Here is a 72,089-nt window from a genome sequence, read left to right on the forward strand (position 1 = left end):
GAACTGGTTTTAATAACCGATTTTCAGTTAAAAACCTAATCCCCAATTCTATTTCTCATTCACTTCATTACGCCGCACTTCAACACACGGACCACTTCACTTCCTTGTTCCTTCTTCACACAGTCACTCAGTCTTCCCTCCAAACCAACTCAGACCACTTCCCTTCGTTCTTTGTCTTCAGACCACTTCAGTTCGGTATGCTTGGGCTAATGTTAGAAAAGAAGAGAGAGAGGAAAGTTACATTAACAGATCTAACCAGCATGGGTGGAGAGGAAAGCCAAAGCATTGAGCTGTAATAAAAAACTATAGTTTTTTGTGGGACAGTTGGAGCTGAAGCTGAAGCTATATTGTTAATCTGCAACTCTGTTTTTTATCTCTATTTCTATGGGACAGTTGGGTTCATTTCCTGAAAACAATGTTTAAAGCTTTTTTTTTTATATTGTTGTAGCAAAACTGAACCAATAAGTTTCTTTGTTTAGTTGGAATCCCTCGTTCAAGTCGTCTCAAACCATGGGGAAAACTGGTTCAAAACGGTTGATCGGTTTTTATTAACTAGAAAATCGATTCGGTTCAAATTGGTTTTCCCCATATTTGGTTCAGTCTCAATTGATTTTTTTAACTGAAAAAACCGGTTTGGTTCAAAAAAGCAGGTGTTTGGACTGGTTAATCGATTTTGAACACTCTTAAATTTGTGAACGTCCCAACCAAATAATTTGAAGATTAACCCTAGTTGTGCACCTCCTTATATAGATGATTGATTTCGATGCTTTCATTCAGCTTTTGCTTTTAAAGATTTTTTTTTTTTTCACAAAAACCAACATAATTGAATTCTTAAAATAATATTTCCAATAAAATTAAAAAAAAATTTATAAATAATAGATTCATTGCCATCGATTAAAGATAAAGATAAACCCGAGTTGTGCATCTCCTTATATAGATGGTCGAGTGGTTCGATAAAGACTCTTAGGTATATTAGTCAAAAGGCCTTAAGTTTAGTTTGAGCTTCTTTAAATTGCTAATTTTGATAATAATTGCTTAAAATTTACTTTAAAAAAATTTTATTATTTTTTAAATTTGAAATGCATCTAGAAGAAGTGCTTTTGAACTTAATAAAAGCACTAATCAGGTGAGTTTGAAACTAATTAAAACTAAAAAGAAAAAGAAAAAATGAATCCATAAAATCATTTAATATGAAATATCCTTTTTTGATATAAAATGATTTTGTTAAAAAAATGAAATAAACTATTAAGGGTGCGTTTGATTTATATAATATTTTATTATAGGAGGATGTTATATTATGGAATATAGATCACATTAAAGATTACTGAAATGTTTAGAGAAATGTTTGGTTAGTTAAATAAATTGGTGATTAGGTTATATTTATATGTTTGGTTGGGAGGATAATTGATGGGTATGCTATATAGATTACTAAATTACCCTATTTAAATATTAATAAATATTATTTTTGAATCATTTCTTTTAATCTCCTCCATTTGAAATTTTGCTAAAACCACCAACTATATAAAACTAATTTTTGTAGTAAAATCACCTTCACTACCCCCAAGCCACTGTCGATAGCCAGCACCACCGTCAGTGCAATCGTCGTAAAGAGCACACAAACGTACTGACCGATTGTGTGTCGATAAGATCGTTTCAAACCATGGATCTCTATATATAGTCAAAAACAGTCAGATATGTGGTCGTGAAAAGACCGTTTCCATGGCCGTAAAAGGCCAGATTTTTGACCGTGAAACAGTAAACACTATTCAAATAAAAGATTCTGTAATATTTTATTACTTTAAACCAAACAATGAAATTTTAAAAATTAAACGAAGATTATTGGTGTAATCTTATATGACCCCAAACCAAATGAACCCAAAAGAAAAAAAAAATCTTTTAAAAAGGAAAAAAACGTGTATAAGTTACTGATACTGCCTGCGCGTATGCCTGCGTTTGGAAGTTTCATGTGGGCGTGAGCACTGCCTGCGCATATCTTGCGTTTAGCGTTTTCATGTGGGCGTCAGCACAAAAACGACAACAAAGCACGTGCACTGCCAGCTCTCATTGAAGTTATCTAACGTGGAAGTCAAACCGCACGACCCAGATTAATTTCGAGTCCATCAATCTGATGATTTGGTTACATCAACGGCCACAAAACAACAACGATTAGCCTATTGTATAACTACAATGCGAACAAATAATTCATGAGAAAAGTTCGGGCCTCACACTAAGGGCACGTGAGGTAGTTTGGGCTGACAAGGCGCAAATAGCCTTATTCGGTGGGCCGGTGTGGTAAGCCGACATAGTTCTTGGTAGCTTGTTTTGGGATGCAGTAGGCTAACTCTTTTTGCTTCGTTTGGTTGATTTTAGAATACTACTTTTAGTATTTTCAAAAAAGTTAACAGTAAAATACCAAAAACTCATATATTATTCAACTTTATTCAACATTTTTTAAACCCCTAAATTTGTTAATTCAATTAAATACCCCTAAATATTTTTAATGTTTTTGTTACGGCGACTCCGGCCACCCTCCGATGGTGGTGGCCGGCTGTCCGTATTTGAGGGTGGATTGGGAGTGTTTTTATTAACTTTTAATGTTTTATTATAAGGGGTGTTTTGTAAAAAAACAAATATAGGGGGTATTTTATAATTTGTAAATCCTACACGTAATACCCGCCCAATTCAACTTTTTTTTTAACTTTTTTTAAAAAACTTTTCCAAAAACACAAAATTGTGAACCAAACGGATTCTTTAATATTTTGAGAATTATTAATAAATTAAAATTATTAGATATAATTTTAAATATTTTAATTTTTTTATACACTTCAATTTGAAATTTAATCATCTCATGTACATAACTTAAGAGCCATTAAATTATTAAAATATATTATTATTATACTTAGTGGTCTATGGTGTTTACATTCGAAATTTTTTAAATATATTAATGATTTCTTGTTTCTTATAGTTTTTAGTGATGAACTGAATGTGAACGGTCAAAATTAGTAATGAGGTTATACGCAGAGGTTGTAGCCAAAGTATACTCAGTGGGTCGCTTGACCCACTGAAATTCTGCAATTATATATACATATATATAATAACAATTTTGACTCCACTCAAATATATTGACTCATTCCCATAATTTATTGACTCTACTAAGCTATTTTCATATTTATTGATCTCAAGATTCGAAAATCCATATTTTTTTTTTCACATTTTCTCCTATATTTTCTTCTTTTTTAGTTGATTAATAAAGAAATACTACTATTTTGGAGATTAAAGATAGAATGATACTCATTTTTTGTTATTTGTAATTTGACATTGTATACTTTTAAAATTAAATTTTTAGATTAAATTTTTTATACTTATTATTTTAATATATATTTTATTGTAATTTATCAAAGTAGATCTTTTAACCCCTGGCTAGAAATCTTGGCTAAGCCCGTGATTATACATCTAGTATTGTGTCAAGCTCTAATAGCAAACTTGAAAAGCCCTAATGGTATGCTTCAAGCATTAATAAGAAAATGAGAGGTCTCTTCAACGTCAAGGAAATTCTAACATCAAACCATTGTTTCTTATTTTCAAAATCTATAGTGGTCCAATTATACAACATAAAACACTAATGTTTCGCTAGAAGCTTGTAGATTTAAGGTTTAATGTTGAATTCGAAACTGATTTAAAAATGAAACACGTGAGCTTTGAAAATACATGTCAGTTTGTGAAATCTGGATACATAAATAATACAATATTGTTATTCTACATTGACCAATAACATTATTTAATTACTTTGAATATATGCAAATGTCCGTCTCTTATACGTTTTGATGATAATATACTAAATATCTTTTTTGATGAAGATCGTTAATCAATAATATTATTGAACTGATTTGAAAAAAAATGTGAACGTTTATATATATATAAGCTCATAGATTTGAGGTTAAAAATTAAATCTTAGAAGTGCTTTAAAAGGTGAAACATATGTGAGCTTCGGCCATAAGTGTACTAGGTGTTGCCATATTTTTTTATAATAACATTTAATCATTTGTTATGGTACAAAATGTAGTAATCATAATCATAAAATTGTCTCGAGGACACTCAAATATTTTGATAATATTATTGAATCAATGACAGATAAAATACAATATGTTGAAATGAATTCTTTTTTGGAATGATTTAAATTCCCATGAAAAAGTGTTGCACGTTTTCTTTAGTGGATGCCGATGTTTGAAAGGCAAAATAATAAAAATGAGTAACTTAATCCCGTAAAATCCGATCCTTCTTGACGATGAATTTAACTCTCTTTCTAAGTAAAAGTTGAAAAGCGAATTAAAATAGAGTTGATCATGAAAACAATAATATCACATTGTAAGTAAGATATTTGATGCAAATTTTGGACGATTATACCCTTCTCCTGCAACTCACTTTTTTTCTCTTCTTTCTTCTCTTAATGTTTCTAGATTTTTTTTTTTTTCTTTTTGTATATGTTTTATGGGTAAATACCATGTTCATATTTGTTTAATATAAAAGTGTTGATACAGAAATCTGCACTAACCAGCGAGATCCGATTGACCTTGCTGGGATTGAAACTGATATGTGTGTGATTACGGGTAATCAACGATGAGTGAATGATAGTGCCAGAAAGTAAATGACAAAGAGAACTTTTAAAGTGGTTCAGCAAAGTTAACAGCTTACGTCCACCGTGTTTTTTGTATATGTTGTGAGAGCTTACAATGTAGTTTTTATCCAGAATTCATATCCTTCTCCTCATCGTTTTAAGGGGTTTATATACAAGATTTATATAAAGGAAAGAGCGAAATTAAGGGGATTACAAATGATTTGAATCACAATTCCGATATCCTTGCGATTAGCTATGATCGCGCAACGATAACTATTGATCTAGTCATTCCCATGATATCCGAGATCTAAAGTAATTTGGGGATTGATTAATTAATTCCTGGGATTGTCCGCGACTAGCTTGTGCTGGGTCGAGCTACGGCTCAATGAGCTTTTGTTGGGTCGATCAATCATAGTTTCCGAGATCATTATGGGTCGAGCTATATCCTCGCGTTGGCTCGAGCTTGGCGGAAAAACCACACACAACATCTGCCCCCTAGTGTTCGATGCTCGTTTCAGGCTTCAAAGACTATCGCTTGACTTGACGCCAAGCTCAACTTCAGTACTGAGTCTTTGAGTGCATGCTCGATCGGGTTTCCACGACCGACCTTACGTCTGGTCGACGTTCTTCACACTTGGACATTATTACTTGTGCCACCTATCAAAACTCAGAATACAAAAATTCAAGGTATAAATGTAATTTTTGCGTGGTCGTGTCGCATTATCGCATTTAATGCAACAACCTTTATCAATTATGTTTCATCGCGTGTCGGCGATAACAGTTGTTCAGGCGCGAAGTTGAGACGTTGTGCGGCGACGGTTATCATTTTCGAAGGTTCGTCGCACCTTGTGGATGGTCGACACTTGGCCACGTCCAAGGGCTGAGATCTCTCAACGATTGAAGGGCTAGGATCAATTGTAAGTCGATGGTCGATTGAACTCCGCCCTTTCGTCTTCCATGCAAAAATCACTATAAAGGGTGGCAAATATTCATAATAGCCAATCTGAAAGTTCTCCAACCCTCTTGCCTTTTTTTGCCGTTGCTCTTATGTCATCGTAGTGGTCTTTCTTACAAGTTCTCAACGCTCTTCTTTATTTTGGTAAGACTTCTTTCTCTTCCTTGCTCATTTTTTGGACTTTTGCACTAAAGGGTGGCTTCTGTAGTGGCCACATAGGATTTTTTTTAAGGTTTTAGTAGGGTTTTTGGGGTGCATTTCTGGCGGTTTCGGGTTTTAAAGAGGTTTAATCGTGGTGGCCGCTGGTGTCCTGGGTAGGTCGTGTGACTTTGTTGTGTTGCGTTAGCTATTTCGGGTATCTGAGATAGAAGCGAATGTGGAATGGTCACCGAGTTGTTCAAGCTCTAACACATGTTTGCTTCTTTTTTTAGGTACCCAGAGTCAAGTTACAACCATGTCCTTGTCCAGTAGTCGCATAATAAATCGAATGTTCGATTCACTAATTGGCTCGGCAACACTAAGGGATGTGTCCCTTGGGATATTTGAAGAGTTTATGGCTAGAAGCTCGAACCCCGACACTGCAAGCTTGTCCAACTGTGCTTCGATCCAACTGGCTCATTTCCCTCCATCTCTAGCTCACAGGCTACGAAAGGAGCCACAATCCTCGATCACCCTTGTGGATCTTGAGCGCATCAGGGTGAACTATGCACAGTAGCTCAACCTGATGGCCCTGAGAGAACACTCTGGAAGAACCCTCCAATCGGATGGATGGCAATTTTTGAGACTCTCCTCAGGTGCGAGGTATCCATTCCCTCACACTCTTTCATCGATAAAGTGTTGAGGCGATTTGACATCACTTCTCTTCAACTGATGGCTAATTCTTACTTGATCATTACTGGGGCATACATCGCGTACATGATTGCTAAGCCAAGTGATCCGTCCGTCGAAGAATTTGTCCACTTGTACAGGCTCAAAAAGGGGCAAGGTCAAACGTACTACCTTTCCAAGGCGAGGAAGGTATGTTTTAACAAGCTGGTTGATGTCCCGAAGAATGTCCCACACTGGGATTCCCAATTCTTCTTCTACGAAACTGGGATGAGCGGTGTCTTTACTCTGGAAGCAAGTAAGTCTTTGGTCGCTCGCGTACTCGAGGACAAGTTTCGAGCTTTGCTTCATTGTCTGACCGAATTACTTTCTATTGTAGTTAACATCGAGCAGAACTATCTCCCAACGGCGAGCTTGCAAAGGCTGCAATGTTTCAGCGATCTTCTTGACAATTCGCGCAACGTCCACAAGCTTCTTACGCTTCCTTACCTAAAGGCGTATGGCTTTTGTAGGGACGAGACCAGATTTTTAGTGCTTTTGGAAAAAGGTAAGTTGTTGCTTGCTTGCGTTTGATTTCCCACGTAAATTGATCGCTAACTTGTTTCCCTTTTTCTTTGCAAAAATGTGGACCGAAAAACCCAAAAGCCTTAAGAAGAAAATGGCGGCTGCCTAGAAGGCGCCGGTTGCTCTAGAGACAAAACAACCCACGGATGCTATTGGCACAAAACGTGTCGAAGGCGAGCTTGCGGAGGGCCCAAGCGCGAAGAAATCCGCGACCGCCTCTAAGGCGGTTGGTGAGAAGAGTGCCACAGAGCCTCCTGAGGGGCCAGCGAAGAAGACATCCGAGCCAACTATAGGCTCAGGAAAAGGTAAAGCACCCAAGCAACACGATGGCTTGGGGAAGAAGAAGGTGACCAAGCCTCATGGGGGCTCGGGCAAAAAGGTTGTCACGTATTATAATGACTCTCTTTCTAGCTAGTATACTCATAAAATAAACAGTAAAACTCACTAAATATATATATTACGAAAATATACATGTAGATGAGTATAAAATAATGGGCCAAATTTTTCTTTATATATACAAAATTATACATAGTGTAAATAAATTTCTAAAGAAGCTCGACAGTGTTGCCCGACCCTTCGGCAGCTCGACATTCCAAGTGACCACATCTCATCTACTACTTGCAAAAACATTGAGAACAACGGGTGAGCACTAATTGCTCAGTAAGTAAACCCGCTATGCTACCCTTCCATCTCTGTTGCTCATATTCTGAATTCTTTCCTTACATCACACTTTTCTCTTCTTCTCGGTTCTTTCTTTGTTCTTTCTCTATTCTTTCTGTATTCTTTCTTTGTTCTTTCTTTATTCTTTCTTTATTTCTAGCTCTCTTTACTCTTTCTTTCTAATTCTCTCTGTTCTTTCTTTCTAATTCTCTCTGTTCTTTCTTTCTAATTCTCTCTGTTCTTTCTTTCATTCCTATTCTTTTCTTTCTTTCTTTGTTCTTGTTTCTCACTTACTAACATGTAGGGGTGTTCGGTTCCGGGTACCCTGTACTTTTTGAAGGAACCGGAACCAGAACCAGAACCGACGGTTCCTTGAAATTTGGAACCAGAACCGGAACCGACAGTTCCGATTCCTAGGTACCCAGAACCAGAACCTGTAACAACGGTTTCGGTTCTAGTTCTGGGTACCCTGTAAAATTCATGACCCCCCAAAAGTTTTTAAAATGGCAAAAAAAACCCTTAAAAATTTACAAATACCCCCCCACTTGGCACTTGTTAACAAAAATAAAATTACAAATTATAAATTCAAAATTACAAACTTCATTACTTTGTAAAGGTAGATTCTCAAAAGTGAAACCAACTTACTTTAAATGTTATGCAATATAAATATAAATGCATTCACATTACTTTTTCTATAAAAGTTTTTATTTAACCCCCCTTATCTTTAATTTTATTTTATATTAGTCTCAGTTCCTGGTTCCTGGTTCCTGGTTCCGGTTCTGATTCCTAACTATAGGAACCAGAACCGTACAATAACGGTTCCAAAGATTTGGAACCGAAACCTACCCATTGATGACTGGTTCTGAGTAGGAACCGGAACCAAACCCAGGGTACCCGCCGGTTCTGGTTCCTACCAGTTTTTTTGAACACCCCTACTAACATGTAAGTACAACTAGAGAAACAAATGTCATGATGCATGTGCATAAATGCATAAAGAATGCAATTTCTTTTCTGTTTTCTATTTTCTATTTCTCTTCTTTCTTTCTTTTCTTTGTACTCTTCTTTAAATAAAAATTCAGATTTGAATATCTTTAATATTCTCATTTCTTTCTATTTTCTCTTTAACATATTTTAGTGCTTTTTCATGCTCTTATGAATATGTATGCATGTAGATGGTTTTATACTTATAATTCTTTCTAAATTCACATGTTTAAATGCAATTATGCATTATGGAATACAAACATGTCATTCTCTACCATCTACAAACTCATCCCAAAGCAACACATAATCATACTCATACATGCTCTTCTCTTTGGCATTTCATCAAACAATTCATGTGCACAAATCAACACTACTTTGGCTAATCTTCTATCTCTATTCTAGACCACCAAAAATTTGGAATGACATCCTCCATAATTAACGCCAAATCTGCCCAAAAAACACACTCCAGAATTTCCACTTCAATTCTTCCAAATTTCAACCAAACATTCATCAAGTATCAAATACACCAACACAACTTCTCATGGATAGGTTCTAATCATCATTCAACACCAAATCCATGAACAATTCTACATATAACACATATATATGCAAAAGAAAATTCTCTACACAACATAACTTAAAGCATACTTAGGGTAGGATTTACTTACCTTGTGCTTGAGTAATTCCACTAGAATTCCTCTTCTTTAATAGAGTTGTTCGTTCTCTAAAACCCTAAGCATAAAATCTATAAGAATTCAACACTTGTAAAAATTAAATCTCACATCTATAGTAAGAATCCTTACCTTTTGATGCTTAGGAGCAAATCTCCACCAAAATCCAACCAAAAGCCCTCTAAAATCCCTTGGAAATTTGATGAAAAGATGAGAGAAATTGAGAAGAGAAGTGACGTGTGGGGTGTAAAGAATGAGAGGGTTTGTGTGCTTGAAGCCTTAATAACTCATATAATATGCTTTCTTTCCCATTTTGCCCTTACACTTTAGAAGAAATTCCATCTATGTCCCTTAGGCAATTACCACAATGCCCTCACATCCAAGAATTCTCCATGAAATTCTACTTCTTTTCACTCCCCGGTTTTTCATCTAATTTTGAGTGAAAAGACCATTTTACCCTTAATGAAAATTTAAGGGATTTTCTTCACATTTTTCTCAAAATATCTTTAACAAAAATCAACTAAAGGTATAAGAGCATAAATTAAATTACGTACCTCCATTAGGCGTTACATGTATGCTGGCGGCCTCCAAAAAAGCGTAGCCAAGAAGAAGCTCACTCTTGCGGGTGCGACAACTGCTCTAGGGGAGTTAACCTGGCTTGTACCTGTTTAATGCCAGTCGGGTTTTTCATTTGAGCAAGGCCTGAATCTTCTCCGGGTTAGCTTCTATACCTCGTTGGTTTACGAGAAAGCCTAGGAATTTCCAGGAGCTCACTCCGAAAGCACATTTCAATGGATTGAGCTTCATTTGATACTTTCTAAGGATGTCGAACATTTCCCCCAGGTGCTCAATATGACTTTCAGCGACCTTTGATTTGACGAGCATATTGTTGATGTATACTTCCATGGAATGGCCAATTTTATTGGCAAACATCTTGTTCACCAAGCACTGGTAGGTCACGCTAGCATTCTTGACGGCAAACGGCATAATCTTGTAACAATAAATTCCACAGTTAGTAATAAAAGAAGCATGCTCTTCATCAGGTTGGTACATTAGGATTTGGTTATATCCCGAGTACGCGTCTATAAAGCTAAGTAATGCATTTTCCATTGTCGTATCTACAAGCTGGTTGATCCGTGGTAACGGAAAGCTGTCTTTCGGACAAGCTTTATTTAGATCCGTGAAGTCAACGCAAGTCTGCCACTTGCTATTCGACTTCTTGACTACGACTAGGTTGGCGAGCCAATTCGGGTACCTGACTTCCTTGATGAAGTTGATTTCTAGGAGTTTGTCGATTTCATCTTTAAGCGCTTGAGAGCGCTCTGCATCCATGACCCTTCTTTTCTATCTTGTGGTTGAGCTTGTGGGTCGAGGTTTAACCTGTGGCATATCACTTAGGGGCTGATCCCAACCATATCAGCATGCACCCACGCAAATACGTTGAGGTTCTTCTTTAGGAACTTGACTAGATCGCCATCACTCTGCTCAAGCTGTTGCCAATTTTTAGTATGCGAGTTGGATCCTCCTCGCTAACACTTACTCATTTCAACTCCTTGGTTGGTCCTGTAGCGGACTCCTCTTTGTGGTGCGAGGATTTATGGTGTCTTCTAGAAGTCCGGGGTTTGGTTTGGATTCTGCGATGATCATGGTCTTTGGCTGCGGCCATTTCTGTGCGGTGTTTATAGCCCAATTATAACATTCTCGTGATTCTTTAATGCAGCTTCTGATTGTCGTGACTCCCTTGAGAGTCAAAAATTTCATTGCTTGGCAGCACACCGATGTGACCACGCTTAAATCATCCAGGATTGGCCTTCCAAGGATGATGTTAACGTGGTTAGGCAGTTCACCACCAGGAATTTAGCCATCACAGTTCTGACCTTCGGTTCGACACCCAAAATTACAGGAAGGTCGATAGTACCTTTGGGAACCAGGCTATCCCTAGTGAACCCATACAGCGGCGAAGGGCACACTCGCAGGTTTCTTTCTGTGCATCCCATTCCTCGGAAGGTTCCCAAAAAAATAATGTTTATCGCGCTCCCGTTGTTGACTATAACCCTTAATACTCTTGCGTTGCCAATCCTAGCTGCGATTAGAATTGCGTCATGATTGTGACGAGGGGATGTTTCGCACTCATCGATTGTGAACCCCACTACCTCACTTTCTTGTTTGGGCCGCTTGGCCGGCTTCTGCTCGTAACTCATTATTCAGGGGATCGAGTTCATTTTGGCCTCCTGAGTGTATTGCTTGCAGGCTCGTCTCAAGCTTCCCACTGTATCCGATCCTCTGTGGATCATATCCACGAAGACCTCATTGGGGTTTAGCGGAGATTATTGAGCCAGGGTTTGTATCTGGCTTGGGACCTAGTTACTTTGCTTGCCAAGATACTCTCGAGCTAGTTTTGCCTTAACAAATTCTTTCAAATGACCTCTTCTTATCAGGTCCTCGATGGCGTCCTTCAGAGCCCGATAATCATTTGTATTGTGCCCGGCATCTTTGTGATACCGGCAATATTTTTGCCGATCTCTTCTTCCTGGAACCCCTCTCATTCTTTTTGGAGTTGGCAGCCTCTTCGCCTCTCGGGATACCTCATAGATGTGGGTGATGTTTTGAGTAAAGAGGTGTATTTTGTATACCATGGGAATAGCTACCTGTCTCTACGATTATCTACTCTCTATTTCTTTGGGAATCTGTTACGATCCCTGTTTCTGCGGTCTTGATCTCCACGGTTATCTGAGGGGCAATCTTGTCTCTTATCTAGCAAGCTCTCTACTCGTTGGTAGTTTGCGGCCATCTATTAGAATTTGGCCAAGCTCACATGGTCTTTGCTCTGGAGCTCTTTCCACATCTCCATGTTAGGTCTGATCTCTGCGATCAGGAGAGTCTAAATGGATTCTTCGGGGGCATCAACGACTTTTGCCTACTCGTTCCGGAACCTCATTAAATACGAGGTTAGCGATTCGTCTCGCTCTTGGCAAATGTTGCTCAAGTAGTTGAGCGGCATTGCGAACTGTCTCTTTACCTAAAACTGCTGTAGATATACTGCGAAGAATTGTTGTCAGGAGTTGATAGAGTTTTCCTTGAGTCGTTTGTATCACCTCTTGGCATCACTAACTAATGTGACGGTGAAGCATCGACATTTCGCTAAGTCACTGACCTTGTGTAGCTTCATCAGGTCATTAAAGTTGTCGAGGTGATCTCTGGGGTCCCCCCTCTCATCGAACTTACTTTTTGGTACCCTGAATCCTTGTGGGAGCGGGGCTTGACCAACTTCCTCCGTAAATGGGGAACTTACTATTTCTTCCACCAAGTTGTTCTAGCTAGCCTTTAGATCATCGAGCATACTTTGCATGCGGTCCAAGTCTTCATTTTGGTTCCCTTGGTTGGCTTTGTTAAGCTATACCTCGAGCAAGTGGGTTTGCAAGTTTGTCGCTTGCAAAGCTCCTCTAATGGGCGCATTGATACATGAGGTCAAGTCATGATGGCTAGGTTTTAGGTGCTATCACGCTCGTTAGTGTGTTGCTCACGACATCAGTCATAACCGGAACATTGGTCATTGGCAGATTGACGCACATGGATCGCTTCGCGAGCCTATGAAGATCGATCTTGTCTTGGGCATGGGTTAAAACTGGCACGATGACGCTGGGGATACAGCTGAGCTTCTTGGTGGTGTCTGTTGCCTTCACTTTCCCTCAACAACTGCTTCCCCAGTCGCCTCCTGGGGTTCGTTTGCCCGCGGGACTCTCGCTCGTGCGTGAGGGGCTGACTACGAGGTTGGCGGTGTTGATCACCCCCTGGAGGTGATGAAACGAACTGTCGACCTATAGAATTCATACCTGTTAGGGTAATGGTGGTAAAGCGCGGTTGGTCGGCGTTCTGGGCAACTGGTTGTTGGTTCTTCAGCTCAGCCACGTTCTGTTGCATCGCCTATGCAACCCTTGTTCTGATCATCTCCATCAGCTGGCCGTTCTCGAGATTTGATGTCCCTGCCCCCTGATTGTTTTTGGCGTGCTAAGCTGGTGGCATCGGTGGTCGGCTTCCAGCGTTCTCTTGATGCACCTCTTGGTGGGTGGTTTCTACGTTCTCGTGATTTTCGATGGTAGTTCTTGATCTGGTGAACACCATTTTGGTCTTAAGACAAGTAAACCGCAGCGAATGTTTGCTGGGATATTTGAAATAGTGGCCGAGGCCCTTCTTCTAATGCCAAAATGTTGATACAGAAATCTGCACCAACCAGGGAAATCCGATCGACCTTGTTGAGATCGGAATTGATGTGTACGTGATTACGAGTAATCAGCGATGAGTGAATGATAGTGCCAGAAAGTAAATGACAAAGAGAACTTTTAAAGTGGTTTGGAGAAGTTAACAACCTACGTCCACTGTGTTTTTTTTATATGTTGTGAGAGCTTACAATGTAGTTTTTATTCAGAATTCATATCCTTCTCCTCATTGTTTTAGGGGGGTTTATATACAAGATTTACATAAAGGAAAGAGCGAAATTAAGGGAATTACAAATGATTTGAATCACAATTCCGATATCCTTGCGATTGAGCGCTATGATCACACAACGATAACTGTTGATCTAGTCATTCCCGCGATATCTGGGATCTGAAGTAATTTGGGGATTGATTGATTAATTCCTAGGATTGTCCGCGACTAGCTTGTGCTGGGTCGAGCTACGGCTTGACGAGCTTATGCTGGGTCGATCAATCATAGTTGCCGAGATCATTCTAGGCCGAGTTATATCCTCGCGTTGGCTCGAGCATGGCAGAAAAACCACAGACAACAATAAGTGAGATAATACATTTAGGAAAAAAAAGTTGTAGAAATATATGGGTAAATACCATGTTCATATGTGTTTAATATAAGTGAGATAATACATTTAGGAAAAAAAAAATTGCAGAAATAAATTTTAAGAACTAATTTCTCAAAAAATTGAATAAACTTGAGTTGCTCAAGTTGGGTACAATGATATTAACTCACTCAAGTTGGGTATAATGATATTAATCTTGTTCGAATGGTCTTTTTGATATTTTATATGGGTAATATTGATAGTTTATATAATAGATTACATGTAACTATCAATATGAGCTATATAAATTATTAAAAAAGTCCGCCTGAGCAAGGTTAATATCATTATACCCTACTCTAGCAGTCTCAAGCAATGCCCAAGTTATTTATCAGTTTTTGAAAAGGTGAATTTCAACCCAATTTGAATTACCAAAATTCTTTTATTGCTTTCTTTATAACTAAACATATTTTGGACATCTCATATGTCTTTTAACAATATATTATCTTAAACACAACCAACGAGAATTAACCGGCCGTATATCGGTAAGATCGTTTCTGACCATGGATCTTTAATATATGGTCGAAAACAGTCAGATCTATGGCCGTGAAAATGCCATTTCTATGATCGTGAAAAAGCCAAATCTTTGGCCGTAAAATAATAAATACTATTTATAATAAAAGATATCTATAATATTTTATTACTTGCAAACCAAATAACGAAATCTTAAAAATTAAATGAACCAAATGAACCCTCAAAGAAAAAAAAAAAAATTTTAAAAAGGAAAAAAGCGTGTCGAACTTATTGATACTGCCTGCGCGTATGCCTCTGTTTGGCAGTTTCATGTGGGCGTGAGCACTACCTGCGCGTACGCTTGCATTTAGCAGTTTCATGTGCGCGTGAGCACGAAAATGACAACAAAGCATGTGCACTGCCAGCTCTCACTAAAGTTATCTGACGTGGAAGTCAAACCGCATGGCCTAGATTAATTGCGGGTCCAATCAATCCGATGATCTGGTTACGTCAATGGCCATCAAATATCAATGATCAGCCGTATGTGTATAACTACAATGCGAACAAATAACCCATGAGAAAAGGTTTCGGGCTTCACACTAAAGGCAGTGAACTGGTTTGGGCTGACCACGCCCAAATAGCCTTATTCAGTGGGGCGGTGTGGTAGGCCCCCAGTTTATCAGGAGAAGACATAAATTAGTGGGACTAGCCGACATAGTTCTTGGCAGCTTGTTTATGGAAGCAAGTAGGCTAACTTCTTTAATATTGATTAGATATAATTTTAAATATTTTAATGTTAAATTTAATCATCTCATGTAACATAACTTAAGAGCCATTAAATTATCATTAAAATACATTATTATTATGATTAGTGGTCTATGTTAGGGCCAACCGGGCAACCAGCCTAAACCGACAGCCCGACCCTTTTTAGCTTCGAAACAATCAACAGCCAAGATGAAGGCTATCAACTTACTTGGCCATCCCGGACGGGCAATCTGGGAATGCACGGAATGCAAGCGTGCGTACGTCGCTTCGCTCGGGCTCGACCAGTACACCCCATGCTGGGTCGAATGGAATCCACTCGGCCAGGCATCGAGCAAATACACCCTCCCAAGATAATCATTCATTCAAATACTCATTCAGACACGTCGACCGAGTACGATGTCACAAGATATTCGTTCATCCACATACTCGGTCTGACGCATCGAGCGAGTGCACCGTCACCAGATAGTTCATTCATGCACCCGCTCGCTCAGCTCCACACACCGATGGACGGCACCCCATGGATCGATTTTATACTCCCACTTGGTCAAAGGCACCAAGTGCATTCATGACCACATGCCACCCATATCTGCCTGGTCTGGCATACCGTAGGCCTCGCTAACAACTGACACGGCAACGTTCAGTCGGACGATCGAGGAAGCCAATCTGATACACCTCCAAGCAATGTCTACTCTCTAAGTTAAGCATTCCTTAACTCAAAGAGTGTGGGACAAACTATTAGGGTCAAAAAATGTCCTTAGCCTAAATAGACCCAAAGACGAATACGCCTTCATCCAAGCTGGAAGCTCGGGCCCAAATTTGATAGGGCCCAAATCAGAATTCTGCAGATGAGGCCCATTCAATATACCTTCTCAACTCATCACCGTTTAGACCCAAGCCTCCCAATCCTTGAACACCTATTGGGCTTACAATCAACTCGGAGCCCACAGTCGCTTACGAAGCACTTTCCTACTTGAACTCTGCTAAAGAAGTCAATTACTATCCTAACTCCTCCAAGGTCCGAATACAAGGCACATTCGAACTCCCTTTCCTGCTGAGATAAGGGAGCCAAAGGCTACACCTTTGGAGAAGATTATCATCACAAGGACTCCCAGTCCTACCAGGACTCAGAGATCAGACAGTCACTATATAAACAGGGTCCAGCCCTCTTACAAGAGAGATGGACATTACACCCTCAGATCCTGAAGTTCCTACTCTTGAGAACTTCGCATTATAGCCATAGTCACAGTTTCCGACTAGACTTCCGATAACTTTCTTCTCCCTAGCCCTCACTAAATTAGCCTCATTCAGCCTTACTAACTTGAGCGTCGGAGTGCTTACGGCAAACATCCCCCTAGTGTTTTCCATCGCTTCACGTTTGTTTCCTTATGTGTGCAGGTGAAGCAGATCACTAGTGACATCAACCTCACGGGATCAGTCCCTCTTTCCGTATAGATAGATTTTTACATCTACAGTCTATAGTGTTTACATTCGAAATTTTTTAAATATAATTTATGATTTCTTGTTTCTTATAGTTTTTAATGTACGAACTGAATGTGAACGGTCAAAGTTAGTAAGCCAAATATTGTTTGTTTTGGATACACAATCTGCATGGTTATGCTCTCAAGCTTTTAAAAAACGTTTATAACAAATTAAGGAACACCTAAGAGTTACATGCACATACTACCCATGATAAGGCCCCTTTAGACACAGTTGATGAATACATGTAAACTTTTCATTTGGATTATTTGATATAGACATATGTAATATCATTGTATCGTATTTAATTATGTCATATCATACAAATTTATCTAACTTAATTTATGTAATGTGGTTATGCGTAGGGGTTGTAGCCAAAGTATACCCAGTGACCCCACCGAATTATGATATTATTAAAAACATGTATGTATTTTACAGTAATTAACAATTTTGATACATGACCCACTAAAAATCATCCATAATTTATTGACTCCACTAAATTATTTTCATATTTTATCGATCTCGAGGTTCGAAAAAATCCTTTTTTTTTTTTTTTTTCACATTTTCTCTCTTCATTAGTTTCTCTTATTTTCTCTTATACTTTCTTCTTCTTTTAGTTGGATTAATCAAGAAAGACTACTCTTTTAGAAGTCATAAGGTAAGATGATATTCATTTTTTGTTATTTGATAATTTGGTATGTATAACTTTTAAAATTAAATTTTTAGATTAATTTTTTTTTTTTATGTTTATTACTTCAATATATATTTTATTGTAAATTAATCAACTTAAATCTTTTGACCCCATCAATTAAAAATATTAGCTAAACCCCTGATTATACATCTAGTAATAAGAAAATGAGAGGTCTCTTCAATGTCAAGGAAACTCTAACATCAAACTCTCTTGTTTCTTATTTTCAAAAATCTAGAGTGGTCCAATTATAATACAACATAAAACACTCAGGTTGTGCTAGAAGCTTGTAGAATTTAAGGTTATAATGTTGAATTAGAAATTGATTTAAAAAATTAAACACGTGAGCTTTGAAAATACATGTCTGTTCGTGAAAATTTTTGGATTAACATAAATATAATACAATATTTTTATTCTAACATTGAACGATAACATTATTAAATTAATTTGAAAAATATACAAATGTATGTCTCTTATACTTTTTCATGATAACTATACTAAATATCTTTTTCAATGAAGATCTATTAATCAATAATATTATCGAACTGATTTGAAAAAAAAATGTGAACATTTATAGATAAGAATATATATGTCAACCAAAAGAAACACATAAAGGTTATAGAGAGCTTATTTTTCTTCATAAAATTTTGTTGGATTAACTATCCTTGAAAATGGTAAATATTTAATATATATAGAAGCTCATAGATTTGAGGTTATAAATTATAATCTTGAATAGAAGTGCTTTAAAAGGTGAAACATATGTGAGCTTTGATGATAAATGTACTAGGTAATGGCGTTTTTTTTATTTTTTTTATTTTTTTTTATTTTTTTTTTATAATAACTATTTAATCATTTGCTATGTACAAAATGTAGTAATAATAATCATAGAAATGTCTCGATGATAGATAAAATTAATATGATAATATTATTGAATCAATCACAAATAAAATATAATATGTTGAAATGAATTCTTTTATTGGAATTATTTAGATTCTCATGTGAAAATTATATGGCACGTTTTTTTTAGTGGATGCTAATGTTTGAAAGACATAAAATAAGAAAAATGAGTAATTTAATCTCGTAAAATCCAGATCATTTTTTGTGATGAATTTAATTCTCTTTCTAAGTGAAAGTTGAAAAGCTAATTAAATTAGAGTTGATCATGAAAACATATAATATCACATTGTGCATAGATAGATTAGAGGAGGAATATCTCAAAGATTTATGAAATAACAAAACTCCCTCTATTGTTAATAAATCATTAGAACTTATAATATTAAGAGTTAATAAATATTTACCATAGTCAAATATATTTTTGTTGTTTGAGAAACTTCAAGAGAATTTTTGTTATTATACTGTATGTAGAGGGTCAATTTAAACTCAAGAAATTTCTCAAAATTTGGTCTAAAGTAATGGGCTTTTGGTGTGGGCTCTAGCCCATTGTATTGCATAATGTTTCCTGGCTTGAATGGGGTCCATTAATGTCTTTTGGGTTCCTTTCAAAATTGTGTTTTTTTTTTTTTTTAAAACCCAATTTTGTCAATTCAAACCCTCGAACAAAAACCCTAATTCCCAAATTAAGCCTTTTTTAGACCCTTTCTTATAAAATTCCTTTCATTTGACTCTTCTTCTTCTTGTTCTCTTCAATACCCGCAAACCCATTGTTGTACAAGTGTTTATGGAGGGAATACCGCAGCCAATACTTAGAACTGTCGAGGAATTCTTCGGCGACTTCAAGGGCAGACGAGCTGGCTTGATCAAGGCTTTAACTATTGACGTTGAGAAGTTTTACCAGTAGTGCGATCCTTAAAAGGAGAATTTGTGCCTATACGGACTTCCTAATGAGACATGGAAAGTTGACCTACCTGTTGAGGAAGTGCCTTCTGAGCTTCCTGAGCCTGATTTAGGTATAAACTTTACGAGGGATGGAATGCAGGAGGAAGATTGGTTATCGTTGGTTGCAATGCATAGCGATTCTTGGTTTCTTGCTGTTGCATTCTACTTTGGTGCACACTATGGATTTGGTAAGAATGAAAGGAAGAAACTCTTTTAGAGATAAACTCAACTAAATTCCCATTTCTCTCACAAGTCCCTAGCTTAAACTCAACCGAAGCATGAAATCTCTCTCCCATTCCCTCAATCCTCAATCAACCGAAAAAAAAAAAAAAAGAAAAGGACTCTCCCGTCCTACTTACAAAACAAAAACACAATCTCTTCCATTCCCTTATTATCTCTCTTTCATTTTCATTTGCTTTTCTTCTCTTCTAGAATTGAAAATGGTGGAACCTGCCGAGAATATTGCGGGTGTCGTGAGTGCCGTCGTTCCGGTTGGCAAGTGGCTCGCCGCTCCGATTTGGCGTCAATTTATGTACATGTACACTTATGTTTTGCTAGAAGCTTGTAGAATTTGAGGTTATAATGTTGAATTAGTAATCGATTTAAAAAATGAAACATGTGAGCTTTAAAAATACACGTCACTTCTTGAAAATCATTGGATTTATATAAATATAATAAAATATTGCTATTCTAACATTGATCCATAACAATATTAAATTAATTTAAAATCTCTAAGGTCTAGTAATCCGTGTGGTATCAGAGCCAAACCATTTATCGATTCCAATTTCTGCGTGTGCGGAGGATTACCTCCCCTCGGATATTAGCTTCTTTAAGTTACTTATTAGTTCCAATTTCTGCGTGTGCAGAGGATTACCTTCCCTCAGATATTGGATCCTCTAAGTTTTGGTTATGTTTTATTTCTCTGTTTCATACGTTATGTTTTATTTTTTGTTTACTATTTGGGTCTTGCGCTATCCTTACCATTTGAGATGATATTACACATCCAAGAGGTTGAACTTACGAACATGGAATCCTCTTCAGCTTTATCTATGTTTCTTGCTCCCATAAATGCTAGCTTATCTAGATCTTCTTCTAAAATAGACAGTTTGTATGAAATATCTTATATCCCAGAAAATCAAAAAGTCCAAGACACTATCCCTCCTATTGTAAATCTTTATATAGCCTTTTCCAAGTCCTCGTCTTCTTTGTCTAAAACCTTTAAAACTCTTATCCGTCCTTCCAGAAAGCCAGTCAAAGAGTATGTCCAGACTAGTACTTTTGACAAATGTCAAATTCCAGCCACATCCCAAGAACAATATGTTACTTTGGAAATCCCTCAAGAATCCATTACTCAATGGATCCGTGAAGGATACTCTCATGTGCACTTTGGCGCTATCCAGTTCGCTCTATCTTATCATGGTAAAAAAGGACTCATAGTCTCTGTTTGAATTGCTTTATTGGACACCAGATTTGTCCAATATCAACATGGTTGTATAGGGATAGCACAGACAACTTTGAATGCTGGGACAATCATTATGACACTGTTTCCTAATTTCAACATGTCTCTCTCTGATGTTCATTGCTCCAAGGCTCTTAAAGTTCAATTACAGATCGTTGGTGCAGATTTAAATCCAGGAAGTATTGCAGCTACTTTGCATTATCAAATGGTTTGGCGAATCCAAGACCATGCTCTTGATCTCGCTATCCCTACGACTACTAATGCACTGCTCCTTACTGTTGACTCTCAGAATACTCCTCACTGCATCAATATTCCCCGGCAAATTTCTAGAGATGATTTGATTAAATTGTTACCCGACTCTGGGGTGACGAGTTATGAGTCTCTTAACAAAAAAGAAACTCTGGTGGTTTCTACAGAGTCTACCATGCATGATAACAGTGACAGAACAACAACTATCAGATTTAAGTCTCCAGCAACTCCCAGTGATCCACCTTTGAGTTTTCGACAAACTCAATTCATGATTACTCCGGTCATACCTACTACCGCAGTACGGGAACTTGGACTTTCCATTCATTCTTTTCAACAATCTGGTGCTCCTGTCTATCACCAATATGATCCAGTCACTAGTCACACTCCATTTGATCTTGACTGCCAATGTTCGGAATGCCGTGATGATTCTATTTGGGAAATCGATGAGCATTATCTTCTAAGACGAAACTATTTCAACTAGAAAAAGAAGAAAGCTCGCTATAGTCAGACAGATCTTCATTCCCGATTTGAAGAACATGATCCTGAAGTTGGTCTTCTTGGTCAACCGTCTAGTAAATTTGACTATTATGTCAAATATTCTCCACCAGCCAGAAAAGATTCACCATCNATCTTCATGAATTCTTTAATAATTATAAATAAATAAATAAACAAAAGTAAGCACATCTCACCTCCTCATGCAGATGTGATGTTATTTCGAAAAAGGAAAAGAGAAATAGACGGAGAGAAGATCCTAACTCTTCCCTCTCCCTCTCTTTTTATCTGATTTCGAAATTTTTAAAAGAAAATGTAAATGTAAAGTTAAGGATGCTTAAGTCATTCTGTTTAAAGACCTGCAAAAAATGTGAGTGGTTATGGCGTCGGCTTCTCCATTATTTGATATTAACCTTTGAATTAAAACTACCGCGCTAAACCAAGTCGTTAACTTTTAATATTACTAATCTACCCATAAAGTTGCGCCACAATTTCTCATCACGCCCTGATTAACTAATAAATTATTAATATATATTACTTTTTTTTCTCTTTTTTTTTTTTTTGCCTTCCTTACGTCAAAGTACAAATATATTAAAATTTCCACCGGTCCATGTTCAATACTATGCAACTGTCATTCAACAGGAAAACTTTTTTATTTCACTTTTTTTATTTTTTTTGTGATAGGAGATGTTCGGCTAATTTACGTACATTTTGACTAATTTTTCAAGATCTTGAAGTTAACGATCGGATAAACCTTTCATTGACTACCTTTATTAGCAATTCGGGACTTTAAAGTTAACGATCGAGTAAACCTTCCGGTGACCATCCCTATTAGCAACCTAAGAGCTTGAAGTTAACAATTGAGTAAACCCTCCAGTCAGTAGTGGATCCAAAAATTTCTGTTAGGGTGGACCAAAGTAAAAATTAATTATACATTAATACTTTTGTCGATTAATATTTTTGTTAGGGTGGGCCAAAATATATAAAGTATACATATTAATAATTAAAAAATAAAAATTGAGGGTGGGCCATGGCTGGATCCGTCCCTACCTCCAGTAACCACCCATATTAGCAACCGAAAAAAATTGAATTCAAAACATCTTAAATAATGAACCAAAGAGTTTTTATCGTCTCGCCCAATAACTCGGTGGTGGTTAAAATATTCCTCACTACATCTTTGCAAAATAAAATTACGTTGTAAATATTTAAAATAGATTTACGGGAACCTGGACTTTCCATTCATTCTTTTCAACAATCTGGTGCTCCCGTCTACCATCAATATGATCCAGTCACTGGTCACACTCTATTTGATCTTGACTGCCAATGCTCGGAATGCCGTGATGATCCTATTTGGGAAATCGATGAGCATTATCTTCCAAGACGAAACTATTTCAACCAGAAAAAGAAGAAAGCTTGCTGCAGTCAGACTAATCTTCATTCCCGCTTTGAAGAACATGATCCTGAAGTTGGTCTTCTTGGTCAACCATCTGGTAAATTTGACTATTATGTCAAATATTCTCCACCGGCCAGAAAAGATTCACCATCCAGCAATCCCTCATGGGACATCCCTCCGAAACCTCAACCCAAACCACCTTTAAAACTATCCAAACTTGTCAAATCCCCTTACTTCAACCAGCCTTTCCAGGTGATCAAGACAGTCTCTGCGGTGGATTGCAAAAGAACATAAACAACCCATTCACCCTTGCCATAATCCCCCTGTTCAGTCTGTTATGATGATCCAATCATTGAGCCTCAAAGATAGGACAACATTTCAATTATGATAAATATTTTCCTTCTCTTCAGGAAACTGCCATCTCACAACCAAGAGTTGTTCCTTCCAAAGCTATATAGCCTAATGGATCCACACCTAAACTCTCACAAGCTGAAGCAGTTCTATTGGCAGACTGAAAATATAGCCCAAAAAAAAAACCAGACAGACTTGAACAAAAACGATTTAGTAGCTCATTAGGTGGACTCTCAGTCTCAAAACCAAACTATGTGATTTCTTGCTACAAAAACAATTGATCATCTCCAAAAAGATTATCAGCTCATAGGAATTAATGCACATTGTCAGCAGCTCTCATGGTTATCAGCTAGTTTCTCCAAAAGAAGTAGAAATGAAGTCATAAAAACCCAAAGGCATCACTCCGCAGGAATATCTTAAGCAAAACTTAGACAACCACAGACTTTCTGAATGTCTTAGTACCAAACCTTTTGAATCTCCACAACAGCATGGCCATAACCCTCTTTTTCCCCTTTCCCAAAAATTAGCCAACCATTGGTCTCACCTCATATACCTTCTGGTGCTGTTCAAGCTTTTGGCAACACTGAACAGTTATATGCCAAGCTCTGCAAAGAACGTGATGAAAAGATCAAGCTGGAACGAGAACAAAAGAAGCGAGAAAAGTATTCTGCTAGACCGCAGACCCCATCCGCTGATATTCCTGACTCTTTCTCTTCCAGTCGCTCAGATCCTCCATCTCCTAAGCCTCATTGTCCTTTATCTAAGGATAAGGCTCCAATGCACATAATGATGATGGAAGACTGCCAACCTTCTGCTAATCCTGACTCTTCAGAAAATCCTGTCTCTTCCAATTTTATGAGCTCTTTTTTGAGAGACATGGCAGAAAGGCAACGTTTTGCTGCTTCGGGTCTTTCTCAGGATTCTCTATCTACCTTCCAAGCAGAATTAGAAGCCGATTTACCTTCGACTGATGAATCATTTGAGAGTAACTTTGATTCTGACAGTAATACTTCTGATCAACATCCTCATGTTTATCCCCAACTGATGACCCATCAACCTGAATCGTCTAGACCACCTGTTGTTTCTGAGGTTGATGATGAGATGCCTGAAGGTGATGATTCCATTCCAAACTCTCCGCCTATGTATCGACAATCTCATCATACTACGACTGAACGTGACTCTTATACAACTTCAGCAAAACTCCACACTTTTACCGTCGACGATCTTCCTTCATACAAATGGAGAACTCGGATGTATCAATTTCAGGCCTGGTTACAAGTTGAGATGCTGAAACCTAATGCCCAAGTCTCCGCTGTACTTGTGCAGTTTACAGCTAGATTTGGTGGTATTCTCCGTGATTGGTGGATAAGTCTTCAGGAGTATAGACAAAATTTGTTCATCCAAATGCCAGATATAGAGATGGCAATGGGCCCGAGATTTTTGGGTACCCGGCTCGGCCCGGCCCGAAAAGGCTGGGCTTTACCCGTAGGTGACGGGCTTGGTCTTGGGCCTGGGCTTGATTTCAAGGCCCGACCAAGGGTACGGGCCGGGTATGGGTATATCTTCAGGCCCGGCCTGGCCCGCAAATTGTACTGTCTATTTTACTAATTTACCCTTATACTATATGTTTAATTACAGTATTATCCTAAGTATATATATCTAATTTTCCCAAACCCTAACCTCTAACCTCTTTCTCATCCCATTCCCTAACTCTCCCCACGCCCCACCTGCTGCCTTTCCTACATATCTCTCTCTCGGTCTCTCCATTTGCGATTCAGCCAATTCTGCAATCTGCCACGGTGCCGCCTGCTTAGATAAAAACTCTTCCGTGCTACTTTCCAGCATCACCTCCGAAGAGTCCTCCGAANAAGCAGTCAGTCAAAATGATGCAACAACTTTCTCAGCTCACAGATATCGATTTTTCTAATGATGATGTTGAAAGTTGGTTTTCAATGGATGACGAACCCACTTCAGACACCATTTTCCAGTTTACAGCCACTGATACTGAGTACTCTGATTTAGATGATTGTCACTATTTCTACCATATCCAACAAGCACCACAATCCCTTCCATCATTAGCCTTCTCATGTCACATACCTATAGCAAAAGTTCAGATCTTCCCCACTAAATACTCAAATCCTGTTTCAATCATCGCATTCTTTGATACTGGTGCTACTCGTACTATTATCAACCCTAAGATCCTTCCAGCCTCTTAGTGGAAACCTCATCAGGAAATATTCTGCACTGCTAATAGTGAGACTTTCACTACTCATCTGATCAGCAAACCCATTAAAATCCAAATTTTCCCAGGGTGTTTCACTTTTCATAAAGTTCTTGGTTCCGATCTACTTGGGAAAGACATGGTTTTAGGTTTTGATGTTTATTCTAAACTCAATAAACTTAGAATCCTCCCTGATGGTGTCCGGTACAAGATGTTTTTTCAATCCTGGACCACACAGCCTAATTTATTCCAGATTGAAGGCAATCCTATTGAGCAGATCAAGACCCAGCTTATTTCCCGTTCTTGCGCAGATTCTCATGCTAATTTTCTCACTAAATGTGCTCATCCATTATGGAAGAATTCGAAATTCTTTATCCATCTTCCATTCATCAAGAGCGAAGATATCAATCCCACTAAAGCTAGTCATTCCGGCATGTCAGCAGAACATCTCAGTCTCGCCCAACAATAATGTACTCAGCTTTTATCTCAAGGATTGATTGAACCCATAGACTCTCAATGGGCATGTGAAGCTTTTTAAGTATTAGCAGTCAAAAATGTCATTGAACGGTTTGAATTCCACCTTGTTGGACATCATTTCTTTGTTGAAACGGATATGAAGTCTTTTGATCAAATGCTATGTTTCCACAAGAAAAAAGTTCCACATCAGCAGTTACTTCGCTGGGCATAATGGTTCAATAAATATTCCTTCACCGTCCAGCATATCAAAGGTCACACCAACACCATTGCAGATTATTTATCTAGACCTAAAACTAAACAAATTGGTTTCATGAACCCTAGATCCAAACCTCTTCCATGTTTTATGTTCCAGTCCAGTTCTTGTTTATCATCATCTTCACCAAACCATACTCTAGATGTACCTCCTGAATTCGATGACCTTGTTCAAACACGTACCATTGATGAAAATGCTTCCACCCTCATGTTTTCTTACCAACTTCAATGCATTGAAAAATGTGGTCAATCCATGTATGATATGTTAGGGGTCCATCCAGATTACCCCTTTTCAAAAATCTTTTGTTTACCTCCAGGACTTGATATCATATTTCTAGAAGAATTATTATGGTTCTTTTGGTATATGTTACATCAATACCACATTGCTATTCAATTCCCGATCCATCATATGTTGCAAATAATTTCCTAATACCAGTAAACCTCAACCCCTAAACTACGCTCTTTGATGACTTTTCTCCGATGGTTCAAAACCCTCGACAAATGGAAATCTGTGTTTGCTCACCAACTTGCCCAATACAAAGGTCCTATGTCTACCAAAATGGCATGGTCTATAATGTTTTTTCACAGACATCACTCTATCAGATCTGATGGCCTATATTTTTCTCAGCATCAAGTCACATTTCATCGGTCTTATCCATATGACCTCGTCCATAATATGTTTGATCATCCTGTTGAGACTAGATCAATTCAAAAACTCCTTTTTGAAAAAAATCAGATCATTATAGATGCATTTTGGCCATCCTTTCACGATGATGCTCCGTGGGAACTCTTTCCTCCAGACTACACTGAGAAATTACTCCAAGCTAAACAGACATGCATACGTTCAATCAATGCTCAAATCGATACCGATTCAACCTATCCAGAATGGTGGTACTTGGACTCACAGCCAGATACTGTGCAGGAAGAAGAGCTTCAGCAGTCTCGTAATTACTATCTCCATAAATCCAAGCGACAATAATACATGCATGCACCTAGTTCATCTGCAAAGCAAACATCTCAGATTCTAGACATTTCTTCGAATACTTATCCAGATACATCTCCTCGACAAATCCCTGCTGACTGGATTCAATCAATGGGTTGTCTTGACTTCCAGGACGAAGACTCGTGCACGTTACCAACTTGTTAGACGATTAAAGATCTGTGTGTCTTAAAATATATAGTTGTGTCTTTTATAAAATAGGAGTGGACTAAATGACAATTTGCCTTTTCAATGTAATATCTCCCGTATCCTTTGTAAAAAGTCAAGTATTGTAAGATTATGTTTTGTCAAGAATTGTAGGCTACTTAATGAAAAAAAAAAAACCCCAAAAGTAAAAAAGGTTAGTCTTGTATTTAATGTCTACTTTATGAGTGATTGTATCCCTTTTATCTATAAATAAAGGCTTTTACCTTCTCGGGGAGGAGGAGGAACTTTGTAAAACTTAAACTTTTGTTTCTCACTTTCTCTTCCATATTTTCTCTACACTTCCATACTTTCTCTACATATCTTTACTATAATTCTTCCATGTTTCTTTCATATTGCTAACTTTCCCTCAACCTCAAGGGTGTTGTAATACTCTGAAAATTTTATAGATAGCAAAAGATCCCATATATGTTTTAATTTATGTTCTTTAATATGTTTAATATTTATGTTTTCATTTATGTTCTTGTTCTTCATTTATGTACATGTTCTTCATTTATATTCATGTTCTCTATTTATGTGGTTGTTTAATGTTCACTAGCCCTTTTAGATTATGTTAGAAGCTGTGTGGGTGTACATGTGTGTGGGATAAAAGGAGGGCCTTGACCATCATTTCGATCGATCGATTTGTTGATTGGTTTCATTTAGGTCGGCTATCATAGTTTCCCACATGCATAAACTCCATGATTTTCTGACAGCATCTAACCGTAGATGTCTGGGCCAGCTTACATGTACCACAACTAATCCACTGGGACCCTGGAACTAACATCCAGTTAAGAGCTCTAGTTACCCGTATCTCAACTAATCCCTTTGGACTCTTGAACTACGGGTCAAGTAAGAGTTTCAGTGGCTACTTCTATTAGCAGCCACGGGGACTTGAACTCGAGAGACCATGTTAGATCCTCCTCTGCTCTTTTTCTTTTACATCAAGAGGACTCGAACTTGAGAGACCATGTTAGATACTCCTTTGTGATGTAATATGGAAAAAAGATTATTGCTGCTAGAATTATGTGTCCTAGAATCAAGCAATTGACATGATATCTAGGAGTGACTCTAGGAAACTCTTTATTGGAATATTCTGTAAGTACACCATTTGATTACATTCCTTGTATTTGACAGGCTTTTCGCAAGTGTACGAAATCGTGCAAGTAGTAAAACTCGAGTAAACGAGTGTCGAATCCCAAGGGAACTACCTACCAAGTACCAAACTATTATATTCTATTGCTATTTGATTAAACTGAAGTTTAAGAATGAATTTAATGAAGAAGTAAATAAACTAAAAACTAAAAATTAGGTACTAAAAAAAGGCAGAATTTGTAAACACTTTGAAGTAAAAATCAATATGACTAAACCTAGGGCACAGATTTCACACCAATTTAATCCTATGCATTGACAATTATTGCTAACCTAATTAAGCTTATTCTAAAGGCCAAACTCCCTAATATTCCACTAACTTTCTCTCGAACAATTAGCGAATTAACCCTTAAGCAACAACCCAAAATATCTCTAAGTTGAATTTAGAAGCTAAGAGATCATTAAGTTCTATGGAATTTACCAGAGCCTCACAGATCGCGGTAACCTATCTCTAGTGTTCGCTCAATCTATGGTTTTATTACCTTAGACAAATTAGGTTTCATCTCTCGATCTCAACCCAACCCATGATATCATTCAACTCTCGGATCCTTAAGAATTGAAATCATTACACACAATAATAAAACTTAGAATTAATGCTCAATAAGAATTAACAACAATAAAGTCAACACATATTCATAAATTGGGCTACATCTTTAGCCCTAGAAAAGAGAATTAGTTCATAAATACAGTAATGAAAACAACCATTATATTGAATAACATGAGTTCAAGAATGGAAAATAGAAACACTTCTCTAATTTGTGAACGAAAATCGCAAGAATTCCGATCTCCAAAGTAGTGGCCGTCCTTTCTCCTTCTTCCCAATCCCCTTTTAACTTCTTAAAGACCCTCTTTTATATCCCTAGGGTTCTGGTCGTGCTTAGAAAAAAGATTAGAAAACTTAGCCCATTCAGATTCGGTTTAGGATAATAACTTAACACAAACCCGTGACTCATCGCCGCGGCAGTAAGAATGGTCGCCGCAGTGATCGTTCTTTCTATCCAAATAATCTGTAATATTGAGAATTAGATGAAGTCATCAACATTAACATTGTAGCTCTCTGAATAAGCTTTTCAACGCCACTAGAATCATCAAATTCCGACTTCTACAGCTCAAGTTATGACAGAAACATCGAGGCATACTCATGATGAAGAATTTCCAGATTTTACGTAACGTCTTCGATGCGCCACAACTTTCTCGTTTCGACTCTGATTCCTATGCCGTTTGTTCCTATGCGTTGTGAGTCCCATCGACATCATTCTTTTCCCTTCAAAAATCTGTTTGAGCCTAAAAACACTCAAAATGCACTCATGATCCCATAAATGGTATTTATGAAAGAATTCATCCAAATTCCACACTTTAAACACATTTTTCCATAAATAAACAAATTAAATCACTAACAAAATATCAACATTCAAGCTCTTATCAGTATTGCTTTACATTTTTTGTATAAATTCAAACACTGTAAACTTAAATATATAGAAATACATTTCTTCTTCTCTTCTCTGGCATTCTTCAGCAACTAAGTTTGCTTCTTTTGCTTTCTTGCTCATACTTTGACACGGTATTAGAGCATCATGTTTAATCTTGCTTCCGCTTAGCAATCCTCTTTAACCAACATTTCCAGCATTAGTGAATCAAGGCCTTTGGATTGAGCATCCTTCTTTTCAGAAAATCCTTCTTCGCCAAATTTCCGAAATCTGTAGACAAGGCAATTGGGTTAGTATTTTTCTTTTACCAAAAACCCACAAAATCTCATATTACCAATTTTAACCAACAAATTCTCTTATAAATCCAAACACCAAGCCACAAATCACAACTCCACCACCCTTAAACCAGTCAACGAAAACCAAACCAAAACCAAGACTAGGATTTTGGATCGGTCAAAATTCTGCCCTAGCCAAACCCAACCGGTCCGACCCAAACCCTTCGGGTTCATGGTGTTAAAAATCTAACTGACATTCCAAATCATCCAGAATAATCCCAATCAACCAAACCAGCGACCTTCTCTACTTCTCGGCATCCGATAGTGTTGAGTTGGTACTTTTCAAGCAACTACTCACTAGTCTAAAACTATGCCACTTGGGCCCGTGACTTCCGCCGATTGTTGATCACAAAGGATAAGGAAGGGTTCATCGATGGAACCCTTCTCCGCTAGTTAAATTGCATCTCTTCAAGCATTAGAAAAAGTTGCATACACCTCGTCCAAGCATGGATCAACAACTCCCTAACCCAGGAGATTGTCGCTGGACTATACAAATAAAAATGCCCAAGAAAGTGGACAAACATACAAGAGATGTACGGACACTTGATTTGGCTAAGATATTCACCTTACATAATCTCTCACCAAAACAAATAGCATAACTTATCGATGACTTCCTATTCAACCGCTTATGATGGTTTGGAAGGAATTATATGTTGTAGTCGAGCTGAAGCGTCGGCCATGGTGATTCAACAAGTCAAACGGGTAAAAGATTAGATCAATTGATCCGATTTAATGGGTTTAAATGACAACTTTTGCCTTTCAGAACACAGATGCTGCCACCCCCACCAGCGCCACGCGTGCCGCACTTTCCAGTTGGTCATGTAAGATGGAAGCTAACGCATGAACTCCCACATGGCTCTCACACCAGTGACACCGCTGCTTTCAACGTGACACAGAGATAGTTCAGTGATAAAGAGAAGTGAAGTGACGATGGGGAAAAAAGGGTTCATGAGGGGCAGGTGAATGATAAAGTTTTTATATGGGGCAAAAACCAATGCCTTAGATTCTTTCTCCAATGGTCAAATATGCCAAGCCCAATCCCTTTACTACTTCACATGGACCGGGTACTCCACTCGAATGGGCCACCTTTATTTAATTCAAATGGGCCAAGTGGGTCCAATGGGTTAGGATACATAAGTTGGGAGACTGCAGTTATTGTGATTATGCAAACGAGAGAAACCACACATGTGACACTTGTTGGAATACATAGAAGCCCCTCTAATCAGAAATCAGGGTCCATTGTCAACCAAACAGACACCACCAGAAATTTTGTACCCACATTCAGTCTGAACAATATCAACAAATAATTAAGATGATCAGTCAACTTCCCCAGGCTAATGATCCTATGCAGGTACACTTTTGTTTTATTTAAATAAAGTGATATCGGAAATTGATTGGGGCGAGTGACCACTCATTTGTAACTCCAGTATTTCACCCTATGCCCATAAAATCATACACATCTGTTCGTATTCCTAATGGCACCATGGCTCCCGCTACCCAAATAGGTGTTCAACTAACCAAACCTTAGTCCTCCATAATGTTTTATTTGTCCTAGCCTTTAGATTTAACCTTATCTCTATTCCAAAATCTGTCAAGATAACAATTACTACTTCAAATTTCTACCCACATATGCAAATGTTTTTTTTTTTTTTTTTTTTAATGACCGAGGATGTCTGGGCCAGCTTGCGTGTACCACAACTAATCTTAGGACCTTGGAACTACGACGGTTAAGAGCTCTAGTGTATACCCTATCTCAACTAATCCTCGGAGACCCTTGAACTATAGGTCGAGTAAGAGTCCAGTCGTCATCTATTAGGAGCCATGGGGACTCAAACTCGGGAGACCATGTTAGATCCTCCTCTTTCTTTTTGTTTTACCATCAAGAGGACTCAAACTTGGAGACCATGTTACATGCTCCTTTGTTCTTTTACCATTAGACTACATAGTAGTGGTTAAACCATGCAAATGTTGTCTCTTATACTTTTTCATGATAATTATAGTAATATCTTTTTAATGAAGATTATTAATCAATATATTACCGAACGTTTGAAAAAAATACGAATGTTTATGGATAATAAAAATATCAACAAATGGAACACATAAACATTGTGGAAAGCTTATTTCTTCGTAAAATTATTTGATTGATGATCCATCAATGATCCTTGAAAACAGTAAACATTTAAATAAAAAGATTGAATTTATCAATTTCATGAAAATCAAAATAACTTTATAATAAATACTTGAAAAAAATCTTATATCTCTGGTAAAAACCATGTAGTTTTTTGAATGTCCTACCAAGATAAGATGAAAATGTTAGTGTATGCCCTAGAAACCTTCGTGTTGTCGGTTTCAGAGCATTTTATCTTGTATCAATATATATAAATAATAGAAGAAAGAGTTCTTCAATATAATATAATATATATATATAATAAACTACTTCCTTTATTCAACCATGCATTTAAAATAAAGTATGTATATGAATTGTCCAGATGATTCATTTAATCGGTAAATGAATTTATCAAAAGGTTCCCCAAAGAGCAATATAATTTGGGCAACATATTGCATAGTAGGCATACTAGTGCTTCCAAAGAGATCATGAGTTGATATAGTACGGATGACGATGATAGTCATGTCACTGGAGCATTAGTATGGATAAGCGGTTGGTGAACTGTTTTTTAAACGTGACCGAATAACGACAAATCACTTGGAAAAGCATGTATTCAAGATTTATCATTTGGTTATATCTGTGCAAATGTAGTCCTTTGACCTAAGACATTATGATCGGATTTGATATAGATGTGTATGGTTCATACGGTGTATAAGTATGAGAATAGTCATGTTTGTATGATAAAGCTATTTGGTCATGTATGGGGAAATGAATGATGGTCAAGCAAGATCCATTGACTCGAAAATATAAAATTAGGAGTACCACTGACCCCATCCGAATCCAGGTTCTAGACGAACGTCGATGAATGTCGGAAATCAAAATCTCTAGCCAGAGTAACTATTAGTCAATGAAAGTAAGTTACAATGACAAGTTCTGGAATATTGATCGACGATTCGGTAGAAGATTGAGTTTAGGATTTGTGATGTTCCATGAATCTGTAATTGATCAGAGATAATCAATGGAGGGACTTTACCTACATGGTACATATGATCTAAAAAGGGTTTGATGAAGATTTTTTCATCGTGGTTTAGGGACTGTGGCACATTGCTAGATGTTTACCATGCGTTGGGCTCTAGATAGGTTTTCGGATTCATCCGAAATGCGCTCACGGCTAATCCACGGTGGACCTACATGGTCACACTAATAGCCTTGAGAAGTTAGAGAAGGATAAGAGAGAGAAATGATTATCGGAAGAGGGCTAGCACCTTCCGAGGGTAAGACGAAATTTCTATGGTAATTGTTACATAGAAAATTATTCGTGACATTTTAAAAATGGTTAAATTTAATTATTATATCTTAAAGCATTAAGATAAATGAGATGAACTAAAGTAACCTTTAATAGTTAAAGGGAAAAAGGGTAAATACGGGTTGTTAATGTAAACTAGTGTAGTTTACAGGGCCCTTGAAAATATTGATTATTCAAAGGCCAAATAATAAATGTTGGGCCTTTTAGAATAGATTTATTAGGGTATAAAGTGAAAAGAAGGAATTACAATGACCCATGTATATATAATGCAAATGGTTGCATTTTAGGTCAAGTTGTTCATTGTTCACTTAAAAGAAAACACAAGCTCTCTCATTGGTTTGGCCACCCTCTCTTTCTCTAAGGTGGTGTTAAAGTGTGGAGGGTTCATAGCTTTGAATCTTGGCTTCATCAAACCTAAGCTTTAAGGAGAAGGTATAATGTTTTAAATCCTATAATCCATATCTTAGCTTGCATGTCTTGTTTACATGCTTTCCTTCATTTTTTTGCCATCATCAAAGTTTTTCAAATGGTTTTTTTCAGAAAATATGAATTTCTTTTGCTAAAAGGTCAATATTAAAAAAATTGAATTATTGAAAAAAAAAAAAATGAAGAGATATGCCTTAATTCGCAGAGGTAAGAAACTGCTCTGATACATATAAAGAAATAAGAACTTAAACTATGGGGGGCATTTAGATTATATATGTTTTATATAGGGGATGTTATATTCACGGAAAAATAAATTACCTTGAAGATTACTAGGAATGTTTAGAAAATGTGTTTTGGTTGGTTCGAATAAATTGGAAATAATATGTTTGGTTGGGAGATAAATGGATGTGTATGTCATATAGATTACTAATTGCCCTCTTTTTAAATATTAATATAATATATATTTGTTTGAATTCATTTCTTAACCCCCAACATTTGAAATTTGCTAAAACACCCAGCCATATAAAACTTTAATTTGTAGCAAAATCACCCCCCACAACACCAAGCCCACACCGAGCCAGCCACCACCGTCAGTCACCACTAGCAGTCACAAAAAGGTGTATGACTAGTTTATATGGCCAGACGTGCGTCGACAAAGCCATTTCCAGCCATGGATCACAATCCATGGCTGTTTCAAGGCCAGATCTATGGCCATGAACGGCCAAGATTGGCCATGAAACACAAGAAACGGCCAGATCTAGTCATTTCTGATCCATGCCGAAAAAGGCCTTACTGGCGCACGATTGGCCAGATCAGTCGTGCACCATTACTGCCACTGATGCTAGTGTGATTGTAGTGAGTAACGACCGGCGTGGTCTTGGCTGGTTGGGTTATTTTGTTAACTTTTAAATTTTTTGTGGGGGGTGTTTAGCTAATTCTCAATTGGGGGTTGGGTAATTGTTATTTGATAGACATTTGAGGGCAATTGTGTCCAAAATGGTTTTTAATTAAGGCAAAATAGGTATAACAATCAAATTACCTGGTAATGTTTTAATCCTGGGGGGGGGGGGGTATCGGATTACCCCACATTACCAACCGTAAACAATATTTGCAATAAAAGATTCTCATAATATTTTATACTTGCAAACCAAACACTGAAATCTTGCAAAATAAATGAGATTACCCTAGTTATCTTATATGTCCCCATCAAATGCTCATGGGGTTATAATACTTCATTAGTTGTTCTTAGATATAGATGTCTTTTTTTTTTTTTTTTTAAATTAAAGTGTATACCAAAACTAGTAACTCGTCATTGGCTTAACATATCCAAAAATAATCGAGAAACTTCGGTTCTTTTTGAGAAACAATCTCAATATTCCAATCTAAGATTTAAAAAAATATTGATCATTGATCCCCATCTAAGAAATTAAAATGTTAAAAACACGAGATGTGCATATGTATGAAGCAGTGTAAATAATAGACAATGTTAAGAGAAAGAAATCAAGAAAGCATAGTGATGAGAAAAATACATCAATTATGATACGGTTCATGTTATATTCTTTTGTGGTACATAGAATAACTATATATATATTGTAGATATACATAAACTAATTAAATAGTCACTTATGTTTGCCAAAAGCTCACAGATTAAGGTTATAATCTTGAATTAAAAGTGCTTAAAAGTGTCGCCATTTTTTATGATAACTGTTTAAACATTTGTTATGTACAAATGTAGTATAATCATAGAGTCGACTTGATCAGAGGCAAAATTAATCTGATAATATATTGAGTCCATGAAGGCAAATAATCTAATAATATTATGAGTTGATGACAAACAAAATAATATGTTGAATGTATGTTTTATTGGAATGATTTAAATTCCCATGTGGAAACATGTGTTGCACATTTCTTTAGTGGATGCCAAAATTTGTCTAAAGGAATGGGCTTTTGGTGTGGGCTAGCATAGCCCATTATTGCATATTGTTTCCTGCCTAGAGTGGAGTCAGTCTATTAATGTCTTACACCGACACTTTTGTAGAAAAATGTATAAGATTAGTTATAGGTCATACTGAAATAGTTTCAACTCGAGAAAATAGTTTGATAAAAGGAGAATGGTTATAACTTATTTTATTATATACCCTATGAGATTGATTACTTAGAGAGTATATTGACAACAAAGGGTTTAGAGAATTATATAAAATGATATAATATGCTTTCATCCATAATTTTATTTACTGATAACATTACCAAACTGATATGACAATAGTTCCCTCAATTATAGCAATTTTTTTTTTTTCTGGCCTATAAGATAAAAGAGAGGCTAAGTTGTGTTGAAGTGAAGGCTTGAAACGACATCGTATTGAAGAGTTAGTGAAGCTGTCTTTTAGTTGTTCAGCTGGTTGGATCCTAACCGTTGATCCAACATCAATCCAATGACTAGAATTCTACCTACAAGTCAACGACTAAAAGGACGACGAATTTCAAAATCACCCCATTCATCTTTCAAAGCTTTCTCTATTGTTTTTCTCTGCTAGGGTTGCGATTGTGATCTGAAATTGGTTGTAACTTGAGTGGTTCTTGAGTGATTAGGTATAGTCATTCAGAAAGGGTGTAATTGCTCTTATTCTAGGGATTCTAGGGGTTTGTCTCTCTAGGTCAAGTTACGGTAGTTTCAGGTTGAGAGGAAAACTCTTGAGTGAGTCTTGTAAAGGTTTGTAATCATTGATACAATCTTAATATAGTGCAGTGAGTTCCCCATTTCTAGAGCTTAACGTGGACGCGCTTGCTCAAATCTTGAGTAAGTGAACCACGATAAATCTGGGTGTTCTTGTGCATGTGATCTGTTGTTGTTGTGTGTGTGTTTTGGTTGTTCGATTCTGGATTGTGGTATACAGTGTATCAGAGCGAGTGTAACAAGATTTTGGGTTATCGGAGTCTCAAATTAGATCTTAAAATTTCTAGGCTTCTTGGGTTGTCAAAAATTTGGGGTTTTCAATTTGTTGTTCCTCGATCTATTAGAGTCGTAGAGTGAATCTGGGTGAATTAGTGTCATTAAACAAATTGGGAAGAAAATGCAGGGTTTATCGAATCTTGGAAAGTCAAGAATAGTTTTTGGTCTGGTCTATCAATCCACTAAATCAAACCTAAACACTTCACCATGACAATCCCCTACCTGAATGGAGATACCATAATAGATAAGATCGACTTCAATAGTTGGAAGAAGAAGATGATGGCATTCTTCTCAACAACAAGGTTAGTCTTGGCTAGAAAAGGACCACAAGAAGTGGTCTGAAGAGAAACTAAAGAAGAAGGAAGAGATTGACGAGGAAGCAACAACCTGATCTGATGAATCTCTCAAATAGCGTGCTGAGGAAGCTTGATGGAATCACAAAACTCCTTTGGCTTTGTGGGGTAAGCTCAAATCCTAGCATGCTCTCAATCTGCACCTAATTTAGCTTCATTAAAGATGCTTTATTTTCATATAAGTGGATAGCTCAAGACATAGAGGACAACTACATGAATTTCTAAAATGATTGGTATGAAAGGAACAGATCAAGAACTATGAGAGACCAACCTTGTATGATATACTAAACTCATTGACTGATGACTACAAGTAGTCAAGAATGCACTTCAGTACTCTGGTACTGTCCCTAGTTGGATTTAATAGTAGCATAACTTAAAGCTAGGGAGTTAGAATTAAAGGTACAGAAACGAAATGGTAGCAACTTCTTTGTTAGGGTAAGCCTAAACCTAGACACTTTGGAGAGGGAAACCAATACACTCAGGGCTCCAGAAACAAGAAAAAGGGTAAAGGGACATAATAAACAAAAGGCTTAAAAAGAAAAATATTTTTTCTGTAATAAATCTGGTCACCTAAAAAAGAACTGTTTTGAATGGCTTAAGAAACAAAAACAGCAACACAGAGAGTAACCTAGCCTCCACTAAAAGCCTAGTTGAAGAACCTGAGGTCCTTACAGTGTCCACATCAATGTGCTAAAGAGTGGGGGTATTAGACTCAGGGTGCTCTTTCCACATGAGCCCAAGTAGAGAATAGTTTCAGGAGTTTGAAAACTATGAAAATGAACTGTGTTTTAGGGAATAACCCTGCTGTAATTTGAAGGAAGTTGTATAACCTAGGCTTCGTGGGGGGAAATCGATAAATTGATAAAGTTAGGTTTATCCTTGAACTCAAGAGGAACCTTATCTCATTAGGAACCTTAGATGAAGCTGTTGTTGCTACAGGGTTGAAAATGGGTGGTTGAATGGTGATAGAAATCAAAATCTAGTTCTAAAAGGGGAAAAAAAGGAATGGTCTTTTATTCTATGTGGTGATTTTTGTTCTGAATGTTTTAACACTGCCTTAGTCTTTACTAACCTATTAATTACTAAAAAATGGCACTTAAAAGGGTCTATGAGTCAAAAAGGGATGATATCCTAGTAACCAGGGAATGTTTGGTAAGGATTCAGTTTCCACCTTAGAATTTTGTGAGAATTGTGTTTTAGGTAAGCAAATAAGGTGAGTTTCTCCAAAGGGAACCACTTAGCCACCAGATGGCTAGAGTATCTCCATTCTAATCTGTGGGCTGAAAAGGTCAGGTGCCATGGTGGTAAAAATTACTTCATCTATATGGATGATTATGGTAGAAAGGGTGGGTCTATCTTCTAAAAACTAAGGATCAAGCCCTACCCTAGTGTAGAGAATGGAAACTGCTGTGAGACAATAGTTAACAAAGAAAAAGCCCTAAGGACTAACAATGGGCAGAGTTTTGCAATGTGAATTTGACAAATTTGTAGAGCAAGGTATCCTAAGGCATAGAGTAAAAGGAAACTCCTCAGCAAAATGGGGTTGTGAGAGGAGATACGGACCTTACGGAAAAAAGGTAAGATGCTTGTTATTCACATCAAGCTGACAAACACTTGGGCAGAGGCCCTAGCCACTCGCAGCTACTAATTAAACAGAAGTCATCCACTACTAGCTTTTAAATGGCCACGAGGAGACATGGGCTGGGAGGAAGCCTGAACTTAGTCACCTAAAGGTGTTGGGTGTGCAAGTAATGCACACATAGTAAGAGGGAAATTAGAGCCTAGGTCAGTAAATGTGTATCTTAGGGTATCAAGAAGGGACAAAGGCTATAGACTTTGGGATAGAGAGTCCTAGGGGTAAAATCATTATAAGTTAGGATGTTGTGTTTAATGAGGAGTTTTCCCTTGCAAAGCTACTAACCATGATGCAAGCAATCCAATCCTCTGAAAATCCAAATAACTCCACTGAAATCACACCAATTGAGGTAGAGCCTATGTCACAACAGGCTAATCCACCATAACTGAGATGAAACAGCCCTAGAAGTTGAGACAGCAAGACCAAGGTCTTGAACCAGAAGATGAAAAAGCTACAAGATGCACTAGAACCCCACATAATGAATTGGGCATTACCAACTTGCAAGGACATAACAAGGAGAGAGATAAGGCCCCCTGCTAGATTTTCATATGCTGAACTAATTTACACTGCTTTGCTTGTAGTACAGAGGTGCAGAGACATAACCAAACTCATAGAGAAGCTGAGGTCCAAGGAGAAGAATAAGTGGAGGGAAGCGATGGAAGAGGAAATGAGGTCGTTGGAGGGAAACAGACTGGTCCTTGGTTCCAAAACAAAGGACTAGAAATTGATCTAGTGTAAATGGTTGTTTAAGGTAAAGAAGGTATTTTATCTATTGATCCCCCTAGATACAAAGCTAGGCTAGTTGCTAAGTGGTATACCACAAGAGGGAATAGACTTCAATGAAGTCTTTTCCCCAGTGTAAAGTAAAGACCATTAGACTAATGCTTTCCATTGTTGGCCACCACAACCTAGAATTAGACACATTGATGTTAACTTCTTTCTTACATGGAAATCTAGAAGAGAAATTTACATGTGTTAGCCAAAGGTTGTAGATATTATAGGGTGCCTAAACAGTTTGCCTCTTGCATAAATCCTTATATGGCTGAAACAACACCCTAGTAGTGGTACAAGAGGTTTGACACCTTTATTTTGAGCATAGGGTTTACTAGGAGTGATATGATAGCTTTTTTTTATTTTACTTTGAAGAGAACATGCCTATATATCTATTATTGTATGTGGATGATATGTTGCTAGTTAGTAAGTCTAAGTCAAAGATACTTTAATGAAGAATAAACTCAGGTCTGAATTTGACATGAAAGACTTAGGAAATGCCAAGAAAATCTAGGAATGGTTATAACCAAAGATGGGAAGAAAATGTGAGCTAAAAATTAGTCAACAATCATACCTTAAAAAATGGTAACAAGTTTGGAATGGCAGATTCCAAACTGGTTTCTATGCCTCTAGCCAACCATTTGTGCTGAGTTAAAACCCATGCCTTAAAAATGAAGCTGAATTAATAAGAAGTGAATATGCCCTTATGCTAATGTGTAGGATCGTGTGTGTATGCGATGATAAGCACTAGGCAGATTATCATTTGCCATTTCTATCTGAGCTGATTTATGGCTAACCCTAGCAATGGGCACTGGGCGCTCTAAAGTGGGTTTTAAGGTACATTAACAGTTCACTTGATGTTGGGTTAGAATTTGTAAAAGACACGTTTCACTTGAATTGGTTGGTTTTGTAGACTAGATTTTGCAGGTGATAAAGACTCTAGAAAGCGACTACTTCCTATTATGTCACTCTTAGTGCAAACTGTATAACCTAGAAATCTTAGCTATGCAGTAGTAACACTCTTATCGACTAAGGCAAGTATATTGCCATTGCCGATGTGTTCAAAGAGGCCCTTTGGTTTCAAGGTATATTACGAGGAAGTCTGACGAGGGGAAGCTAATTATCTACTTTGACAGCCAAAGCGTAATCCATTTAAGCAAGAATCTGGTTTATCACGAAAGGACAAAGCATGTAAATGTTCGCTTTCATTTGTGAGGGATCTGTCACTCAATGAGTGATGATTCGAAGAACACTTCCACTAAGACAATCTTGTAGATATGGGCACAAAGATTGTCAACCCTGCCAAGTCAAGCGTGCTTGGACTTATTGTTCATGAAGTAGGCAGTGGGGGCAGGAGTTTGAGGGACTTGGTTATGAGTTTTCTGCACTAAAGGAGTCTCAGCCTTCAAGGTGAGATTGTTGAAATGAGGCGCAACAACACCGTATTGAAGAGTTGTGGAACACTGTCGTTTTGGTTAGCTAAGTTGGATCTTGACCGTTGATCCAACATCAATTAGTGGCGGAATCTACCTATAAGTCAACAATATAAAAGGGTGACAAATTCAGAATCACCTCATTCGTCTTCGAAGCTTTCTCTATTGTTTTTTCTCTGTTAGGGTTTGTGATTGTGATTTGAAATTTGGTTGTAACTTGAGTGATTCTAGTGATGAGGCATAGTCATTCAGTAAAGGGTGTAATTGCTTTTGTGCTAGGGATTCAGGGATTGAGTTCTCTCTAGGGTCAAGTTAGGGTAGTTTCAAGGTGAGAGCGGAAGATTCTTGAGTGAGTTCTTGTAAAGGTTTGTAATCTTGATACAATCTTAATATTAGTGCATCGAGCTCCCCATTTCCGAAGCTCAACGTGGACGTAGCTTGCTCAAATTATGAGCAAGGAACCACGGTAAATCTTGGTGTTTATGCGTGTGATCTGTTATTGTGGTGTGTTTGTAGTTGTTTGATTCTGGACTGTGGTAAAACAAGTTGCTTGTGAAATTCATTAATTTATACCTCACTTTCTTTAATTTTCTCACAAATTAGATGGTAAGAATGAAAAACTTAGTTGAAAGAAACATAAGTAGTTAGATGTTATGAAGGGAAAGAAGTATAATATAATTATTAATTGCTTCCATCTCATTTGTCAAATTTCTTATATTAATTTTAGAAAATAAGTGATAACATCTTATAATGCATTATCATAACCAATCTTAGATTTTATTCAAAATAAAAATTTGAAAGAATAAAAACCTTTCAATTTCCAACTTTTTTCTTGGAAACCAACCGCAAGGTTTGAAATATTAATTATGAAACATAGTTCAATACTTCATGTATATCTAATGATTTTTTCTTCAATAAACTAAATTAAATTTCATGCATCACTCTCCATTTTTCTTTAACACATCCAAGCTTAATCTCAATCGAAGCAAGAATCTCTCTCAAATAAACTAAATTAAATTTGTAGCATCACTCTTTTCCTTTCTTTTATCAAATCCCATGCTTAAAACTAAACCTTAGCAAGAAATCTCTTCAAATAAACAAATTAAATTTCGTAGCATCACCCTTTCTCATTTTTTCTTATCCCTAGCTAAAACTCAATCAAAGTAAGGAATCTCTCCCAATAAAACTAAATGAAGCATCACTCTTTCCCTTTCTCTTATCCTAACTAAACTCAACCAAAGTAAGGATTTCTTCCAAAAAAAAGCTAATAAATTTCGTAAATCACTTATTCCATTTTCTCTTATCAAATCATAAGCTAAACTCAACCAAAGCAAGAATCTCTCCCAGATAAACTCAATTAAGATTTTTTTATTTTTTTGAGAATGAGAATGAGGGAATGGGAGAAGAGATTAATTTTTTATAACCAAAAACTTTCTAATTGGGTTCTTAAAAAAAAATTCTTAATCAAATATTTGGATTGCTTGACATTATTGTAAGAAGCTTTATACTTTGGAGTTTTGAAGTTCAATTACTGAATTTAAGTTTCCTAATTTGAACTTTATGTTGATTGATATATATAAATTTGTCATTTTTCCTCAAGTTAAAAAAACAAAAAAAAAAAAAAAAAGTGTCTTGAATTATGATACCCTCTAAAAATGGCCTTGATTTATCTACAATTCCAGGAACAAAAACGATATCGATCCAAAACCCATCAGCATTGATCACTTTCTGCTTCACATTCATCGCATTTGTCGTTTAGCCCATCAGATTACTTCAAATGTTTATTAAAGTAACGGGGCCATCCCAGAAAGACTTTTAAACGTTAGCCTTATATTCCGTTGGTTGGATTGTTGATTGCAGTCTTTTTTTTTGCTTTGTCTAAAGCTGCTCTCACATATATCAACAAAACTTATGCTTTCTTCATTCCCACCCCATCACCTATATATTGATTCCAAGAAATTTCACATCCAAAGTAACTTCGTGGGTTATCATCTCGATTCTTTAATCAATAAATTATTACTTGCTATTGTTCATTGAAGTACTAATTCATAAAGCTTCTTTGAGGCTTTTATTGGCCACAACCCCCCTAGTGGACGTGAGAAATATTTACAAGCCCCCATGGTTTTTGAAAAAGTATATATACCCCATATCAGAGGGTTTTTTTTTTTTTTTTTTTTTTTTTTTTTTTGATACTTTATAAGGGGTAAATGATAATCTAAAAGAATATATGTAATGCTTTTGCAAAATCTGGTGGCGTTAAAAACTTCCTATCTCTGGGGGTAGATGATAAAAACCCCTTTTTAACCAATTCTTAAAAAAAACTGAGATAATTAATCTTCACTGCATGGCTCGTTGTGGTTCCCTTTTGGGAATAACTACTATTAATTCACCAATAAAGTAAACAGTAAAATTGCAAAAAACTCACAATATTATTCAACTTTTTTTAAACCCTTAAATTTGTAATTTAATTAAATAAACCCTAAATAATTTTTTTAGAAATTGCAAAAAACACCCCAAACAACCCACATTTACCAGATTCCGGCCACCATTGCTGGCAGATGGCCGGAATATAAAACGGCCATACCAGTGAATCTGGCTAGTAGTGCAACGATCTAGCCTTTTTCGGCCAGATCCATCATGGATCGGCCGTTGAGGACAGTTCTAAGGCTAGCCAGTCGTCAACAATGCCAACATTATGGTCATGTGACCATCAACGACGACCATATATTGGCGTCGTTGAGGAGCAAATACGGCCAGATCCACTGGAGATTTGGCCGGGAAAAGGCCATATCGGCGCGTCACGCCACAAAGATAGCGGTCATGCACCGATTACGACCACTCTGGCCACCCTCCGGTGCGTGTGCCGGGCTGTCATATTTTTTGGGGGGATTGGGGATGTTTTTGGGTATTTTATGTTTATATAGGGGTTTTAGTAAATAAATAATAAGGGATATTTTTATGATTTCAAATTCCTACATCGTAATTAACTTTTTTTAACTTTTTTCAAAAACTTCTAAAAAGTGTGTAAAAAAGTGAACCAAACGGAGCCTTAGGGTTTGGATTTGGTAGTCGTGCTTGTTGTTTTTACACCATGTTATCGTTGTTTGAAATTGAGGTAAAAGGTATCAGCTTTTAATAAGATGGCATTTTAGATTTTAGTGATGAGTGAGTACGGTTTCAGTGTGCATTAATTGGGAGTGCTTACGTAGGATGTGCTTTTGAGTAAAATTGCTATTTGTAAAAGCCCTTGTAGGTTCAAAGTGGTTCTTCAGAAAGTATTTTAGAAATCAGTGTTTATTGCAATGTTTTGAAACCCAACCGGGGTGACACTCGGCAAAGTTGTCAGGTCTCGAGTTGACCAGTTTAACCGGTTTAATTAATGATCAAACCGGTTGATAAAAACTTTTAAAATTCAGTAAATACACCCCCAAATATTGTTAAGCCTCTACAGGTTTGAAATTTAGCAAACACACCCCAAATACAAATCTGCCGATGACTGCTTGGCGGCGGAGACACCTCAGATGCAACCTCAATCGTCCCTTGAGCCCATTTCCCTTAAAATATACCCAAGATCTGGCTGAAATAGGCTCAATTTCGGCCAGATCTCACTGACGTCGGCATCAGCATTCTAGGCCAGATCTCACTGACGCCGGCGTCGGCATTCTAGGCTAGATCTCACCGACGCCGGCATCGACAACGCTCCTCATCACCCATAAATTACTCCCCTCTTCCTCCCGACCAAAACCCACCTGACCCCACCCCCGTTAGCCTTGCTAATCGCCAGCAAAATTCGGTTGTTGCCGCTGCTAGTTTTGTTTGATTTTCGGTCGAGTTACTCACCGAAAATCAACTCCGTCACCACCATTGCATTCACCGACAATTTATCTTCAAAAGCTCCAACATCTCAGCCGTCAATTGTTCGCCGATCATCCTCCCAAATCCTAGGGTTTTGGCTGAATAGGGAAAACATAAACCCAACCCGTTGAAGGTTTCAGGTCCTGGTTCAACCAGCCAGGCTGGGCCGGGTTTTAAAACATTAGTTTATTGTACCGAAAAGTATTATATATCCCTTATATTTATAAAATACTGCACATTAAAACATCAAAAACCTTTTATAAAATTATCAAAAATTCTCTAACATATTTTATAGGAGTAAATAAAATAAACTAAGAGCTAAAACATAAAACTAGTCAAACAATTATAAAAAATAAATATTATAAGAATAAGAAACTTGATAGTTTCTAAGACTGAATTTTAGCAAGATTTATTATTAAATATTGTCGGAGTCTCACACCGACTAGGCACGCTCAAGCCTACTGATTTATAAGAGGGGGTAATCCTCCTATTCAATAAGGCCTTATTGGGTGAGGAGTCAAACCCACCTTAAATTCTATCAAATATTTTTAATGGATTCAAAGTATGTTTGGTACGGTTTATCTGGGTAGAGGTTATTGAAAGTATAGCTTTTATAAAAAAGTTGTTAGTTGTTTGGTTAGGAAAATGACAAAGAACTTTCTAGCGTTAATTTACCGGAAAGGTCTTACATTTAAGGTATTTATCACTCGATCCTTCATTGGTTTCAGAATTATGTGCTGAATTTGACCTTGTGATCTTTTCAAGCATTATGTGCCAGATCTAGCCTCTCATGTGAGCTAAGGCCCTTTAGCAACGTCAAAAAACAGCTGGAAGCTGCGAGGCCAACTATGGCAACATTGGCTCATAGGTGAAGTTGATAAGTTTAAGAGTCAGAGGGAGATAAGTAAAGGGTGATAAAGATAATTAATTGTTATTCTATGGGTGCGTTTGGTTTGAGGTTATTCTCCATTACTCCAGTAATGTCATCTTATATTACTGACATTACCATGTTTGGTTGTCAAGTAATAAACTATTCTGGTAATCCTTCAATACTAATAGTAATCATTATTGGTTATATAGGTGGTAATCTGAATGCCACCATTTTCTTAGGTATTCTAAACTTGCAAGAGGACATAACAAGGAGAGAGATAAGGCCCCTGCTAGATTTTCATATGTGAACTAATTTACACGCTTTGTTGTAGGTACAGAGGTGAGGAACATAACCAAACTCATATGAAGAAGCTATGAGGTCCAAGGAGAAGAATAAGTGGGGAGCGATGGAAGAGGAAATGAGGTCGTTGGAGGTAAACAAGACTTGGTCCTTGGTTCAAAACAAAGGACTAGAAATTGATCTAGTGTAAATGGTTGTTTAGGTAAAAGAAGGTATTTTATCATGATCCCCCTAGATACAAAGCTAGGCTAGTTTCTAAGTGGTATACCCAACGAGGGAATAGACTTCAATGAAGTCTTTTCCCCAGTAGTAAAGTACAAGACCATTAGACTAATGCTTTCCATTGTTGGCCACCACAACCTAGAATTAGAACAATGATGTACAACTTCTTTCTTACATGGAAATCTAGAAGAAGAAATTTACATGTGTTAGCCAATAGGTTTTGTATAGGGGCCTAACCATGTTTGCCTCTTGCACTAAATCCTTATTGGGCTGAAACAATCCCCTAGTAGTGGTAAAAGAGGTTTGACACCTTTATTTTGAGCATAGGGGTTACAGAAGAGATATGATAGCTTTTTTTTATTTTACTTTGAATGAGAACATGCCTATAATCTATTATTTTAGTGGATGATATGTTGCTAGTTAGTAAGTCTAAGTCAAAGATACTTAATTGAAGAATAAACTCAGGTCTGAATTTGACATGAAAGATAGGAAATGCCAAGAAAATCCTAGGAATGGTTATAACCAAAGATGGGAAGAAATGTGAGCTAAAATTAGTCAACAATCATACTAAAAAATTGGTAACAAGTTTGGAATGGCAGATTCCAAACTGGGTTCTATGCCTCTAGCAACCATTTGTGCTGAGTAAAACCAATGCCTTAAAAATGAAGCTGAATTAATAAGAATGGAATATGTCCCTTATGCTAATGTAGTAGGATCTGTGATGTATGCGATGATAAGCACTAGGCAGATTTATCATTGCCATTTCTATGCTGAGTGATTTATGGCTACCATGGCAATGGGCACTGGGCTGCTCTAAAGTGGGTTTTAAGGTACATTAACAGTTCACTTGATGTTGGGTTAGAATTTTGTAAAAAGAGTTTCACTTGAATTGGTTGGTTTTGTAGACTAAGATTTTGCAGGTGATAAAGACTCTAGAAAGTGACTACTTCCTATTATGTCACTCTCAGTGCAAACTGTATAACCTAGAATCTTAGCTACGCAGTAGTAGCACTCTTATCGACTAAAGCAGAGTTATTGCCATTGCCGAGTGTTCAAAGAGGCCCTTGGTTTCAAGGTATATTATCGAGGCAAGTCTGACCGAGGGGAAGCTAATTATCTACTTTGACAGCCAAAGCGTAATCCATTTAAGCAAGAATCTGGTTTATCACAAAAGGACAAAGATGTAAATGTTCGTTTATTTTGTGAGGGATCTAGTCACTCAATGAGTGATTGATTCGAAGAACACTTCCACAAAGACAATCTTGTAGATATGGGCACAAAGATTGTCACCCCTGCCAAGTTCAGCGTTGCTTGGAATATTGTTCATGAAGTAGGCAGTGGGGGCAGGAGCTTTGAGGACTTGGTTATGAGTTTTCTGCACTAAAGGAGTCTCAAGCCTTCAAGGTGGAGATTGTTGAAATGAAGGCTTGCAACAACACCGTATGAAGAGTTAGTGGAACAACTGTCGTTTTGGTTTAGCTAAGGGATCTTGACCGTTGATCCAACATCAATCTAGTGGTGGAATTCTACCTATAAGTCAACAATATAAAGGGTGACAAATTTAGAATCACCTCATTCGTCTTTCGAAGCTTTCTTTATTGTTTTTTCTCTGTTAGGGTTTGGATTGTGATTTGAAATTTGGTTGTAACTTGAGTGATTCTTAGTGATGAGGCATTAGTCATTCAGTAAAGGGTGTAATGCTTTTGTTCTAGGGATTCCAGGATTGAGGCTCTCTAGGGTCAAGTTAGGGTAGTTTCAAGTGAGAGCGGAAGATTCTTGAGTGAGGTCTTGTAAAGGTTTGTAACTTTGATACAATCTTAATATTAGTGCATCGAGCTCCCCATTTTCGAAGCTCAACGTGGACGTAGCTTGCTCAAATTAGAGCAAGTGAACCACGGTAAATCTTGGTGTTCTTATGCGTTGATCTGTTATTGTGTGTGTGTGTTGTAGTTGTTTGATTCTGGACTGTGGTAAAACAAGTTGCTGTGAATATTCATTAAATTTATACCTCATTTCTTTTAATTTTCTCACAATTAGATGGTAAGAAATGAAAAACTTAGTTTGAAAGAAACATAGTAGTTAGATCTTATGAAGGGAAAAGAAATTAATTAATTAATTATTATTGCTTCCATCTCATTTGTCAAATTTCTTATATTAATTTTAGAAAATAAGTGATAACATTCTTATAATGCATATCATAAACCAATCTTAGATTTTATCTCCAACAATAATAAAATTTGAAAGAATAAAAACCTTTCAATTTCCAACTTTTCTTGGAAACCAACTGCAAGGTTTGATATATAATTATGAACCATAGTTCAAATACTTCATGATATATCAATGATATTTTTTCTTCATAAACTAAATTAAATTCATAGCATCACTCTCCCATTTTCTTTATCAAATCATCCATAGCTAAAACTCAATCGAAGCAAGGAATCTCTCTCAAATAAACTAAATTAAATTTGTAGCATCACTCTTTTCCCTTTTTTTTATCAAATCCCTGCTAAAACTAAACTAGCAAGAAATCTTTCAAATAAACTAATTAAATTTCGTAGCATCACCTTTTTTTTTATCCCTAGCTAAAACTCAATCAAAGTAAGGAATCTCTCCCAAATAAACTAAATGAAGCATCACTCTTTTCCCTTTCTCTTTATCCCTAACTAAAACTCAACCAAAGTAAGGAATTTTTCCAAACAAAGCTAATTAAATTTCGTAAATCACTTATTCCATTTTCTCTATAAATCATAAGCTAAACTCAACCAAAGCAAGGAATCTCTCCCAGATAAACTCAATTAATTTTTTTTTATTTTTTGAGAATGAGATTGAGGGAATGGGAGAGAGATTATTTTTTTATAACCAAAACTTTCAATATTGGGTTCTTAAAAAAAAAATTCTTAATCAAAAATATATTGATTGCTTGACATTATTGTAAGAAGCTTTATACTTTGGATGTTTTGAAGTTTCAATTACTGAATTAAGTTTCCTAATTGAACTTTATGTTTATTGAGATATATAAAATTTGTCATTTTTCTCAAGTTAAAAAAAAAAAAAAAAAGTGTCTTTGAATTATGATACCTCTCTATAATAGCCTTGATTTATCTAAATTCCAGGAACAAAAACGATATCGATCCCAAACCCATCAGCATTGATCACTTTCTGCTTCACATCTCATCGCATTTTGTCGTTTAGCCCATCAGCATTACTTCAAATGTTTATTTAAAGTAACGGGGCCACCCAGAAAGACTTTTAAACGTAGCCTTATATTCCGTTGGTTGGATTGTTGATTGCAGCCTTTTTCTTTTTGTTTTGTAAAGCTGTCTCACATAAATAACAAAAACTTATGCTTTCTTCATTCCCACTCCCCACATCACCTCTTTATTTGATTCCAAGAAATTTCATCCAAAGTAACTGTGGGTTATCATCTCTGATTCTTTTTAATCAATAAAATTATACTTTGCTATTGTTCATTGAAGTACTAATTCTAAGCTTCTTTTGAGGCTTTATTGGCCACAACCCCCTGTAGGACGTGAGAAATATTTACACGCCCCCATGGTTTTTGAAAATTATATATACCCCATATCAGAGGGTTTTTTTTTTTTTTTTTTTTTTTTGATACTTTATAGGGGATAAATGATAATCTAAAAAGATATATATGTAATGCTTTGCAAAATCTGGTGGCGTTAACTCATCTTCTTGGGGGGAGATGATAAAAAACCCCTTCTTTTAACCACATTCATTAAAAAATACTGGGATAATTAATCTTCACTGCATTACTGTTTTGATTTTGGGATTCGCGGTGTTGTTTGATCCCATGTTTACGTTGTTTTGAAATTGAGTAAAAGTATAGCATTTTAATAAGGGAATTAGAGTAGAAATCTGGGTGAATTAGTGTCAATTAAACAAATTGGGGAAGAAATGCAGGGTTTATCGAATCTTGGAAAGTCAAGAATAGTTCTTTGGTCTTAGGTCTATCAATCCACTAAATCAAACCTAAACACTTCACCATGACAAACCCTACTACCTGAATGGAGATCACCCAATATGATAGAAGATCGACTTCAATAGTTGGAAGAAGAAGATGATGGCACTTCTTTCTCACAACAAGGTTAGTCTTGCGCTAGAAAAAGACCACAAGAAGTGGTCTGAAGAGAAACTAAAGAAGAAGGAAGAGATTGACGAGGAAGCATACAACCTGATCGTGATGAATCTCTCAAATAGCGTGCTGAGGAAGCTTGATGGAATCAAAACTCCTTTGGCTTTGTGGGGTAAGCTCAAATCCTAGCATGCTCTACAATCTGCACCTAATTTAGCTTTCATTAAAGTTGCTTTATTTTCATATAAGATGGATAGCTCTAAGACCATAGAGGACAACTTACATGAATTTCTAAAAATGACTTGGATTATGAAAGGAACAGATCAAGAACTATGAGAGACCAACCTTGCTATGATATTACTAAACTCATTGACTGATGACTACCAAGTAGTCAAGAATGCACTTCAGTACTCTGGTATTGTCCCTAGCTTGGATTTAATAGTAGCATAACTTAAAGCTAGGGAGTTAGAATTAAAGGTACATAAACAAAATGGTAGCAACTTCTTTGTTAGGGGTAAGCCTAAACCTAGCCAATTTGGAGAGGGAAACCAATACACTCAGGGCTCCAGAAACAAGAAAAAGGGTAAAGGGAATAATAAACAAAAGGCTTAAACAAGAAAATATTTTTTCTGTAATAAATCTGGTCACCTAAAAAAGAACTGTTTTGAATGGCTTAAGAAACAAAAACAACACAGAGAGTAACCTAGCCTCCACTAAAAGCCTAGTTGAAGAACCTGAGGTCCTTACAGTGTCCACATCAAATTGTGCTAAAGAGTGGGTATTAGACTTAGGGTGCTCTTTCCACGTGAGCCCAAGTAGAGACTAGTTTCAGGAGTTTGAAAACTATGAAAATGAAACTGTGTTTATAGGGAATAACCATGCTTGTAATTTGAAGGGCATAAGTTGTATAACTCTTAGGCTTCGTGGGGGGAAATCGATAAAATTGAATAAAGTTAGGTTTATCCTTGAACTCAAGAGGAACCTTATCTCATTAGGAATCTTAGATGAAGCTGGTTGTTGCTACAGGGTTGAAAATGGGTGGTTGAATGTGTATAGAAATCAAAACTTAGTTCTAAAAGGGGAAAAAAAGGAATGGTCTTTATATTCTATGTGGTGATTTTTGTTCTGAATGTTTTAACACTACCTTAGTCTTTACTAACCTATTAATTACTAAAAAATGGCACCTTAAAATGGGTCATATGAGTCAAAAAGGGATAAATATCCTTAGTAACCAGGGAATGTTTGGTAAGGATTCATTTTCCACCTTAGAATTTTGTGAGAATTGTGTTTTAGGTAAGCAACATAAGGTGAGTTTCTCAAAGGGAACTCACTTAGCCACCAGCTGCCTAGAGTATCTCCATTCTAATCTGTAGGGGCTTGAAAAGGTCAGGTGCCATGGTGGTAACAATTACTTTCTATCTATTATGGATGATTATGGTAGAAAGGTGTGGGTCTATCTTCTAAAAACTAAGGATCAAGCCCTACCCTAGTTTAGAGAATGGAAACTGCTTGTTGTGAACTAGTTAGACAAGAGAATAAAAGCCCTAAGGACTAACAATGGGCAAGAGTTTTGCAATGCTGAATTTGACAAATTTTGTATTGAGCAAGGTATCCTAAGGCATAGAGTAGTAAGGAAAACTCCTCAGCAAAATGGGGTTGTTGAGAGGATGAATAGGACCTTACCGGAAAAAAGGTAAGATGCTTGTTATTCACCTCAGAGCTGACAAACACTTTTAGGGCAGAGGCCCTAGCCACTACAGCCTACTTAATAAACAGAAGTCCATCCACTACTATAGCTTTTAAATGGCCAGAGGAGACATGGGCTGGGAGGAAGCCTGAACTTAGTCACCTAAAGGTGTTTGGGTGTGCAAGCTATGCACACATAGTAAGAGGGAAATTAGAGCCTAGGTCCACTAAATGTGTATTCTTAGGGTATCAAGAAGGGACTAAAGGCTATAGACTTTGGGATAGAGAGTCTCTAGGGGTTAAAATCATTATAAGTAGGGATGTTGTGTTTAATGAAGGAGTTTTCCCTTGCAAAGCTACTAACCATGATGCAAGCAATCCCAATACCTCTGAAAATCCAAATAACTCCACTGAAATCACACCAATTGAGGTAGAGCCTATGTCACAACAGGCTAATCCACCATAACTAGAAGATGAACAGCCCCTAGAAGTTGAAGCAAGACCAAATGGTCTTGAACCAGAAGATGAAAAAGCTACAAAAGATGCACTAGAACCCCAACATAATGAATTGGAGCATTACCAACTTGCAAGGGACATAACAAGGAGAGAGATAAGGCCCCCTGCTAGATTTTCATATGCTGAACTAATTTACACTGCTTTGCTTGTAGGTACAGAGGTGCAGAGAACATAACCAAACTCATATGAAGAAGCTATGAGGTCCAAGGAGAAGAATAAGTGGAGGGAAGCGATGGAAGAGGAAATGAGGTCGTTGGAGGTAAACAAGACTTGGTCCTTGGTTCCAAAACCAAAGGACTAGAAATTGATCTAGTGTAAATGGTTGTTTAAGGTAAAAGAAGGTATTTTATCTATTGATCCCCCTAGATACAAAGCTAGGCTAGTTGCTAAGTGGTATACCCAACAAGAGGGAATAGACTTCAATGAAGTCTTTTCCCCAGTAGTAAAGTACAAGACCATTAGACTAATGCTTTCCATTGTTGGCCACCACAACCTAGAATTAGAACAATTAGATGTTACAACTTCTTTCTTACATGGAAATCTAGAAGAAGAAATTTACATGTGTTAGCCAATAGGTTTTGTAGATTATAGGGTGCCTAACCATGTTTGCCTCTTGCATAAATCCTTATATGGGCTGAAACAATCCCCTAGGTAGTGGTACAAGAGGTTTGACACCTTTATTTTGAGCATAGGGTTTACTAGAAGTAGATATGATAGCTTTTTTTTATTTTACTTTGAATGAGAACATGCCTATATATCTATTATTGTATGTGGATGATATGTTGCTAGTTAGTAAGTCTAAGTCAAAGATACTTTAATTGAAGAATAAACTCAGGTCTGAATTTGACATGAAAGACTTAGGAAATGCCAAGAAAATCCTAGGAATGGTTATAACCAAAGATGGGAAGAAATGTGAGCTAAAAATTAGTCAACAATCATACCTTAAAAAATTGGTAACAAAGTTTGGAATGGCAGATTCCAAACTGGTTTCTATGCCTCTAGCCAACCATTTTGTGCTGAGTAAAACCCAATGCCTTAAAAATGAAGCTGAATTAATAAGAATGGAATATGTCCCTTATGCTAATGTAGTAGGATCTGTGATGTATGCGATGATAAGCACTAGGCAGATTTATCATTTGCCATTTCTATGCTGAGCTGATTTATGGCTAACCCTAGCAATGGGCACTGGGCTGCTCTAAAGTGGGTTTTAAGGTACATTAACAGTTCACTTGATGTTGGGTTAGAATTTTGTAAAAGACACGTTTCACTTGAATTGGTTGGTTTTGTAGACTAAGATTTTGCAGGTGATAAAGACTCTAGAAAGTCGACTACTTCCTATTATGTCACTCTTAGTGCAAACTGTATAACCTAGAAATCTTAGCTACTGCCAGTAGTAACACTCTTATCGACTAAGGCAAAGTATATTGCCATTGCCGATGTGTTCAAAGAGGCCCTTTGGTTTCAAGGTATATTATCTGAGGCAAGTCTGACCGAGGGGAAGCTAATTATCTACTTTGACAGCCAAAGCGTAATCCATTTAAGCAAGAATCTGGTTTATCACGAAAGGACAAAGCATGTAAATGTTCGCTTTCATTTGTGAGGGATCTAGTCACTCAATGAGTGATTGATTCGAAGAACACTTCCACTAAAGACAATCTTGTAGATATGGGCACAAAGATTGTCACCCCTGCCAAGTTCAAGCGTTGCTTGGACTTATTGTTCATGAAGTAGGCAGTGGGGGCAGGAGCTTTGATGGACTTGGTTATGAGTTTTCTGCACTAAAGGAGTCTCAAGCCTTCAAGGTGGAGATTGTTGAAATGAAGGCTTGCAACAACACCGTATTGAAGAGTTAGTGGAACACTGTCGTTTTGGTTTAGCTAAGTTGGATCTTGACCGTTGATCCAACATCAATCTAGTGGCTGGAATTCTACCTATAAGTCAACAATATAAAAGGGTGACAAATTTTAGAATCACCTCATTCGTCTTTCGAAGCTTTCTTTATTGTTTTTTTCTCTGTTAGGGTTTGTGATTGTGATTTGAAATTTGGTTGTAACTTGAGTGATTCTTAGTGATGAGGCATTAGTCATTCAGTAAAGGGTGTAATTGCTTTTGTTCTAGGGATTCCAGGGATTTGAGTCTCTCTAGGGTCAAGTTATGGGTAGTTTCAAGTTGAGAGCGGAAGATTCTTGAGTGAGTTCTTGTAAAGGTTTGTAATCTTTGATACAATCTTAATATTAGTGCATCGAGCTCCCCATTTTCGAAGCTCAACGTGGACGTAGCTTGCTCAAATTATGAGCAAGTGAACCACGGTAAATCTTGGTGTTCTTATGCGTGTGATCTGTTATTGTTGTGTGTGTTTGTAGTTGTTTGATTCTGGACTGTGGTAAAACAAGTTGCTTGTGAATATTCATTAAATTTATACCTCACTTTCTTTTTAATTTTCTCACAATTAGATGGTAAGAAATGAAAAACTTAGTTTGAAAGAAACATAAGTAGTTAGATCTTATGAAGGGAAAAGAAATTAATTAATTAATTATTAATTGCTTCCATCTCATTTGTCAAATTTCTTATATTAATTTTAGAAAATAAGTGATAACATTCTTATAATGCATTATCATAAACCAATCTTAGATTTTATCTCAAAAGAAAACCTATATTTAATAAAAATTTGAAAGAATAAAAACCTTTCAATTTCCAACTTTTTCTTTGGAAACCAACTGCAAGGTTTGAATATTAATTATGAACCATAGTTCAAATACTTCATGATATATCTAATGATATTTTTTCTTCAATAAACTAAATTAAATTTCATAGCATCACTCTCCCATTTTCTTTATCAAATCATCCATAGCTAAAACTCAATCGAAGCAAGGAATCTCTCTCAAATAAACTAAATTAAATTTTGTAGCATCACTCTTTTCCCTTTTCTTTTATCAAATCCCATGCTAAAACTAAACCTTAGCAAGAAATCTCTTTCAAATAAACTAAATTAAATTTCGTAGCATCACCCTTTCTCATTTTTTCTTATCCCTAGCTAAAACTCAATCAAAGTAAGGAATCTCTCCCAAATAAACTAAATGAAGCATCACTCTTTTCCCTTTTCTCTTTATCCCTAACTAAAACTCAACCAAAGTAAGGAATTTCTTCCAAACAAAGCTAATTAAATTTCGTAAATCACTTATTCCATTTTCTCTTATCAAATCATAAGCTAAACTCAACCAAAGCAAGGAATCTCTCCCAGATAAACTCAATTAATTTTTTTTTTATTTTTTTGAGAATGAGAATTGAGGGAATGGGAGAGAGATTAATTTTTTTATAACCAAAAACTTTCAATAATTGGGTTCTTAAAAATAAAATTCTTAATCAAAATATATTTGATTGCTTGACATTATTGTAAGAAGCTTTATACTTTGGATGTTTTGAAGTTTCAATTACTGAATTTAAGTTTCCTAATTTGAACTTTATGTTTATTGATATATATAAAATTTGTCATTTTTCCTCAAGTTAAAAAAAAAAAAAAAAAAAAAAAAAAAAGTGTCTTGATTATGATACCCTCTAAAAATGCCTTGATTTATCTAAATTCCAGGAACAAAAACGATATCGATCCAAACCCATCAGCATTGATCACTTTCTGCTTCACATCATCGCATTTGTCGTTTAGCCCATCAGATTACTTCAAATGTTTATAAAGTAACGGGGCCATCCCAGAAAGACTTTTAAACGTAGCCTTATATTCCGTTGGTTGGATTGTTGATTGCAGTCTTTTTTTTTGCTTTTGTCTAAATGCTGTCTCACATATATCAACAAAACTTATGCTTTCTTCATTCCCACCCCACACATCACTTATTGATTCCAAGAAATTTCACATTCCAAAGACTTCGTGGGTTATCATCTCGATTCTTTAATCAATAAATTATTACTTTGCTATTGTTTCATTGAAGTACTAATTCTAAAGCTTCTTTGAGGCTTTTATTGGCCACAACCCCCCTAGTAGGACGTGAGAAATATTTAGCCCCCATGGTTTTTGAAAAGTATTATATACCCCATATCAGAGGGTTTTTTTTTTTTTTTTTTTTTTTTTTTTTGATACTTTATAAGGGGATAAATGATAATCTAAAAGATATATATGTAATGCTTTTGCAAAATCTGGTGGCGTTAAAACTTCCATCTCTGGGGGTAGATGATAAAAACCCCTTTTTAACCACATTCATTAAAAAAAACTGAGATAATAATCTTCATGCATGGCTCGTTTGGTTCCCTTTTGGGAATACTACTATTAATATTCCCAATAAAGTTAAACAGTAAAATTGCAAAAACTCACAATATTATTCAACTTTTTTTAAACCCCTTAAATTTGTTAATTTAATTAAATACCCCTAAATAATTTTTTTAGAAATTGCAAAAACACCCCAACAACCCACATTTACCAGATTCCGGCCACCATTGCTGGCAGATGGCCGGAATCTGATAAAACGGCTCACTACCAGTTGAATCTGGCTAGTAGTGCACCGATCTAGCCTTTTTCGGCCAGATCCATCATGGATCTGGCCGTTGACGGCCAGATCTAAGGCCGTAGCCAGTCGTCAACAATGCCAACATATGGTCATCGTTGACCATCAACGACGACCATATATTGGCCGTCGTTGATGAGCAAATACGGCCAGATCCACTGTAGATTTGGCCGGAAAAGGCCATATCGGCGCACGACCAGCAAGATCTAGTCGGTCATGCACCGATACGACCACTCTGGCCACCCTCCGGTGGTGGTGGCCGGCTGTCATATTTTTTGGGTGGATTGGGGATGTTTTTGTTAACTTTTAATGTTTTATTATAGGGGTTTTTAGTAAATAAATAAATATAAGGGATATTTTTATTAATTTTCAAATCCTACATCGTAATTCAACTTTTTTTAACTTTTTTCACAAAACTTTTCTAAAAAGTGTAAAAAAGTGAACCAAACGGAGCCTTAGTGTTTTGATTTTGGTATTCGTGCTTGTTGTTTTGATCCCATGTTTACGTTGTTTTGAAATTGAGTAAAAGTATAGCATTTTAATAAGGGAATTTTAGGATTTTAGTGATGAGTGAGTACGGTTTCAGTGTGCATTAATTGGGAGTGCTTACGTAGGATGTGCTTTTGAGTAAAATTGCTATTTGTAAAAGCCCTTGTAGGTTCAAAGTGGTTCTTCAGAAAGTATTTTAGAAATCAGTGTTTATTGCAATGTTTTGAAACCCAGTCGGGGTGACACTCGGCAAAGTTGCCGGGTCTGGAGTTGACCAGTTTAACCGGTTTAATCAGCGATCAAACCGGTTGATAAAAACTTTTAAAATTCAGTAAATACACCCCCAAATATTACAGTTAAGCCCCTATAGGTTTGAAATTTAGCAAACACGCCCCAAATACAAATCTGCCGATGACTGCTTGGCGGCGGAGACACCTCAGATGGAACCCCAATCGTCCTTTGAGCCCATTTCCCTTAAAATATACCCAAGATCTGGCTGAAATAGGCTCAATTTCGGCCAGATCTCACTGACGTCGGCGTCAGCATTCTAGGCCAAATCTCACTGACGCCGGCGTCGGCATTCCAGGCCAGATCTCACCGATGCCGGCGTTGACAACCCTCCTCATCACCCATAAATTACTCCCCTCTTCCTCCCAACCAAAACCCACCTGACCCCACCCCCGTTAGCCTCGCTAATCGCCAGCAAAATTCGGTTGTTGCCACTGCTAGTTTTGTTCGATTTCTGGTCGATTTACTCATCGAAAATCAACTTCGTCACCACCATTGCATTCACCGACACTTTATCTTCAAAAGCCCCAACATCTCAGCCGTCAATTGTTCGCCAATCATCCTCCCAAATCCTAGGGTTTTGGGTGAATAGGGAAAACATAAACCCAACCCGTTGAAGGTTTCGGGTCCCAGTTCAACCAGCCAGGCCGGGCCAGGTTTTAAAACATTAGTTTATTGTACCGAAAAGTATTATATATCCCTTATATTTATAAAATACTGCACATTAAAACATCAAAAACCTTTTATAAAATTATCAAAAATTCTCTAACATATTTTATAGGAGTAAATAAAATAAACTAAGAGCTAAAACATAAAACTAGTCAAACAATTATAAAAAATAAATATTATAAGAATAAGAAACTTGATAGTTTCTAAGACTGAATTTTAGCAAGATTTATTATTAAATATTGTCGGAGTCTCACACCGACTAGGCACGCTCAAGCCTACTGATTTATAAGAGGGGGTAATCCTCCTATTCAATAAGACCTTATTGGGTGAGGAGTCAAACCCACCTTAAGTTCTATCAAATATTTTTAATGGATTCAAAGTATGTTTGGTACGGTTTATCTGGGTAGAGGTTATTGAAAGTATAGCTTTTATAAAAAAGTTGTTAGTTGTTTGGTTAGGAAAATGACAAAGAACTTTCTAGCGTTAATTTACCAGAAAGGTCTTACATTTAAGGTATTTATCACTCGATCCTTCATTGGTTTCAGAATTATGTGCTGAATTTGACCTTGTGATCTTTTCAAGCATTATGTGCCATATCTAGCCTCTAATGTGAGCTAAGGCCCTTTAGCAACGTCAAAAAATAGCTGGAAGCTGCGAGGCCAATAATGGCAACATTGGCTCATAGGTGAAGTTGATAAGTTTAAGAGTCAGAGGGAGATAAGTAAAGGGTGATAAAGATAATTAATTGTTATTCTATGGGTGCGTTTGGTTTGAGGTTATTCTCCATTACTCCAGTAATGTCATCTTATATTACTGACATTATCATGTTTGGTTGTCAAGTAATAAACTATTCTGGTAATCCTTCAATACTAATAGTAATCATTATTGGTTATATAGGTGGTAATCTGAATGCCACCATTTTCTTAGGTATTCTAAGATTACTTAGTAATCTTAATTTTGCTACAATTTTATCCCCAAGGGGGAATTTGGATCATATAATGTTTTCTTATAAGGGGATGTTATATTAAAGGAAAGATAGATCACCTTAAAGATTACTGGAAATATTTAGGAAATATATTTAGTTGGTTCAAATAAATTGGTGACTAATATGTTTGGTTGGGAGGATAAATGAGTGAGTATGTTATATAGATTACTAAATTGCCCTCCTTTTTAAATATTAATATAATATTATTTTTTAATAATTTTTTTAACCCCCTACGTTTGAAATTTTACTAAAACACCCCAACCATATAAAACTTTAATTTGTAGCAAAATACCCCAACCCACCCGAAGCTACTGCTGACAACTAGCCACCACCACTAGTCACCATCGACAGACGATGAAATGGTGCATGACTGGCCATATATGGTCGGCTATGCATCGGCAAAGCCATTTTCGGCCATGGATTATAGATCCATGGTGGTTTCACAACCAAAGATGTGGTCGTGAAAAGGCCATATCTTTGGTCGTGAAACGGCCATAGAAATGGCCAGATCTGGTCGTGCGATCCATGGCTAGAAAAGGCGTTAACGATGCACGACCAACCAGATCCTGCCGATCGTGCACCATTATGACGACCGTAGCTGACGACTGGCGGTGGTATTGGGTGGCTGGGGGTATTTTTGTTAACTTTTAAATTTTTTTGTGGCCGGGGTGTTTTAGCTAATTTCTCAAATGTAGGGGGGTTGGAAAATCATTATTTGGTAGACATTTGAGGGCAATTGTGTCTAAAATGATATTTAATTAAGGGAAAAATAGGTATAAAAATCAGATTACCCAGTAATCTTTTAATAACAGCCCCTATGGAGGGTATCTGATTACCCCCTACACTGCCAACAGTAAACACTATAGAGGCGTTTGGTTCATATAATGTTTTATTATAAGAGTATATTATATTAACGGAAAGAAAGATCACTTTGAAGATTACTGGGAATGTTTAGAAAATATATTTGGTTGGTTCGAATAAATTAGTGAATAATATGTTTGTTGGGAGGATAAATGGGTGGGTATATTATATAGATTACTAAATTGCCCTCCTTTTTAAATATTAATATAATAGTATTTTTTATTATTATTTTTTGAATCATTTCTTTTAACACCCTACTTTTGAAATTTTGCTAAAACACCCCAGCCATATAAAACTTTAATTTGTAGCAAAGTCACCCCCACTCACCCCAAGCCACTACCAGTAGCCAGCCACCACCACTGGTCATCGCCAGTAGTGGATGGAATGGCGCACGACTAGCCATATATGGCCGACTGTGCGTCGGCAAAGCCGAAAATGGGTCATGGATCACAAATCTGTGGCCGAAAAACAGCCAGATCTATGGCCATTTCACGGCCAGATCTGTGGCCGTTTCATGACCACATCTTTGACCGTAAAACGTCCATAGAAATGCCAGATTTGGTCGTTTCTGGTCATGGATCACGGATCCATGGCTAGAAAATGCCTTACCGGTGCACGACCGGCTAGATACCACTGGTCATGCACCATTACGAAAACTGACATCGGCGACCGATGGTGGTGAGTCACTGCCGACAGTGGTCTTGAGTGGTTGGGGGTATTTTGTTAACTTGTAAACCTTTTATGGCTAGGGTGTTTTAGCTAATTTCTCAAATGTAGGGGGGCTGGGTAATTGTTATTTGGTAGACATTTGAGGGCAATTGTGTCCAAAATGGTTTTAGCTAAGGGCAAAATGGGTTGAAAAAATCAGATTACCCTGGTAATATTTTAATAACACCTTTTAACAAGGTAATAAGATTGCCCTCCACATTACCAACAGTAAACACTATTTGCAATAAAAGATTATCATAATATTTTATTACTTGCAAACCAAACACCAGAATCTTGCAAAATAAACGAAGATTACTCTCGCTATCTTATATACCTCGATCTAAATAGCCCCTATTTGCAATAAAAGATACCNATGGCCATGGATCACAAATCTGTGGCCGAAAAACGGCCAGATCTATGGCCATTTCACGGCCAGATCTGTGGCCGTTTCATGACCACATCTTTGGCCGTAAAACGTCCATAGAAATGCCAGATCTGGTCGTTTCTGGTCATGGATCACGGATCCATGGCTAGAAAATGCCTTACCGGTGCACGACCGGCTAGATACCACTGGTCATGCACCATTACAAAAACTGACATCGACGACCGATGGTGGTGAGTCACTGCCGATGGTGGTCTTGGGTGGTTGGGGGTATTTTGTTAACTTGTAAACCTTTTATGGCTAGGGTGTTTGAGCTAATTTCTCAAATGTAGGGGGGCTGGGTAATTGTTATTTGGTAGACATCTGAGGGCAATTGTGTCCAAAATGGTTTTAGCTAAGGGCAAAATGGGTTGAAAAAATCAGATTACCCTGGTAATATTTTAATAACACCCTTTAACAAGGTAATAAGATTACCCCCTACATTACCAACAGTAAACACTATTTGCAATAAAAGATTATCGTAATATTTTATTACTTGCAAACCAAACACCAGAATCTTGCAAAATAAACGAAGATTACTCTCGCTATCTTATATATCTCGATCTAAATAGCCCCTATTTGCAATAAAAGATACCTGTAATATTTCATTACTTGCAAACCAAACAACAGAATCTTGTAAAATAAACACAGATTACCCCTATTATCTTATATTTCCCTAATCCAAACGCACTCTAATTAATAAAAATTTTGAACTATAATGCCCTTGTTTTAAAAACAATTTACATGAATCCTGCCATTACAATTTTACCCCTAAGTAATAAAATTTTTGGATAGTAAAACCCTATTTTGAAAACAATTTGCATGAACCTTGCCATAACACCCTAGCCACCCAAAAGGACTATCGGCCACCACCATCAGTCGTATCTTGTCGATCGTGCGTTGATTTGGATGTTTCCGCCCAGATCGATGGTCGAAAATGTTTAGATGGTCATGGATCTGGCAAAAAATGACTAGAATTGATCTGTCCATTTTTGGCCATCGATCTAATAAAAAACGGCTAGATCGGCGCATGCCACGCCATATTTGATCGATCGTGCACCGTCCAGGCCACTGTCGGCAACAACAACCGGTGGCCAATAGTGGCTTGGGGAGTGGGTGGGTAGGTGGGGGTGATTTTGTCAATATTTTAACTTTTATTATGGTTGGGGTGTTTTAACAAAATCTCAAATGTAGGGGGTTAAAAAAATAGTTCAAATAATAATAATAATAAAGAATGATAATTGAGTAATCTATATAATATATCTACTAATTTATTCATTCAAACTAAACATATCACTATAACATACCTACCAATTTATTACAATCTAATCAAATATATTTTATATAACATTTCCAATAATCTTTAAAGTAATATATCTTTTCATTAATATAATATTTACCGTAATATAACATTCTCTGAATTAAATGCACCATATATGTTACCAGACTTTTACTAAGAAAATAAGGGTAAGGGTTGAATTTTCAACCCAGTGGGAGGTCAGTACCTGAAACGCGGCTTATTATGATTTAAAGTAAAGGAAATCGTTGTTGGGTAACTTGGTTTGAAGAAAGATATCGGCTTTGTTTGGCTCACTTTTGGGAATACTACTATTAGTATTCCCAATAAAGTTAAACAGTAAAATTGCAAAAACTCACAATATTATTCAATTTTTTTTAAACCCCCTAAATTTGTTAATTTAATTAAATGCCTCTAAATATTTTTTTTTTAAATTTCAAAAACACCCAAGCAATCCACATTTACCAGATTCTGGCCACCACTGCCGGAAGATGGCCTAATGGCACACTACCGGCTGAATCTGGCCGGTAGTGCGCTGATCTAGCCTTTTCTGGCCAGATCCATGGTGGATCTAGCTGGAAAAGGCCAGATCTAAGGCCAAAGATCTGGCCGTTGACAGCCAAACCTTTGGTCGTAGCCAGTCGTCAACAACGGCCAACATATGGTTGTCGTTGACCATCAACGACGGTCGTACCTTTGGCCATCATTGACGAGCAAATGCGGCCAGATATGGCCATCAATAGCCAGATCTAGTCGTAGATCTGGTCGGAAAAGGCCATAGCGACGCACGATCGGCAAGATCCAGTCGGTCATGCATCGATACGGCGACTCTGGCCACCCTCCGGTGGTGGTGGCCGGCTGTCCGTATTTAATGGGTAGATTGGAGGTGTCTTTTAATGTTTTATTATAGGGGTGTTTAATAAATAAATAAATATAAGAGATATTTTTATTAATTTTCAAATTCTACATCGTAATATATGTCCAATTCAACATTTTTTAACGTTTTTTAAAAACATTTTCTAAAAAGTGTATAAAAGTGAACCAAATAGAGCCATCTACCCTTGAAGCACTTTTTTGACCGAATTTTTTAAGGTCCGTAAAAAATGGGGCTACCTGTATAATTGGGTGAAGCCCATGGTTAAATGATTTTCGTGCAAGTTCTGTGGGTTCGGCTTTCAATGTTTTGATTCTTTTTGGTAGTTGATACGTTCACTTTTTTCAAAAAACTCTTCTTCTTCTTTTCAGTTGAATTTCTTCTTTCTCATCTCTTCAGTGAATCAAGAATCAAGAAACGCCATTCAGCCATCCAATTCTCTGCATTCATTGTGAATCAAGAAACACTTGCCTATTGTTTCATTGTCTTCACTGTTTCTCTGCGTCTTACTGCCATCGATTATTAATCTCTTCTTCTTCTTTTCAGTTGAATTTCTTCTTTCTCATCTCTTCAGTGGTCTTCTTTTTGGTGCCTAAAAAAAAAAAAAAAAACTCTTCCATTTCCTCATTTCTCTTTGAAAAAAAAAAAAATTCTCCCCCCTTCACTTATTCTGTTTTGTTATTTTCAGCATTTGTCCTCGTTGTTCCGTTGCTTGATTTTGCGCACTGGTTATCCTGTTACTGTCTCTCTTTTATTTTCATTTGCTTTCTTTCTATCATAGTTTTGGAACTTTAAAAAAAAAAAAAAAAAAAGTTGAAAATGGTCGAAACTGTCGTGACCGCTGTTTTAGAAGTTGGCAAGTCCTTGGCTTCTCCCATTGGGCGTCAATTTATGTACTTGTACAACTACCGGAGCAACTTTGAGAAAATGAAAAAAGAAGTTACGAAGCTGAAGGATGCAAGAGACGAAGTGAAGGATAAGGTTGATGCTGCTGTAAAAAATGTGGAAAAGATCAAACATAGTGTTAAGGATTGGCAGGAGAATGTGAATTCCACCATTGATGAAGCAGAGAAGTTGATTCGAAAGAAAGAAACCAGCTACCGATGTTTCAACTTGATGACCTCCTACAAAAATGGGAGGAAAGCATCGAAACAGGTGGAGGCTCTAAGTGAACTCCTCAAGGACAAAGCAACATTCGGTGAAGTTTCCCTTCCAACTATTATTGAAGACAGACGGTTGATTAACAACGATTACAAGGCATTTGAATCAAGAAACGCCATTTTGAATGATGTATTGACGGCATTAAACGATGATGAGAGGAAAACAATTGGGATTTATGGGATGGGCGGCATTGGTAAGACCACGCTGGTGAAAGAAATTGGTAACCAAGCCAAGAAAAAGCAGCTCTTCGATGAGGTGGTTTTGGTAGAGGTACCTCAGAATCCCAGCACTGAAAGGATTCAAGAAGAAGTCGCTCAGCAGTTAGGACTGAAATTTGATACCGAGACTGAAAAAGCGAGTAAGTTGTATGCACGATTGAATAACAAGGAGAAGAAGATCCTAATCATATTAGATAATCTTTGGGAAGCTATTGATTTGAAGACTATAGGAATTCCTGATGGAGATGATAACGGGAGGTGTAAATTATTGCTGACAACAAGAGAACGAGATGTGTTGCTGAACATGGGTTCAAGAATTTTCCAGATTGACAATTTAAGTGAAGAAGAGAGTTGGAGGCTCTTTAAGAGTACGGCATGGCCAGGTAAACTTTATTTTCGTTTCTTCCTTTTAAACATTATGTTTTTTATTTTTATTATTATTATTATTATTTTAAATACACTTCCTTTTTTAGATTATGATGATGATGGAATTTAGGAGGACAGATTTTTTGAGAAAAACTTGTTAGAGTAAAGCTTATAAAAATTTCTTTAACCTTTATGAAAAAAAAAAATTTCTTTGTACACTCTTGTTAATATATTAGAGTGTTTTTGTTAATTTTCAATGTTTTATTATAGGAGGTGTTTAGCTAAATTAGCAAATATAAGAGTGTTTTTTGTCATTTTTCAAATCATGTTCACGCAATAACTGGGCCAAAATTCGTATTGGGTCTGACGAGGTCCAATCGGAACGATGATATGTGACGGCCCAGAGTCTTGGCCCAATCCCGACTGGGCCCACACTTAGAATACCTTGGGAACTGCCTGCTCTATAAGTTGGGCCACCTCCCGAGTTAAGCTGAACTAGGTCTGGCCCATTCGCCCATAGCAGTCCACAAAGAGATCAGAATCCCACCCAATTTCCATTTCTTGTAGGATCCAGTATCCAACCCAAATTGGAACTCCCCTACTAAGTAGGATTCAGAGTCCTACTAGGATTCCAGCCCCATGGGTTTACTATATAAAGGGAGGCAAACCCTCTCATCAAGGATCTCCCCGAAGCTCCAACTCTCGTACTGTCAATCCCACCATCTACTTCAACTTCCCTACACTGCTAAAGCTCCCCCCAACCTCCGAGTTACCCTCCGCAAGTCCATCTAGGTTGTTAGTGGCTCGCCCCACAAGATTTTGTCTTTCATTCAATTGTAAATTTTAGCGTTTACAATTTGGCACCCACCGTGGGGCCCTGCCAGCCAAACGATCTAATACGACCTATTGATTCAACCTCTCTCTCTCTCTCGTTAGGCCCTCATGACCAACCACATAGAAAGCAATGCACCAAACGTTGTGGCTCAGATCGAAGCACTCACCGTGTTGGTGCAAGAAAGCAACAACAAGTACCAAGCCCTAGAAGAATAGAATGTCGTGATCCGCGTCGAAAATCAAGCTCTCCAGGATAAGGTAAACCAATTTTACTCTCTAGATTCGTCATTCGACCAGCATCATGCATCCACCTCCCGGCCCCCCATTCAACCCAGGCAATTGTTCTTAAGCCCAAATAGTGGCACCCTTACTGGTACCTACACCAACAGAGACCCAAACACCACCACAGTTGTGGCCGAGCCGACCCAAGAAGATAATGTCCACCCCTCTACCAACCCCATTGCCGACACAAAAACCTGAACCATGCCATCCCAGCAATTGAGCACCCCCTTTACACACCAACAAACACATCCTATGCAATCACTAATCGGAACAACTCCCCAAGCCATACTGTTCGGCATGGCCATTCACATCAACCCAAGGGTGTTCCCTCAATACCCCTGCACCAACCACCCTTGAGCAAACACTGACCAAACGATTAGCCGAAATGGAAGCCTTGATCTTAATGCATCCCAGGGATGCCAACATCCCTAAGAAAAAGTCAACCCCAAGGCTATGCCGAGTCACCATTCGTGGATGCCATTGCTCTTGCAGACATGCCCCACAAATTCACCTTCCCCAACATGAAGTTGTACGATGGTAGCACCGACCCGGATGACCATATAGCCTCCTACAAACAGAGAATTTTTGTCGCCGCCATACCAAAAGATCTTCGGGAGGCATGCATGTGCAAAAGCTTTGGCTCTAGCCTAATAGGACTCGCACTCTAATGGTACGCCAACCTCTCCAATCACTCATTCGCCTCATTCGCCTAGCTCACAGACACCTTCGTGGAGCAATTTGCTAGCAGCAAAAAACAAGAAAAGTTATCTGGCAACCTTTACCAGATTCAACAGCACCGCAATGAGCCCCTCCGCGACTATGTAGGACGTTTCAACCGTGAAAAAGTCTCAATCCCGCACTGCAACCAAGAGACCGCAGTTGATGCCTTCAGGAAAGGCCTACTCCCAAATGGAGAGTTGTACAAGGAACTTACCAAGTTTAATTGCAACACCATGGATGACTTATTGGCCCATGCTTAGGTTGAGATTAGGTGGGAGGAAGACGAAGCTCATAGAGCCAAGCAAAGCGCCAACGATGATCGTCGCTCATGATGCCTCGATAAGCTTCATGACACCAAGCCAATGGAGCCCTATTCAATAAGGAGAGTTCTTGTACGAGACAACAGGTGTCGACTAGATCGCCCCCTGGCTTGGCACGGCGACCACAACACACCACCCAAGCATAAGCTGCCCGACTGCAACCTCAATATAGAGCCAATAGAAGTGGTAGCCGTGATGAAGGAGATGGGGAATGTGGTAAGATGGCCAGGCAAATTGAAACACCTTGGAGTAAAGCGGGACACCACCAAATGGTGTGAATTCCATGGAGACCACGGCCATAACACTGTCAATTGCATTGCATTCTACCTCGAAGTAGCTGAGCTACTAAAAAGTGGACATCTCCGTGAGTTCTTGACAGACAAGGGGAAGAGCACAATGACGAACAGGGATCACACAGATGGAATGTGTGGAGTTATCTTGGGCGGATAAAAAGTTAGTGGGGTAAGCTACTCCTCGACGAAGTGTCATGCCCGAACCGCAGCTAACACACAGTTATAACACTCAAAGCCGACACAATACAGAACCACTAACCTAACCATAGAATTCATGGATAACGAGGCAACAACACTTTTGAATCCCCATCATGACGCACTCATAATCACCCTTCAGATTGTCAACATCACTGTCAGAAGAATCTTGGTAGACCCCAGCTCCTTAGCAAATATCTTGTTTCTGGAAGCATTTAAGTCGATGGGGTTAGATGAGTCTAGCATCACCCGCCGCCCAACTCTCCTTGTAGGGTTTAGCTCAAAGTAAAAATACACCATCGGGGAGATTGCTCTGCCGGTCTATGCCAAAGGAATTAATCAGTAAACCACCTATGGATTCATAGCATTCTGGCCATTCCCTCAAATTTCCACCAAACAATTAGATTTCCCACCAAGTAGGGCATCAAAGAGATTAAAGGAGATTAGAAGGCCTCTAGAGATTGTTATCAAAATGCCTTCAAGCTGAACAACGGCACCATGTAGCAACTACAGACACCTCCAACTGGAAGAGTAGATCCAGACAAACCAGCAATGGAAAAGTTGGATGAGGTCCAAATTCACCCAGAGTTTCTGGATCGAAGGACACAAATGGGAGCTTAGCTCTCACCCAATATCCGAAGAAAGCTTATTGACTTCCTAATGGAGAACCAAGATTGCTTCGCTTGGTCCCAAACCTCCGACATGACTGGGAATAACCCAGAAGCTATAATGCACCAACTAAATGCTGACCCAGACTTCCCTCTCGTGAGACAAAAGAGCAGAAGATTCGCCCCAGAGAGAAACAAGGTGATCAACGAGGAGGATGAGAAACTACTTAGCAACTACTCAGTTCGAGAGGTTCAATACCCAGATTGGTTGGCGAACATGGTGATAGTGAAGAAGAAGAACGACAAGTGGAGAGTTTGTATCGATTTCACCAACCTGAACAAAGCCTGTCCCAAGGACTCCTTCTCACTCATTTACATAGACATGCTAGTGGATGTCAATGCTGGGCATGAACTACTCAACTTCATGGACGCCTTCTCTATCTAGAACTGGATACTGATGCACTTAGACGGCCAAGAAAAGACTGCATTCATCACTATCTAGAACTGGATACTGATGCACTTAGACGGCCAAGAAAAGACTGCATTCATCACCGAACGAGGCACCTACTGCTACAAAGTGATGCAACTTGGCCTGAAGAATGCTGGAGCCACCTACCAACGACTCATGAACAAAATGTTCTGTAACCTGCTAGGAGACTCTATGGAAGTCTACATCGACGATATGCTGGTAAAGTCAGTAATAGCTGAGCAGCATCTCGACCACCTGCGGTAATCCTTCGAGGTGCTGCAGAAGTACAATATGAAGTTAAATTTGGTTAAGTGCTGGTTCGGTGTGTCCTTAGGAAAGTTTCTAGGATATATGGTCACGCAACATGGCATCGAGGCCAATCTAGATTAGATCAGGGCGGCCCTGGGCATCCTATCTCCAACTAGCATAAAAGATGTGCAACGTCTCACAAGAAGGATAGCCGCTCTCAGTCGGTTCATCTCCAAGTCAGCAGAGAAAAACCACCTCTTTTTCGCTGCCCTCAGGAAATCAAAGAAATTTGAATGGACTCCAACATGCAAAGAGGCATTGATCCAATTGAAATGGTACTTAACGTCACCTCCATTACTATCCAAGCCAAAGACGGGGGAGCAACTCTTCACATACTTGGTGGTATCTGACTTTGCCACATCTGTCGTGCTGATCTGAGAGGAAGAAGGAAAGCAACTACCAGTTTACTACACCAGCAAGTCCTTGCTCGAAGCCAAGACTCGGTACAACCAACTTGAGAAATTGGCTCTTGCCTTGATCACAACCGCACGGAAGTTGCGACCGTACTTCCAATGCCACCCGATCATAATCCTGACCTCCTACCCTATGAAAAAAGTACTCCACAAGCCAAATCTCTCAGGTCGGCTTGTCTAATGGGTAGTATAACTGAGCAAGTTTGATATCTCTTTCCAACCCCGCACTATGATCAAATCTCAAGTCCTAGCTAACTTCATTGCTGACTTCACACGCAACACTTCTGTTCAGGCGGAGAATGAGCTCCTATGTCTGACAAATCATGCATCCACCAAGTGGACCCTATATGTGGATGGCTCAAGCAACATCAATGGCAGCGGACTTGGATTGCTTCTCATCTCCTCAAAAGGGGATACTTTGCAACAAGCCATACGATGCGACTTCAAAGCAACCAACAACGAGGCCAAATATGAGGCACTGATTGCTAGGCTCTCACTCGCCAAAGAAATAGGGATAAAAAAAATAGAAGTGAAATCCGACTCACAGCTAGTGGTGAATCAAATCCAAGGTTCCTATCATGCACAGGACGCCAAGATGACTTTGTATCTAAACTTAGCTAAAGAACTTCAATCATCATTTGAAGAGATCACAATCACCCAGGTCCCGAGGACCAAAAACTCCCATGTAGACGCCCTTGCAAATCTTGGCTCGACCTTAAAAACCCAGCATCCAACAATTATCCCCTTGGTATACCTATATGCATCAGCCATTGCCTCGGGCTCGGCCGAAGTCATTCTAGTCGGCCCAGACAACTCGTGGATGACACCCATCCTACACTACTTGGACAATGATGAACTACCCAAAGATAAGAATAAAGCAAGATGGCTCAAAGCCAAAGCGGCACGGTCTACCATGTACGAGGGCCACCTACTCAGAAGATCATTCTTGGGACCATACCTCAAGTGCATCACTCTTAAAGAAGCAAAGCACATACTTGCAAAGCTCCACGAAGGCAAGTGTGACAACCACGGCTGGGGGCGGAGTCTCGCCAACAGAGCATTGATAGTCAGCTACTACTAGCCCACCATGTGCGCCGACGCAACCAAATACTCCAAGAAGTGCGATAATTGCCAACGCTTCTCCAAAGTCTCATATCTTCCTTCGGAGCAGCTCACCTCTCTTCGGAGCGACTCACCTCTATACTCACACCGTGGCCATTCATGAAGTGGGGAATGGATATCATCGAAAAGCTACCACCGCGCCAAGCCAAAGAGTGTATATGCTTGTGGTCACCGATTACTTCACTAAATGGATAGAAGCGAAAGCCTTCGCTTAGATCAGAGATCGCGAAGTTAAGAGCTTCATATGGAATAACGTTATTTGTCGATTCAGCCTACCCAAGGAGATAATGACAAACAATGGCTCCCAGTTTATCAGTTCAGGCTTCCAAGACTTCTACGAGACATGGAACATCAAGTTAAGCTTATCCATTCCCCGATACCCCTAAGCGAACAGGAAAGCTGAATCCTTGAACAAAACCATCCTCCAGACATTGAAGAAGAGACTAAAAAAAGCAAAAGACACTTAGGCAGATGAGCTCCCCGGGGTACTATGGTCTTACCGCACCACCACGTGGTCATCAATGGAAGAAACACCATTTTCGTTAGCCTATGGCTATATCTTGTTTCTGGAAGCATTTAAGTCGATGGGGTTAGATGAGTCTAGCATCACCCGCCGCCCAACTCTCTTGTAGGGTTTAGCTCAAAGTAAAAATACACCATCGGGGAGATTGCTCTGCCGGTCTATGCCAAAGGAATTAATCAGTAAACCACCTATGGATTCATAGCATTCTGGCCATTCCCTCAAATTTCCACCAAACAATAGATTTCCACCAAGTAGGGCATCAAGAGATTAAAGGAGATTGAAGGCCTCTAGAGATTGTT

General features: G+C 37.7%; 2 protein-coding genes across 2 annotated transcripts; both read left to right on the top strand.

Annotated features, from left to right (window-relative positions):
* The first annotated feature begins 19,177 nt into the window (after nt 1-19,177).
* Nucleotides 19,178-25,997, top strand: LOC116120642 (PHD finger protein ALFIN-LIKE 6-like). The gene is given in 3 exon segments (XM_031406608.1): nt 19,178-19,547; nt 22,811-22,872; nt 25,941-25,997. Coding segments are annotated over 3 exon segments (489 nt in total).
* A 38,779-nt stretch (nt 25,998-64,776) lies between these two features.
* LOC116120651 (probable disease resistance protein At1g61310) lies at nt 64,777-65,832 on the top strand. Its single transcript, XM_031406620.1, has 2 exons — nt 64,777-65,719; nt 65,810-65,832. Exons 1-2 carry the CDS (start codon nt 64,777-64,779, stop codon nt 65,830-65,832), a joined length of 966 nt encoding a protein of 321 aa, XP_031262480.1.
* Nucleotides 65,833-72,089: the final 6,257 nt, after the last annotated feature.

Source organism: Pistacia vera, unplaced genomic scaffold, assembly GCF_008641045.1.
Source record: "Pistacia vera cultivar Batoury unplaced genomic scaffold, PisVer_v2 Contig1262, whole genome shotgun sequence".
In the NCBI taxonomy this organism is placed as follows: Eukaryota; Viridiplantae; Streptophyta; class Magnoliopsida; order Sapindales; family Anacardiaceae; genus Pistacia; species Pistacia vera.

What these genes read in the sequence shown, in the direction of transcription:
- LOC116120651 (XM_031406620.1), top strand. Translation starts at nt 64,777, where the DNA reads ATGGTCGAAACTGTCGTGACCGCTGTTTTAGAAGTTGGCAAGTCCTTG. An exon ending in TAAGAGTACGGCATGGCCAG is followed by an intron (nt 65,720 to 65,809) that starts GTAAACTTTATT and finishes TTCCTTTTTTAG; the next exon opens with ATTATGATGATGATGGAATT.